At 43.8% G+C, this 71,536-nt stretch overlaps 4 protein-coding genes across 5 annotated transcripts; 3 read left to right on the forward strand and 1 right to left on the reverse strand.

Annotated features, from left to right (window-relative positions):
• The first annotated feature begins 6,005 nt into the window (after positions 1–6,005).
• On the forward strand, positions 6,006–18,125 carry LOC127294719 (uncharacterized). Of its 2 annotated transcripts, XM_071818898.1 has the most exons (15): positions 6,006–6,398; positions 6,878–6,994; positions 8,282–8,346; positions 10,509–10,608; positions 10,693–10,764; positions 11,082–11,141; positions 11,256–11,385; positions 11,460–11,650; positions 11,776–11,960; positions 12,188–12,315; positions 12,959–13,293; positions 15,251–15,485; positions 15,830–16,516; positions 16,950–17,064; positions 17,263–18,125. In XM_071818898.1, the coding sequence occupies exons 1-15, from the start codon at positions 6,132–6,134 to the stop codon at positions 17,774–17,776; spliced, it is 3,201 nt and encodes a 1,066-aa protein (XP_071674999.1). In that variant the 5' UTR covers positions 6,006–6,131; the 3' UTR covers positions 17,777–18,125. The 2 variants fall into 2 exon arrangements, with proteins under 2 accessions (XP_071674999.1, XP_051180552.1); XM_051324592.1 differs by having other exon boundaries at positions 16,950–18,002.
• Positions 18,126–19,345: 1,220 nt separating this feature from the next.
• LOC127294718 (probable pre-mRNA-splicing factor ATP-dependent RNA helicase DEAH5) lies at positions 19,346–24,317 on the reverse strand. The gene is made up of 2 exons (XM_051324591.2): positions 20,929–24,317; positions 19,346–20,073 (listed from the first exon to the last, which is right to left on the reverse strand). The coding sequence occupies exons 1-2, from the start codon at positions 24,228–24,230 to the stop codon at positions 19,680–19,682; spliced, it is 3,696 nt and encodes a 1,231-aa protein (XP_051180551.1). The 5' UTR covers positions 24,231–24,317; the 3' UTR covers positions 19,346–19,679.
• Positions 24,318–26,592: 2,275 nt separating this feature from the next.
• On the forward strand, positions 26,593–31,936 carry LOC127348794 (uncharacterized). Its single transcript, XM_051374697.2, has 7 exons — positions 26,593–26,766; positions 27,083–27,424; positions 28,460–28,643; positions 28,733–28,925; positions 31,119–31,294; positions 31,393–31,431; positions 31,608–31,936. Coding segments are annotated over exons 2-7 (669 nt in total). The 5' UTR covers positions 26,593–26,766; positions 27,083–27,422; the 3' UTR covers positions 31,683–31,936.
• A 2,087-nt stretch (positions 31,937–34,023) lies between these two features.
• Positions 34,024–37,679, forward strand: LOC127294717 (uncharacterized). Its single transcript, XM_051324590.1, has 7 exons — positions 34,024–34,268; positions 34,570–34,911; positions 35,616–35,799; positions 35,887–36,091; positions 37,075–37,220; positions 37,318–37,356; positions 37,444–37,679. Exons 1-7 carry the CDS (start codon positions 34,063–34,065, stop codon positions 37,513–37,515), a joined length of 1,194 nt encoding a protein of 397 aa, XP_051180550.1. The 5' UTR covers positions 34,024–34,062; the 3' UTR covers positions 37,516–37,679.
• The last annotated feature ends 33,857 nt before the right edge of the window (positions 37,680–71,536 follow it).

A 71,536-nucleotide genomic window follows, 5' to 3' on the forward strand; every position in this document is an offset into this window, starting at 1 on the left:
CTTGGGAGTCAAGTAAACCTCTCTATATATGGAGAAGAGATGTATCAATCTATTCAAGCAAGAATTAAGAAGGAAATCCCTTCCCTCTTGCCCGGCCGTGGGCAAAAGGCCCCCGGCCGGCCTTCTCGCGCCCTCGCAGCCCTCTCTCTCCCTCCCAAACCCTAGCAGCCACATAACACTTGGTATCAGCTTTCCCGGGTTCGATCATGTCCAGCCCTCCACCGAGTTCTTCCCACCCGCTGCCGCCGCACTCCGACGTCCCCGCCGTTCTCTCCCCGGTGGAGATCACCGCAGCCCTCCGCGATCTCACCACTGCTGTACAGGAGATCTGCCTCTTCCTGGCCGGTCCCTACGGGCCGCCGCCGGTGCTGCTGCCGTGGCAGCCGACGCACCAGGCGGCCTCCGCCGCGATCGCCGGGCCGCTGCAGCCGACGCTGCAGCTGTCATCGCCGCCACCCGACGCTAGGCTGCTGCAGTCCTCGCTGCCGCTGTCCACCATCTCTGGCCGGGCCCTACCTCGGCGCCGGGGTCCCTCTTCTCCGCCAGCCGGCCACCTTCATCCCCACCGGGACGCTACGACGGCAGCCGCCGCCACCAACGCCGTCGCATTGCTATCCTCACCGACGTTGTCCCCGCCATTCGGTGGGCAGCTGCAACAACAGCTGTCGCCACCAACACCGCAACAGCGGCTGCTGCCGCCACCGACGCCGTCCCTGCCTTTCGGCGGTGTGGGAGCGACCTTGGCCCCGGGCTCTACATCGAAACCGCCCGGGATGCCCTTCCACCAGGTCCGTTTCCCTCCGTCGCCATCACCGCTTCCGGCTTGGATCGCTATCCGCCACGTATCGGCGGCGGTGAGGCTGCAGGCTGCTGCGCGCGGCCTCCTAGTGCGTCGGCGTGTGCGGGAGATGCGTGATCTGCAGCTGCAGCTCCTCCAAGTTGCGCTTCGTTGCGCAACAGACCTCAATCTCGGCCGCTGCGTCGGGGATCTTGGGCTGGCGGTTTCCCCCACGGGCAGCGGACATGTTGTTTCTCCCGCGGGCAGTGACCTCAAAGTCTGCACCATCGACAGTCATCCGGCGGGGAGAAGGCATGGTGTCACCGACAGGAGCGCACCACGTAGCACCACTGCATTCCGCCGCCGGCCGCCGTGCGGGCTCCTTTTGTCCCGCTGGTTTCCATGGGATCCAGGTGGCTGTTCAAGTGCACGTCCGATGGCCGATGGTGTCCACTTTTTTTTGCAGGGGTCAACAATAAAGCGTCCCAGTCTATTTCAGGTTGAGAGTAATAAAACAAGCCGAGATGTAAAAGGCTCGTTTTTAGGTGTTAGGGTTGTGTTGCTTCGAGTCATGGTTTTTATTAGGTTGCAGCTCGAGGACGAGCTGCATGTCCAGGTGGGGTGTAGTGTTAGAGTACGTCATGGGCCTGGCCCGTTAGTCTTATGGTTTGCTTAGGGATCAAGTAAGCCTTGCTTGGGAGTCAAGTAAACCTCTCTATATATGGAGAAGAGATGTATCAATCTATTCAAGCAAGAATTAAGAAGGAAATCCCTTCCCTCTTGCCCGGCCGTGGGCAAAAGGCCCCCGGCCGGCCTTCTCGCGCCCTCGCAGCCCTCTCTCTCCCTCCCAAACCCTAGCAGCCACATAACAGCGCCATACTACTCACGACTCACATAGTGATTTCAAGTAGGAGAAAGAGTATGCCAACAGGATTAAATCCAAAATAGAGCAACCAGTTTTGATCAAGTAGATACTGTGGCACATCTGCACCTTTTTGACACCTAAGCCACCATCCAGTCCACGTATGCCCCCTGTTTCAGATAAAGGGAGCAGATCATGAAAAAAAGGAAAACCGAAAGATCGATATGATGTCATATCTGCTGTCAAGCTGCTTCACCAAATTTAGCCGCATGTTCTACCTTGGCCAATGCTCAATATCTTGAAAAAAGAACAGTGTACCTGTAGTTATTTTTGTTAGAATCGCAGTTAGCATGCACAGATCTGAGGGAAGGTAGACAATAAAATAAAATCCCTTTTTGAATCGCTCAGGATTTAACAATGCATTTTCCTTATCTATTTATATATGTCAAAAAATATGAGGTAAAGAAAGACGAGCATTGATTCAGGTCACTAAAATGCAACCCTTTCTTGATGAATCAGCTACCAGTTGGTCTATCTACAGGCATGAATTTCAGGTGAGATTTCTATCTGACGTTCAAATGATATGATCGCTATTGACAGTAACATAACTCTACTAAATTGATTTTTGGAAATATAAAAAGCTAGAGTACCATAATCCACCTGGAGCTACCAATCAGAAAACGTTCTTTATCAGTATATTGTCGACGGAAGATCTTTGGCATGTCGTTTTGCACTTGAATCATTCTTTGCTAGTTTCAGCAAACAACAACGGCTTCCTAAAAAAACAGACTGTGCTTCTACAAGTATGCCCTCTGCTACCACATTTATCAAGTAGATACTGTAGCACATCTGCACCTTTATTTTGGCCATGTTGAACAATTCTTCAGTTTCCTTGTGTAAGTGTGCATGTTATCAGAATTTTTTATCACTTACAAAGGGAATATAGCCATAATGTAATATATAAAAAACCGATTTGTTTTCTGGCAATCATAAAGGAGTAAAATATAATAAATGAAGAATATATGTACAACTGTACTGTTGCTATATCATGTTACTATATCAGTCGTGCGATTGCTGATGTAGGCATATTTTTACACAAGAGATCAAAAGTTACCGAGGTTAAATACAAAAGATAAATAGATTTTCCTCCGTAACATCGAAAAGATGAAGGGCATAGAATAAGGATCTTCCCATGGTATACTGGACAACAAATTGTGCACAACTTAATTGAAGCTCTGATGCTGCACCAATAAAGTTCAAAACTGGTCGTTAGCAACTTAGCAGTATCCACTCATTAGTCATGTGTATCAAATTAGCAATCGAGCATACAAGTACATATTTAGATATTTGTAGAATAAGAGTTTTTCTTGAACTATAGCTTTCATTGGCCTCTTTTGGATGTACAAACGATCCAGCGGAAAGGATCGAGAGAAGCCTCACCTTGACATCATCTACATTGGTCGCGCTTCCATCGCTCGACACCCACACCTCCCTAAGCAGCGCATGTGGTTGTCCCATCTCCTCAGGCAGAGAACAACAATCCACTCTGCTCCCTCCAGGTTCTACCTCCCCATGTAAGAAAATAGCTCTTCCTTCTGATTAAATTTCTGCATTGCATACCACAGAGCCTCGGTTGTTATCTTCTTAATCATTTGTACAACTAATCTAGGCATTCGCTACTGTCACCGAGGTTGAGTAGTGAGCGACATCCAGCGTGTGTGCCCCCTGCAGCTCGAGCGACACTCAACCAGATAATACACCCTTTTATGTTTTCCACATACGTGCAGTTTCACGATTAATTGTTGTGTGTCCTTGCTATCTCTTCTTCCTTGCTCTCTCTTGGAGTGTTTGATTCAATGACATAGCATACCAAAAAGCCCGCAAAAATTTAAGGAATACATGTATTTGAACAAAATTTTAATGATCCATAAGTTACATGTTTAATCCATAAGTTCGAGGAAGATCAAGTACATTTTGTTAGTACAGTGTGTGTACGTGACATATATATCTGCCCAAACACCCACGTATCTAACCAGCACAAATCCAGTTGAAAGATGATGGCAAAATTATAATGAATGATTTAGTCACGGGCAGCAAGGACTAACAATAATAGAGGTTTTGGGAGGCCTAAATTACCTCATGATAGAATTACCCAAAAATGGTGGACACCAACATAATTTTGCAGCGCCTCCATGGTAGATTTCTTAATTCGCGACTTGCATCTTTTACTGTGATCAGGGCTCAACGATGTGGTGGTGCTCCAAGCGACGACGACATCAATGGAATGAAACGGCGATGCTTCGGGCGATGGCGGTGTCAGCATCGATGGCGCGAGGTGGCGCTGCTCCCAGAGACAGCGATGACGAGGTGGCGCTGCTCCCAATGATGGTGATGATGAGGCGGCGACGACATCAGCGGCATGAAGCGGTGCTGCTTTGGGCGACTGCAGCGTCCGCGAGGCAGCACGACACAACGCGAACACCATGAACTGTGCAGTACCGTCTAGTGGCAGAATCCAAAACAAATACAGTTCAGTTCTTGTCCGATCCAAATATGTTTATTAGAATCCATATTTTCAAATCTATTGCAAATTGCCAGACGCCAAATTTCAGGAAAAACAAAATTATTAAAAGTAAACAATAGAGTAAAGATGAGACGTGGATTCATCTTACCTGTAGGATTTTTGTCAAACACCTTGTAGGCATAAACAAAACAGAAATTACTGCACAGAGAAAGGTGAGAATCTGTGGGGATTTGAGAGGGAGAGGAAGAGAGAGGCGTGTGCTACATACCTGTAGACGTATTCTTGAGATGAAAACAGCGGTGGCACCATGGCCGGTGACGGCGGCGTTAGCGGAGACGAGGGCGGCAGAGGAACCGCCGCGAATGGAAGGACTGAGGGAGGGGGAGAAGCAGGCAGAAAGGAGAAGGCACGCGAGTCCCCATGATGTTCCTTGCCCCTACTGGCCCGGCGAGGGGGCGCGGCGGCGCGACGGCGGCCGTGGAGGCGCGTGCAGCGGCCGTGTAGGTCCCCTTCAAATAAGAGGTGAAGGAGGGTATTTCCCTACGATGGTGGTCGTCGTCCTTGGCGCCGGTGAAAGGCGGAGGGAGCTCCTCCACCACTGCAGGGTAAACGGGATCTGAGAGAGAGAGAGAGAGAGACGAACCTGGTGCTAACAGTGGGAACAGGCCATAGCCAGTGGAGCTCCACCTCGCCGTGAATCTGCAGCCGTTGCAACTCGCCATGAATCCGTCCACTGTGGCGCCGCCGAATCCTTCTCCAACGACCGATCTCCTTACCAGTCAGCCGCTTCCCCATCTGGGCATCAACATCACCGATTTGGTGCGGTGCTATGGGCAGCGACACAAGCTCGGGGGGAGGCGGAGGGAGAGGAACGTTGGGCAGCCATGGCACCAAGAAGGAGGAGGCGGACCTCGATCGGGATGAGGGAAGCAGCAACGTGGATGCTGGGGGCTAGGAGGAGGAAGAAATCAGGGGAGGGGATGAATGCCGGAGGGCATGGTGGCGGCTGCGAGTTGGGGGAAATGTAGTCTAGCGTCTCCTCCCGGCGATGGCGGCGCGACGGAGTGGTGCTGGCAGCGCAAGGGGATTGGATCGGAGGAGGCGGGGCATTGGGGAGCTGCGGGAAGTGGGGATTGGTGAGTCCATCGGAGGTGTGGATTGGGCGTACAGGAAATAACCCAAACTACCCCTATCGCGAGAAGATATTTTTCACGGGCCGAAGCGACGCAGGACCAACCCACAACCCACCCGCAGCGACTGACTAGCGGACCCGGCCAAACGTGGGACCCGCGCGCAGGCAGAGGTGGGTAAAACACTGCCGTTCCATGGCTTTCTCTAGCGGGAGGCCAATGAAAAATTTGCCCACGCGCCCACACAGCCAATCGGGAGACCCCTTGCTGCCCAGATTGAATGGACGAGATCCACTGTTTGACAGCTGCTGGAAAGATCCAACGGTCAAGAATCGCAGATCGCTGTGAGGTCCCCTATGGGGGGCATCGTTTATACCTTTAGATACTCATAGATAACATTAGTCCACACAATAGCAACAGTGTCATTGTTAACCAAAATAATGGTTAAGAGTAAAATACCTTTACAGATGGTGATGTAAAATACATCATGTGCTCGAGCACATTCCAAGCACATGTCATGTATTTTACATCATCTGGAATTCAGAGAATTTTTTTAGGTGATGCAAAAACTGAAAAAGAGCAAAAACGGATGGCGTCCCACTTATCTATCGCGGGCTTATGCGGCAAATAAGCGGGCACCCGCGTTTGGTCCCACTTACACCCTGACCGCATGACGTATCCATCCCGTCCCCCCGCTAGGGTTTAGCGCGGCCCAACCCCGCCCCGCAGCCCGCAGCCGCCACCTTCTTCTAACGGACCGCGCGCTCCACCTCCACCTCCACCCCAACTCCGGCCGCGCCGCCTCCAAAACCCACCGCCCCCCACCACCAGCAAGCGATGGCCGGCGCCGTCGGCTTCCTCGCGGACCTGAACGACCAATGGCTCAAGCCACGTCTGCTCCGCGTGGTGGTCGGCGAGCAGCTGCCACAGCCGGGGAGCACCGTCCCGCCGTCGGAGCTCGCCTCCATCCTCGACGCGGTGCGCACGCACGGCCTCCTCACCGAGGCCGTCCAGGGCCCGCCGGACCGGAAGCTCGCCGAGGCGTGGCGCGCCGCGGTGGACGCCTGGGTCCAGCGCGTCGGCGAGCTCCTGCAGAGCGACTCGGTATGCTGCTTGCCGTCTCTGGTCCACCTGCACCCCACTCCGTTGTTAATTTGGTCTAATCTGGGTCGAAGTGCCAACTCCTGCTCCAAGGATTTGGGGGACTTCTCTTCTCTCTGTCATAATACTGAACTTGTGTTGCACCTGCACCAAACCCATTGCAGCAAGGTGTGCAGTTTTGAGCTACTTGTTGCTGTACATCACTGAAACTAGTTTCCTCAGTGCCCCTTGTTACCAGAGTTTTATACTGAATTATGGCGTCTGGTGAGATAGTTTTATATTCGTCAGAGTCATATTTTGTTGTTCTGTGCTGCAGAATGGTGCAGGATTGAACAATGTACACCAGATTCTAAGCATGAAATCTCAACATCTGTAATTGCTTTTCCTGCCAGCTTTAACAATCGTTAAATCTCCGATGCAAAATAAAATATACTAGACAGGGTTTACTAACATTGCCTTCCTTCTTTTTGTTAAATCTTTAGCCACAGAGTCGTTGGTTGGGTACTTGCTTTCTCGGCGTCACTTTCCAAGATATCAGCAACGAGCGTTTTCTGGAATCATACTCTGATTGGTTTGACAAAATTCTAAACAACTTGCAGGTAATGCACATAGTTTCCTTCAGTTTTACTTGGAATTTCATCTTCTTGTTTTTATTTATTTCTTTATTATTTATTCCTAGCTAGCGTGTAGCCTCTTCCCCCCTCCATATTTCAGTGTTTTAATGTCTAGAAAATCCCACTGTTTATTTAATCAATAGCGTGTTCTAGTTTAGGTTATTTGAATTACTTGATCTAATTAATTTCCTACCAGATTATAGGCATGAAGGTAATTCAAAAGTTGTCATGAAGTATAGCAATATTCCCGTTGTGACCGCCCTTTGCTGGAATTATATTCGACGTCAGACTAGTTGGTTGACCTGTTCCAGGAATGGGATAGCTTCAATGAAATAAAATGTTGATATTTACTACTCCCTCCGTCACACGAAGGTTGTCTGAGATTTGTCATAATTTGGATGTATCTAGATGCTAAATAGTGTCTAGGTACATTCAAATTCTACTAAATCTCAGACAACCTTCATGGGACGGAGGGAGTACCTAGGAGCAAGCCGATGAAGAAGTCTGTCCCTGGCATTTGTTTTGCTCTCCTTGGGCGTGATATTCATCTAAATTTTATCTCTTGGGCTACCTGTTCTCTTGGCACCTTCTGACTGCCTGGGTTTGTAGTTGTTCAGAACTGGATGTTGCTATATTTTTTGGGCTATATTGTGCTTGTTTTGAACTCAAATTTGAACCGAAGAATGAAATGCCAGCCCACATTTTCTTTCTTCTAGAGTCAAATCATAGGAGTTCAGTCTGTTAAATTATTTATTTGTTCGCTACCTCATTTGTCTCCTAATTTATCATATGTATGAATGTATGATGCATGTTAAGCAATCAGTCTGAAATTATGGTATGTAACACCATTCATGTCATTCCGTATTGATCTAAACCTAGGCTCGTGTTTGAAACAATATATCAGAACTTGACTTGCAGATGCCATTTTTCTCATTATTTTACCTGTTCTGTACATTTATAATTTGATATGTGTAGAACACTCCACTAGACAACTTTATGGCTTTACTGAGCTCGTTGGTGTGGTTTTATACAGTAATAAATCTGATTGAGATTTGTATGATCCATGTCAACAAACGACATTCCCACAAAAAAGAAAAGCAAAATCCATTCTAGAATAAAATTTGAAGATCTTGAATAATGCTTCTCAGTAGTTCATTTATCCAATATTCTTCACATCCCTGAAGAGTTAATTCTCTTTCTAGTTTTCTTTACACGAATGCACATCGTCGAACATTATTAGTTAGCTGATATGTCTTCTTTGCCACCTAGCAGGAACCATCTAGCTGGCAACTTGCTACCGTGGTCTCTTGTACTTCTATGTCTGATCTATTTGTGAGGTATGTCATGGAAAGCTGTGTCCTGTTACTTGATGTCAAGCAAATAGTTGGATTGCCAGTATTTTGTCTGTTATTTTAACAAGTACATGATTGCATATCATTTATTGCCATGCCTCATGTGCTGGTACTTATTTAAGTGAGCAAACTAAATTCTTGTTTCTATCATGTAACTTGTACTGATTTTATTTCATAGGCTAATATTGTGACGGATAATTAAATAAAAGCTCAATTGTCCTGCTAACACCATGTGCTCAATTCAGTGTGGATTGTTCTTGAGAACTTATCATACTTGGTGGATAGCATGGCAGGTATGCGTAAAGTCCAGATTGACACTCTGTGGCAGCAACCCTGGCATTCCCTAAAGATGACGAACGTGCTTCCCCTCCTTGGCCCTTCATATGACTTTCTTGAGTAGCAAATATTTATGTGAAATGAATGTCTTGCATGATTTTTTTAAAAATGTGCATTTGGTTTAAACGATAAGTAACTACTCCTTTCTCTGTTAATGTTAACCATGTTTGAGCAGCATTAAAGATATATCTAATTATTTTATATATTTGAACAATAAATATTCTTTTTCTCACTTCATACCCCACTCCTGATGATACTGGGAGAAAACTTTGCTCTGCGACATTCATGCCATCATGACTCACGTGGAATCCGTTCTCAAAAAAAAAAAAAAAAAAAGACTCACGTGGAATCCTGTACTCTGGTTGTTAATTTTTCATGGAGCATAATCCTATGACGCGGTTGAAGCCGCGGTGTGTGTTGGAGGAGGGCGGTGAACTGCTTGTCGAACTCAACCAGTGCTGGTTCATTTGAGAGAGATGCGCTCGCTTAGCACATTGCAGTGTGACGGAGGTCCAGCCAGGGGTGTTAACAAGTTCGGTGATCTGAGGCCATGGTGAAGGGCCATAAGCATCAGTGGCTGTGGTACCACACCTTGAAGTTGCCTGCCAGATGGAAGGAGATGGTGCCAACCTTCTCTGGCTCAGACGTGCGCCGCGACTCAAAGAGGAGATCGCAGTGGGTAAGCCATGCCAGCAGGCCCACCTCACTGTTCTAGGTAGGGGCCATCTTGAAGAAGCGTCATGGGTTGTCGCCCTTCGATTTGTTTGATGGGAGCACCGACAGCCTGTCGGTTGGCTAGATACAACCACTGGCAGCAGTGCCCTCTGGAAGCTCCCCTTATTTGCCAAATTGTGCTCACGCTGCTGCCAGTGGAGATTGCTCCCGGAAGATGGAATTAGACTGACGGTCTAACTTGGTGCTGAGGTTCTTCTGCTTGTTGGTCACGATTTTCTGTGTCACAGAGAAACCAGGGACTCCTGAATTTTCTCTAGCTTCTGCTCAAGGGTTATCGGCTCATCAGTTTATTGGTGATTGAAGACATGGTAGGTATGGACGATCCTAATGTGTCTGAGTGATCTGTGGGAAGATTAGAGTGGAGAGGATGACCATAGGAAGCAGGATGAAATGGCTCTGGACCACTGCAGCATTACACAACCATGACGGGGCTGCTGCACGTGAAAGTCAGGGATGAAGAGATGAGAGAGGGGTAGTTGCGATATGCGCATTGCTTTCTCGTAAGGAGCTAGAGGCAGGCATTACGTAACCCATGTTACATCAACTGGAGTCCTAACTCCTAAGGCAGAATCTAAGTAAACTCGGAAAAAGCTCTAAGAGATAAATTCTTTGCCAAAGCTGAAAGAGGTCTTCCTAACAACTTACCACCTGCTTCTACTGGGGCCGGTTCCCTCGTTTTGTGCCTCCTGCGGCTATAGGAGGGGCTCAGAGGCTCCCACATAACATGCAATATGTTGGGTGCATTGAGCCTCGGCCATTATGTAGTACATGAGTGTAAGAAGCTCTCCTAGAGATAAGGCAAGAATCATGGATTGCAAATCCTCCTACAATCTCGTATATGCCAATAATAATATACTTCAACAGATATACTATATCAGTCTGTATCAATTGCTTTGCGTAGCTGCATTTTAGCTTGTTTATTATAGTATTGTAAATTTAGCTTGTTTACTATAGTATTGTAAATGACTGAATGCGATTGTTTGAAATGCTAAAGCTTGATAATTTATCCATTGCACTTTCTTCTGTGTGCTACTATTTTGTTCAGATGTGAGAAACATAACTTGTTCTTTGATTAGATTGGCGAAATTTTTGAACTTGAAGAAAGAGGCATCATCCTTTGCTGGAAGAGTTGTCGAACCATTACTGCTGCTTTTAAATGAAAATGGTCCAGTGGTGGTATGCTGTTCTTATCCACAGGCTTATCTGTTTGATTTCAAGCATTCAAGAGTATAGATGTATAATTTGTGTCTGTTTTTGCAGGATGAAGCGATTGATTTGCTGAGGACAGTTATTAAATTGTATCCCTCATCTCTAAATCGGCACTATAATAAAGTATGCTTACACTTATGTTGTAGTTCATTTCCTATTGGGAGTAGCTATGTACTCCTGTTAACAACAAACTTGATGTTTGATGTAGGGTCATAGGAGTTCAAAATTTGAAATATCTTTATAATGTACATGAGCTACTCTTATCATTTAATTGTAATTTAAATGCTGAGTGAGCAGGGACGCAAGTGTTCTCTTTTGTAATATGTTCCTTTGAGGTCTCGCTAGTTTTTAGTGCATACCTCTGAAACTACATCCAGTTTACAGCTTCCTACTATTCTTACTTTTCATTAATATATTATTCTGTACTTTACAAATTTCAGGTTGAATCCGCCATTGCAGCAAAGGTTATGAGTGCAGAAGTCAATGTAAACTCATCAAAGGTGACACATTCGTTTCATTCTCCATTTTTTAGTTTCTTCCCTTTGTCGCTCCTTGCCATGAATTTTCCCTTTGTGTTGACCAACCTCTACTCTTTGCATCTTCCAATCCTCCAGAAATTTGCGCGAGTCCTAGCAATGTTACCTTCTGTCCGAGTATCTGAGGGCAGTTGGTCACTGATGATCCAGAAGATACTGATTGGGGTAAACAATCTTTTGAACGATGCTTTTGTCGGGCTGGAAGAAGGTAATGTATGGCATGAGCAATTCTTATTTTCAGTTGTACCAATTTAGAGTGTCTTCTAACAATTATATTTGCAGAAAAGAAAGGGCGTGAGATTATGATGCTACTAGTTCCACCTGGAAATGATCCTCCACCAGTCTTGGGAGATCAAATAAAGTTGGGAGGCAATTTGCATGTAACAAAGAAATTTCGTGTCTTCACTGTCCCAACCATTTCAGCCCTTGCCCATTGCTGTTGTGTGATGCTGACTAGTTATTACCCGGTTCAGGTTCGTCCAAAGCTGCATCTTTTGGTACATTGTCATTATTTGTTACCTAATGGCGCTAATAAGCTGCTATAAAGCATTAGCGTTTTGTTTTAAACTATATTGTTTTACTTGTCATTTCTCAAAAGGTCAATGTTCCTGTGCGCGCTTTATTAGCTCTGTTGCGGAGAGTGCTCTTAGTTGATGGATCATTGCATAACAAGAAGTTCCCTTCAACCACTTCCTTGCACCAAGAGCTTATTTGTTTTGAGCTTCCGTCATTGCATTCATCTTTCTTGGATTTGCTCCATGCAACTATTAAAGGAATGCGAAGGTACCATGTGTACTACCTCTTATTGCTATTATTTAAGACATCCCATGTATATTTTCCACAAGTTTTAAGCATAGATTGAATACAGACATATAGACAACAAGTGATCATAACATTGAATTTTAAGTAATTTTGGAACTGGATTTTATACAAGTTCTATTTATTATTGGTTTGGACCTGAGCCTATACTGGGAAAGCAATGTCTAAATTATATACTTGTCATATTGCAGCCAACTTCTACCACATGCTGCTAATACTGTACGGCTTATAGCTGATTACTTCAAAATTGCAAAGTTGCCTGCTATGAGGACAAAGGTTTACAGCATTGTGCAGCTGTTGCTGACCTCCATGGGTGTTGGTAGGTGATTTTTTGTTTATTTGTTCACAGTTGCCTGCTGGTATCTTTTAAGATAATTTTTGAGAGTAAGTTGGTGTGGCCATAATTATGTTAATTTCAGAACTGCCTGTTTTCAGAATTAGTAACAAATTAACAATCAACATGGTTGTGCATATCTCAGCGTGGTCATACAAAACTGATTTTTTCCCTTTCTTTGCTGCCACTATGGAGATATAATTTTGCAATACATCATTCTTCTAATACTTTCTCCGTGGCATGTTTGGTTTGCTCATTCGGAAATCATTGGTTCAAGGAATATACTTTTATCTGTTTACAATCTTTGGTAATGATGCTCACACAGAACTCAGATTTTTAGCATCCTTGCGGTGTTTGTTGGAGCGTATCTAACAACAGGCTGGATTTCTGAGTTATGACACTGCTGCGCACGCTATGGTCGAACCAATATTCCATGTCTTCAAAATTTAGAAGCCTAATTTTACATACAGTTCCCTGCATCAGTCCATGTCATGTTTTTCTTTGTTGAATGACTGTCATACTTCCGGTTGCACCCATATAAATGTTTGGTTCATAGCTTTGGTCGTCTTTTAGTCGATTGCGAGTTGCACCCACTGCTGACTGAATAAATGATGGCTTTTGTTACCAGGAATGTCTCTGCACTTGCTAGAGGTAATAGTCAGCAATGCAGTTGGTGATCTGGATGATAGTTGTGTAAACGAAATGACTTTATTAAGCACAAATCCAACAAAAGTGACTTTTGAATCTTCATCAAAAAGTTACTCCAAGAAGAGGAAGCAGGAACCACAAATACAAAATTCACATGCTTCAGGTTTGGAGAAAGCAGCAGTCAGCCCAAAGAAAAGGAAAACTTCTTCCACGCCAACCGCGTCGAAGGGAATGACCCCTGAAACTGCATCGTATGTTACACCCCTCTGCATCAAAATAGCTGCACTAGAAACCTTGGAAATTCTTCTGAATGTGGTATGCCCAAAATTTATCTTCCTTTTCACCTGCATATTATTCTCAATTCTTCTCTTATTACTTTTCTTGTTGTTCTTTCCTCTTTGCATATCTAGATATCCAAGAGAACCAAAATCACTTTCATCTGCTATATTGTTTTTAGCAGGGTTTGGCAAGTTCATAGTTCATACTCTAAAGTCTAAACTACTGCTGATCCCTACTTAGTGCAGACTGTATTTTTGCTTGTTAGATGTGATCTAGGATTTGAGAAATAATATTTATCTGGATTTAAGGATATAAACTGCCTATCAGCCAAAATATTAAACCAGCCTATTTCAGGTTTTAGGGCTAGTAGTATTTTCTGGAAATATGTTCTTTTTCCCAGAGATTTTTTGTATTACCAATAGAGGATAGAAGACAATCATCACAGGTCAATGCATTACAAAGCTAGGGACTTGACAGAAACAGATTGCCCAATTCTCTGTTCTCCGACCTTCTAGTTCTAGTTTATGGGCCATGTAGTTTTGTTTTTTACTGGTGTTACTTTAGGTGGCCCGTGTCTTTTCACCAGCCTCTTGTCTCCCTGGACTAAAACCATGCATTCCCATATTATATCACTCGGGTATCAGTGTGTTTACCATTCACCCTACACAGTATGAATTTGGCAAAAGCATTCACTTATTTCCTACTTTTTTGAAGTATATGTATAACTTGCTGATATGATATTTAGTATTAGTTAAATATGGAATTAAATTTAGTAGGAACTATATACTGCATCTTACGGTACACTACAGCCTTATGCATAAGGGTGGGAACTCCTAAATCCTAATGCATTCATGTATAAAATGTGATGATCGAATAGACATTGCATGTGAGGGTGCTTATGGCATTATCTTTCCTAGTTGTCCCCAGCTGCTTTTTATATATTTGATCTTTTTTGCTGTAGATGGTTTAGAGGAGCTGTGAGCTGTCTGCTATCTTATTTTGAGTTCACAAACTCTAATACACAGAGAGCATGTTGTCTTAGCGGGATGGTGGTTCCAAACCACCTGTAATGAAGGTTTGCATGGTAGTGAGCATATAATTGCATGCGAAGGAAGATCGTTGTAGCCAAAGTAGTCGATCACATAAGAAGCCAACATGCTCCCGAGTAAACCTCATCACTCCTCACACTGCAGGTTCTTCTCTAGGGATGGGATAGACATGATCATTTGATGCAGCACATGATTCATCTCCTGTTCACCCTTTATTTCTGTTCACTATCGCTAGCACAGATGATCAAACCAATCTGTTTCCTTCTGTTCCTTGATGGGAACACTACATTGCGATATAAGTCAACCCTACGTGGCCACCATAACAAGTCTAGCCTGGTTTGGATAATCTTGATCTCCTACAGATGATTCCTTTGTTCCTACTACCATTAGGGGATGGTGGAGTTATTCAAACATCAAATCGATCAGGAGGACAATAACAATGACCAGACATCAATTTTACCCTTTTGATATTGATGAGGAATTCTAGATAGAATAGACCTTGATTGAGAGGCAGATTTGAGCTAGGGATCAAACTATTTCCACGCACATAGATTTGCCCTTACTCCCTAATGACAGCTTCAGGTTTAGGATATGTACTAATATTTATGGGTAGAGTATGGTAAATAAATTCCCTTGTTTTCATCATATCAATTTGGGGAATAAATTGGTACTTATGTATTTTGATTTCTATAACACTAAATGTTAGGTTGTAAAAGTAATGTTCTTGATTGTCATGCTAAAATCTACTCTCTTTTGAATGATTATAACTTTTATCATGAAATATTGACACTACGCACTTCCTTTCAATACTGTTTCTAGTCATTGCCATGTTTTGTAATTATTACAATGTTGCTTGGGTCTCAATTCTTTGGGGTTACAGTCTGATGTATATACTTTATAATTGCAACAAGTAGATGTAATATACATTTTATTTCCTCGATCAGGGAGGGTCATTGAGGACAGATCACTGGAGGGCAAAAGTGGACTTGCTGCTAATTAACATAGCTAGGAGTGCTTGTGACTCAGGAGCGGGGTATGAGCAATCAACATCGACAACTGGGGAGACAAGCATATCAGATTTCCGACTTGCTTCATTCAAGGCATTGCTGGCATCTTTCCTTTCTTCTCCTTATGCCCGACCGCCTTATTTAGCCCAAGGAATTGAACTCTTCAGAAGAGGTAAAATCTCTTAGCGTGTCTATAACATACTTGTCTACAGATGTACATATTTTTGTTTCTTGTAATTAATAGATGGTTAATTGTAAGGAAATAATGTGGGTTTTGCTTGAACTGCCTTGGCATGCTTACTGACAAAAGCAGACCTTGTACTATTAGCTTTATGACATGATACAACCTGCAGCAAGAACAAAACAATGAAATGTAGCTAAGCTTGATTTTCCTTTTTTGGTGTGGATTTTGTAAATGGAATGAGTTAGAGCTGGCTAGGGTGGTTTTATATATCAGGGTGGGGGTTGCAGATATATCCATGAAAATAACAACTATTATCTCTTGTTTCATTACAGGGAAGCTAGAGATAGGCACTAACCTTGCAGAGTTTTGTTCTCATGCTTTGCTGGCTTTGGACGTTCTTACTCACCCTCGAGCCCTTTCTCTAGAAAGGGCAGGTCCTTTAGTTCCTGGACTCAACCACAGTGGACCAGAAAAGATAGTTTTTGGTGCTGGCAGATCCAAGTTTTCACAATCTGAAGGTCAGTTTCAGGTTATTGAGAATGAAGATAGTGATGATGACTGGTTGCCATCCACCAAGGATAATGAGCCAACAGAAGAGCTCACTCTTGTCAAAGAAGATCCGCAAACTGATTCACGTACAGTTCCTGAGGCAGTACAAGCTGTTCCCACGCACAACAAGAGCGATGTCAATAATATGGTGGATGCGGCTACAGAGGAAACCCACAAGCTAAAGACAGTGGATAATCCTACAAGCTCCAATGCTGTTCCAAATCCAATTTACTCAAGGCCACCTGGAACACAGATACCTGCAGTTGCTCCAGTGGACTTGCTGCTAATTAACATAGCTAGGAGTGCTCTTGACTCAGGAGTGGGGTATGAGCGATCAACATTGACAGCTGGGGAGACAAGCATATCAGATTTCCGACTTGCTTCGTTGAAGGCATTGCTGGCATCATTCCTTTCTTCTCCTTATGCCCGCCCGCCTTATTTAGCCCAAGGAATTGAACTCTTCAGAAGAGGTAAAATCTCTCGTGTCTATAACATTGTCTACAGATGTAGATATTTTTGTTTCTTGTAATTAATAGCTGGTTAATTGAAAGAAAATAATGTGGGTTTTGCTTGAACTGCCTTGGCATGCTTACTGACAAAAACAGTCCTTGTACTATTAGCTTTATGACATGATACAACCTGCATCAAGAACAAAACAATGAAAGAGATGGTTAATTGAAAGGAAATAATGTGGGTTTTGCTTGAACTGCCTTGGCATGCTTACTGACAAAAGCAGACCTTGTACTATTAGCTTTATGACATGAAAATTTAGGTAAGCTTGATTTTTCTTTTTTGGTGTGTGGATTTGGTAAATGGAATGAGTTAGAGTGGTTTCATATATCAGGGTGGGGGTTGCAGATATATCCATGAAAATAACAACTATTATCTCTTGTTTCGTTACAGGGAAGCTCGAGAGAGGCACTAGGCTTGCAGAGTTTTGTTCGCATGCTTTGCTGGCTTTGGACGTTCTTACTCACCCTCGAGCCCTTTCTCTAGAAAGGGCAGATCCTTTAGTTCATGGACTCAACCGCAGTGGACCAGAAAAGATAGTTTTTGGTGCTGGCAGATCCAAGTTTTCACAATCTGAAGGCCAGCTTCAGGTTATTGAGGATGAAGATAGTGACGATGACTGGTTGCCATCCACCAAGGATAATGAGCCAACAGAAGAGCTCACTCTTGTCAAAGAAGATCCGCAAACTGATTCACGTACAGTTCCTGAGGCAGTACAAGCTGTTCCCACGCACAACAAGAGCGATGTCAATAATATGGTGGATGCGGCTACAGAGGAAACCCACAAGCTAAAGACAGTGGATAATCCTACAAGCTCCAATGCTGTTCCAAATCCGATCTACTCAAGGCCACTTGGAACACAGATACCTGCAGTTGCTCCAGTGTATAATCCTTCTAGCTCCACTGCTGTTTCAAACCCAATCTACTCAAGGCCAACTGAAACGCAGAAACCTGCAGTTACTACCCTTCCTGCTGATCTTGTTGAGCGTCTTCAGAATAGAAGCTCAGCCGTTCTTCAGAACAAAACCTCAGATGTACCGTCTGGCAACTTGGGAACCTCATATCAAACACCATCGGTCCCAAGCCTCGCTCCAAGCCATACAGAGAGCTCTCCAACCCGCTTCACGCTGCCCATTCAGCCAGCCTTCTCTGACGGAGAGTCTGAAGACTCAATGCCAGACATAGTCGATGCTGACCCAGATTCTGACTACGACTATTGACTAGCCACCTATACTAGTATCTGTGCTCTGTAAAACTCCGGTTTACCTCAGAGTGACTATCAGCATAATGTTCATGTATTCGTTTTCTTTTTTGCCTATGAAACTTCCATGGCTCGCTCTGGTTTTACCCTTTCAAACAAAAAAACAAAAAACTGCATGTTGTGCTAAATCTGGTATAGATACGACATTTTTGTGCCCAGTGCACGGCAGAGGTGCCAGATCTGTATGCTTAAGAGTCTGCTTGGAACATATAAATGATCAGAAAATACACTGTCCCCATGAAAGATCAGAAACTTGTGTTTGAATAAGGAAATGGGTAAATGATGTGTTTAAGCAAGTTTTTTCTTTCTTTCTTGAAGACAATCTATTTCCTCCTTTCCAAATTGAGTGTTGCGGATTTGTAGATACGGATGTAAGACAGCCTATTTGGAATGGAGGTTGTACATACTAAAGTTTTTCTGTAGGATTTGACCTTAGAAATTTCAGTGCTACTGCAGCGATACAAAAAGTAATGTAATGAACACTTCTTTATCTTGTAGATAGATTTTCATATGCTCCAGCTTATTTAACTCTATCACAGCACACTTCAAGTTAGCAAAAAGAAAGACTTCATTTTTCTCTCTTCAGAATATACCACTAATGTCTATTGTGACTCGATGTATATTAGACTAGATTGTATCACTAGAGCTCCTTCAGATCCAAACGTTTGTTCCACGGACAAACTTTAGAAAGATGGGCTGGAAACTACAAAAGAGCCGGCGTTTGCTGGGACGGTCTCCATGAAAAACCTCCCCGCCTGGAGCTCAGGGCCGCGAAGGTGTTGCGTTTAAATGTCGTAAACACATGTGACCTTGAAAATATAATGCCCATATGATGGTATTTTTACATGACCAATCTAAGTGGCAGAAATGTTGGAATATAAGTGCCCACCCTTTACGCCTCGCATATTTACAAGCATGGATATTACTTTTCTCTGTGCTGACTGACCATGGCCAGCTAGCATTTTTCTCAACAGACAAACTGTTCGCATTTACCAGGTTCAGCAGCCAAGGAGTAGATGAACTACTCTCTCTGACCTACCAAAAGTGTCTCAACTTTATCAAAATTTGGATGTATCTACCTACTAGATTATCTAAATTTTAATAATGTTAAAACACTTTTTATTTATTTGAAGTTAAGACATTTTTGGTGAAACGGATGGAGTACAATATTTGAAGCTATTGAATACTCCATTGCATTCTTGCCACGTAATTCCAAGAGTAATGGAAAATATTAGAAGTAGGAACACAGTTGCATAAGGAAATTTGCAACCACTTCATGAAAAATGAAACAAGGACTAGTTGACAAGCGTCAGCATGAATTCCAAGCCAAAGGAAAACCCAAACCAGTTGTTCAAGCAGAACAATAATACTCCATGCACTTGTTCAGTATAGAACATCAAGGATCATTGACAGCAATTGTTGAGTAGAGGTAAAACAAATTAGGCTCCATACCATACAGGAAATTGTCAAAGCAACGAGAGTTCAATAATGCAAGCTTATCATGAATCCCTTTAGGACCCCTGCAGGCTGGTCTATAACTGGAGTATCATAAACTTCAAACATTCCTCGAAAAAAGAAAGTACAAACAAAATAACAACAGGCTGGTCTATGAAGGGTAGGGTAAAGGAGATTACAGCTGAATTTTCCACTCTGGCTTCACAAGCGACAAGAAGTCAATTAGAACATATTAGTATCTAAATTATCTCAACAAGGGAAAACTGAATCACCCAGAGAGGTGGAACTATTATCCATACAACTAGTCTCATGGTAACATTACGTAGGTCAAAATACCTACTGTAACAGTGTCTACAAGCAGACCATAAGTATTTACAGTTCGCCAAAATTTCACTCTTGTTGGACAATCAAGCTCGGCGCTTGCTGAGACGCCATGAATTGGGCTCGTGGTACCTGTCGTACAGAGGCTCGATCCTCTCCTGCCGCTTCCTCTTGCTCATCTTGGTTGGGTCTGCACCCTTGTAGAACCTCGGCGCCAACTCCACTAACCATTTCGGGTCGACCACCGTCACCTCCCTCATGTACTCCTTCGTTGTCATCACGAGCTCGTGGTAAATGACCCAGTCCGGCTGCCTCTGGAACAGTGCGCTGCTGGGGTGGATGTACACTGGCTGGTTTTCCACCAAGGTTCTGTAGCCTTCCTGGGGATCCTTCCTGGCCGCATGGAAAAAGAAGCCCGCTGTGATCGCTTTCCTTATTTTCGTAAAGTTCTTCCCAGCAGCAACAATATCCAATTTATATCTGCAGAGACAACAGCAAATATGTTAGGGCATAGATGGAATCACTTAACTCACAGCAAGTTGTATGCCAATATAGACTAGATCTAGAAGGCATGCCCAAACAACTTTAGCATGGGACTGGCAGTGACGGTAAGTTGTCTGAACAGAGACAAGAATTAAACAAAACTAGAAGCCAAGAACAAAAAGGTGGACTCTGAAATCAGTTAATTTGTAAAATGATGATGTCTCCAAAGAACAATCATGTTCATATCGTCATTTTCAAAATATCCTTAAACACAGTTTCGAATATCTGACTTCAGGGATGTCCAAAACAAGTTTAAGATAACAGAAAGGATATAAGAGAAATATAAGAGAAATAGCATCCGCACATACTGTTTTTTTATCCTTGTCTTCAGTATGCATCCGCATAAATAAGGAAATAATGTCAGTTCAATATCCAGGCACACCAGAATCTATGCAGTTTAGTGGACCAAATACACTGCATGGGTGGTTTTTGCCCTGTTGTAAGTATGTTTATTTTCATAATCTTTTGAATCCGCATTATGCATCTATGGTGTTTATCCATGTCTTCAGTACGTCTCTTCATAATTTGTGCATATTAATTGGGCATATTAGCTGGATTTGATGTGATGACTTAATGCTAATGCGCGGCGTAGACCGCAAACTCAAGATTAAGATTGCAGTGTGCCATTTAGTCGTACTAACTGCTGCTGTAGTTATGAACAAAAATAAACTCAGAACAAAACCATATATCCATTCAAGACAGAATGAAAATGTTGCTATATTACGGGAAACAGACAATGAATATTCAAACATAAAGGCTTTTGATTCAATTGATTAAGATTCAAGTAGTTACCTATCCATAATAGTGAGAAGCTGTTTCCTCACATCTTGCGCCCTCCTTAGTGATCTTGACTGAACAAAATTCTCAAAGCACCAGGGCCCTGAAAAGTTCTTTGCCTTCCAAGCCTCGTATACAGCAAGAAGAGTAAGATGATCCCCCTCGGGCTGGAAAAATTTGGCCCTTTTCTGATCAGCTTGAGCTTGCTTTTCTCTAGGCCTATAGAAAATATTCCCTGTTTGAATCATAGCTATGATAGTCAGTATCTCATCACTGCAGCCAAGGTCGACGCTAGCTAGTAGCATCTTTGAAAGTGGTGGATCCAGTGGGAATTCAGCCATTTTTCTACCCAATTTGGTAAGAAGCCCCTCCTCATCAAGAGCGCCAAGGCTGTAAAGCTGTTCCATAGCTGAGATGAGTGCTTGGGGTGCTGGGGGGTCCATAAAGTCGAAGGATAACAAGTCATTTATCCCCATTGCCTTCATATTAAGAACTGTAGATCCCAAATTGATCCTCTGAATTTCTGGAATCGTCGTGGGAGACATTTCATTGCGGTAAGCACTTTCAGTGTATAGACGATAACATTTGCCAGGTCCAGTACGGCCAGCACGCCCTGCTCTTTGCTTCGCTGATGCTTGTGAGATTGGAGTGATGACCAACGAATCGAGGCCTTGTTTTGAATTATAAACATTGATCTTGGCGAAACCAGGGTCGATGACATAAAATATGCCATCAATGGTCAAAGAAGCTTCAGCAATATTGGTGGCAACAACAACCTTCCTCTTCCCTGGTGGAGCTGGCTCAAAGATCTTTGACTGCATTTCACTAGGAAGAGCACTATACACAGGCAAAATTATAAGCTCAGGAACATCCTTTCCCAGCCCCTTCATCCTCTCATATAGACATTGACAGGCATGATCAATCTCCTCTTGTCCGGTCAAGAAAACAAGGATATCACCCTCAGGCTCTGTCAAGTGAATCTGGAGCACGGTAATTAATGCAGCATCCAAGTAGTCACTTTCTGGTTGTTTGGTGTAGAGTATCTCCACTGGGAATGTTCTTCCCGGGATTGTGAAGATGTTGCAGTTAAAGAAATACCCGGAAAACTTTTCAGCATCAAGGGTAGCAGAAGTAACGATAAGCCTCATGTCAGATCTACGCTTAATAAGCTGCTTCAGCAAACCAAAGAGGACATCTGTGTGGATGGTCCTTTCATGAGCTTCATCAAGCATGACTACTGAATACTGGGAAAGGTTCTCATCAACTAAAATTTCACGCAGAAGCATTCCATCAGTCATGTATTTTATCACAGTTTCTGGCCCAGTGCAATCTTCAAAACGAATGGCATAACCAACTTCCTCTCCGAGTCGACAACCGAATTCTTCTGCCACTCTCTTGGCAACAGACATGGCAGCCACCCTACGAGGTTGAGTACAACCAATTTTACCTCTTGTGGTATAACCTGCTTCGGCCAAATATTGTGTCACCTGAGTTGTCTTTCCGGAGCCAGTTTCTCCAATAACAACCAAAACTTGATTATCATGGACAGCTTGAATCAGCTCTTTCTTCAGCTTGTATATGGGAAGAGTCTGCCTCTGCTCTTGGATCGAAAGCTTTGACCTCTGCCCAAAAGTTAAAGCTTTTCCATAGGCTTCCTTCTTCCATTCTGGCATGTCATAAGCTGATAGCCCAACACCTCTCAGCTCCTGTGCAAGGTGTCGCTCACCTGTATCAGGCATTGGGTCCTCCCATGGCCTGTTCAGATCCTTGGGTATGGAGTCCAGCATTGCTCTCTGCTCCTGCTCTCGAACCTCACGCCGCTCCTTGATGAGGGCAGTCTGGAGAGCTGCTGCTCGACTTAATGAACCCTCTGGATTCTTGAAAATCTTAACGGGTGACATGTCAATTGAGAATCTGCTCTGTCCCTGCAAGAACTCTGGTTCGTCCTCGTTAAGCTCAATCTCCAGCTCCTCCTCTGCCCCCTCCTCCTGATACAGCATACCATCACCATCCTCATCGAACTGTGGGTAATCCCTGACATCCAGAACACCCGAAGCAATTAGCTGCTTGGCCTCCCACCTCTCTGGTGAGCTCATCCGTTTGAGGGGGCGCCGTGAGATGGGTGCAACCTCATCCTCCTCCGTAATCACAATCCCTGATAGGCCCAACCTCCTGCCAGACCCGAGAGCACCACCGGTACCAACAGATGGGTTCGTCCTCGGTGCATCCTCCGCACCACGCTGCATTGGCAGGAGGTCCTTTCCCGTATCCTGATCGACATCTCTCAGCGAGAGACTTAACTTATCCCCCTTCACAGAAACGACCTTCACGAACACCTCCTGATCACGCTTCACCACCTCCTTCGCATTGGCAACCCGCCTGCTTGCCATCTGCGATACGTGAACAAGCCCCTCACGGCCGCCACGTACATCCTCAAGCCTGACAAAGCAGCCAGTGTCCATCACACGGGTCACCCTCCCCCGGTACACCTGGTAAAGCTCCGGGTCACCGCTCGAATTTGTAAGAGCATTCCCCGCATTCCTTCCTCCACCCCTCTCCTGCTCTCCCTCCTCACCCCCATACCTCCTACTCCTTCCTTGGGCCTGGTCTGCGTCCCTGTCCCTTTCCTGGGGGCGGTCCTGGTCCCTCCGCCAGTTACCATCTCGATCTCCCTCCCGGTCTCTGTCGCGGCGGCCACGGTCTCGATCCCTGTCACGGCCACGGTCACTGTCTCGGTCGCCTCGATCATGGCCGCGGTCATCATGGGCACGGTCGCGGTCACCACGCCCGCGGCCATGGTCTCTGTCACGACTGCGGTCATGGTGCCCACGGTCGTCGCGCCTGCGGTCATGGTCGCGGTCCCGAGATCGGTCATCGTCGCGGGGGCGGTCCCTAGCGGGGGCGGGGGCAGGGGCGGCGGCCGCGGCGTCGCGCTCAAGCTCGAGGCGGAGATCTCTGGCGCGATCTGGGTCGTCGGGGCGGGTGAGCGCGCGGTACTTTGAGCTCCCGGCGCCGGACTGGGAGGCGGCGGAGCTAGGGTTGTGGGCGGGCGGCGGGAGGATGGCGTGGATGATGGTGAGGAGCGTGCGGACGAAGTAGTCGGGGAGGTCGGCGCCGTTGGCCTTGAGCTTGGCGTCGAAGTCGGAGACGTCGGGGGCGTCGCGGCCGAGCTCGGTGATGAACTCGGCCAGCACCTTGTCGCCGACGCCGATGTGGGTCTCCAGCTCCGAGCACACCTTGGAGACGAGCGATAGGTACTCCAGCTTCCGGAGCCCGTCGTCGGCGGGACCCGCCGGCGGCGCCGCCGCTGGCGCCATGGGTGGATGTGGAGCTAGGGTTTGGTGGTCGGCCACGGAGCTATTCGGGGGTGGATTGGTGGGACTTGGAATCGAGCCCGTCCACCGGGCTAGCTTTTCCCAGGAAAGCCCAACCGACTCGCTCGCTCGTTTGAGGGGAGAACAGATCGTTGATCCGACGAACCAGAGCACAAGGCAAATAGTTACGGCAGATGCCACCGTCTCAGCCATAAGATTGCTTTTCACCAACTATATTTTCCTCGGTTAATTTGGGTGAAAATCCATAAATTAACAACATCTCTAACAGATGCCAAAAAAATAAAGTATTATATAGGCATACAGGTAGCAAAAAAAAATCGAGATTTGAGTGAAATGTGCCAATGTTTCCAAGTTTGTATGAAATTGAGATGATGTGTGTACCCTATTTTACATCATCTGAAAATTATCATTTTTCGATAAGGAGCACGAAGATACCAATTATATCTAGCCTCGGCAACAACGCCCTAACGGCCTTGCATATGCACACAACCTAGAAAAACAAGAAGAATTACGAAAAAAAAGGAAAGCCCCACTATATCGATCAATTCCTTGTAGCACCAAACGTAACACCACCAAGACATCACCGGAAGTTCATCTTCTCTAAAAGTGACGTCTCCAAGAAGGAAACAATGCACAAGTGTTGTCGTCGACCGGTCAAAAAACATAGGTTTTCATCCTAGAGAAAGCCCTTTCTCACAAAACAATGCATTCAACAAGGTCATTGTTAGGCGTAACCAGTTAAGGCCAAACCTTCACCCCGCAAGATAAGATTTCGAACTAGACCTTCACCCTGCAAGATAAGATTTCGAACTTCTCTTGTGCTTTCGCCCCACTTCCAATTCTGCTGCTCCAAGTCATGAATCACGAAGCTAGTCCTCAACACCACAAAGACAAAAATCACCATTGATAGTCCTCATATCATGGTTATCCTAACATTCTTCGCTTCTAACTTCACCATGAAACACCAAAGATGTGTCCTTTGATGGTAACAGACAACAGAGCTTCGCAACGCTCCCTCAAAAACTAAACAGCCAGAAAAAACACGGACGCGCATGACCGAATTCAATTCGATATAGCAATCTCTAGGCAGGAGGCGCCCATGGGAGTTTGCCTGCGGAGCCTTTCGGAACTCGCCACTCTAGGCCAGATTAGCAAGGGCAGGCATGAAGCAGATCTTCATCTTCGCGCTGAAGGTACCCTATGACCGCCCGCCTCCTTTATTATGCAAGGCATGAGATCTCATGATCCACCATATCTCGTTGCCCACCTCTGGCGGAAGGAGGCCACCTCGGCGCCTAGGTGATGCGGGTAGAGCAACAAGCCATCGATGCCACGCGCAGGAACAACAAGGCGGAGGAGTTTGGGGGCCTCTAGGCCCATGCTGATATGGATCGGACCCAACCTCCCTACCGCCTCCGGCCACCGATGCCAAGCACCATCACAACTGAGGAGGAGTAGCGTGCGCCGTTGCCACCATGCCTAGCAGCATCGAGCATGGCCTTGGCACCGCGCCGCGCCACACCGACTTTTCCCAGTGGCACCTTTGACGATGGCGGAGGAAGGGGAAAAGGTGAGGGAAGGAACCCTTGAGCACTGGGATGGGGAGCCCCGATACGGCGGGCGCCACACCACGAGGGTTAGGTCATGGAGAGCCACTTGTTAGGTTAGCATCATGGAAGCTTCAAAAAGTGGAGAGCCACTTGTTAGGTTATCGTCTAAAATTTATCGTGCGTCTTATTTTACATCGTCTGAACTTGATGCCTAATATTCGTTCTATAAAAAGTGGTAAAACACAAAAAGTGGCACCTATATATAATCTAAATAAGTGTTTGAACTTTGAAACGCAATCGTAGATGCTCACACATACGTACATACAGTCACTCCTATGAATGTACGCACGCATAACCTACCCCTATGAGCACCTCCGAAAGACTGAGCCCAAAAAACTGATCCGGCAGGTTTTAACATTAACGAAGTCACCACGAACGCATCGCTGTCGAGAAGAACATCGCCTCCCACTAATCTTTTAGTAAGACACCAAAGTGTCAAATCTAAAATTTAAATTCATATGATGGAGGTACCACTACCCTCTAACCATCCAACCAGGTAATCTAAGTAAATTTGATGCCTAACATATATACTCTCTTCGGTATTTTTTATTTAATTTAGATTTAGTATTATTTTATACTAAATTAAAAAAGAACCGGAGGAGTTATGTTGGAGAGGTATGATCAAAGGTTAAGCGCGCCGTGCCTTCTTCCCCTCCCAACTCCAAAGCTCCCCACGAAGGAAAACCCGAATCTTCGTTCCGCACCGCAATGCCACCCCCTGGCGGTCGCGCACTCGGACGTGGTGGCGGCAGCGCCACCTTCAGAGTTCCCTTCTCCCACCGCCACCAAGCCGTCCACTTCAAAGCTCTCAACTCGCGCCGCGGTCGTGGTCGCGCTTCCAACTCCCGCCGCGGTCGCGCTCGCAACTCCCGCCGGGATCGCTCCGGGGGTTGGCCGCAGTCTCCATCGTATGTCCCTTTTATGCTCCATCATATGCTTTCTGTTTCTGATATATTCAACAGAAAGGGCGTTGATCGAATTGCTGTTCATCGACGGAGGATTCTCCTTTAGATACATATTCGTTGCATTACGATTTTGTCTGGTAGATTGCAAGTTTCTTTTTTAGATAAAGGAGGTAGAAACCTATCAACTCGAATTTCTAGTTTATTTCCTCCATAGCACGGTCATAATATGGGTTACAGGGTTACACGTTGATCTGTTAAGATAAGTTGCTCGTACTTCTGCTCATCGATACTGCTCAACCGTCTCACTTATATAATTCAGGTGTCAGGATCATGTCGCTGAACAAACACCTGTGTCGAGCTCGAGCAAGTTGCTTGGCACATTGAAGGAATCGTCCACCACTACCACTTCCTCGTCCACTCCACAGGCTCTACTTCGTGACACCACAGAGACATCGGCATCACCAGGGCGCTGCCTTTCCTCATCTCCTGGTCCAACCATCCTGTTCCACCAACATCCTGATTGGTATTTGAAATTTTACATCAGGATCGATCGCTCAAGATCTTGCCACACATATCCTGATGTGGGTGGACCATTCGAGAGCTTACAAGCAGCTCAAAATGCTATTGACTGCCATCTTCATGGCCTCCAGCATGAGACGATGTAAGTTTTCCCAACTTTTTTTTTGTATTTTTCATTAGTTCATTCATTTCTCCTGTGCGCATTTGCATTAGCACTTGATTATTTTCAAAACACGCTACAATCTACATACAAAACATGCTTCCATGATCCACAATTCGCTTACAGTTTTTACAGCGTATGGACCTGACTTAGACAATAGAAAAGCTGTCAAGTTGAAACTAGCCAAAATTTGCTCTTCTTTTGAAATTTCTGCGGTGGTACCCCTTAAAGTTAACTATACAGTTACCCTATTGGTAAGTGTTGTTGAAGTAGTGCATAAGTCACAAGCATAGCTTACAACTAACAAAGTACATATAGATGCTGCCGCTTTATATGTAGTATTATTATCTGAACTGTAATTTGTACAGTTGGATTGGTTAAACTATTAGCTCTGTATACCCACTTAGCTCTGTTTCCCCAGGTACTAAAGAATAGTCCATCGCAATAAGTACCATTAACTAGTCAAAACAGTGCAGTAAAAGCACACTGCGCTGGGATCCAAAGATGAATTACGGATGCTTGTTAACAAGAATAGATAGGGTTGCATCTTGAACTTATATGCATGTAAGCAGTTCAGTTGAGTGTGTTGCATGTATTCATTACAGCATGTCATCTAGAGCCATCATTTGTAGTAAGGTAGGCTATACGGCTGTCTATTAGACAATTGCTATTTACAACCTTTTCTCTATCTTTTTCTTCACATTTAATATAATTTACAATTGCAAGGGAGCACACATAGAGGCGGGCTCTTGCATGAGAGCACACTCCCCTCATTTTTCATGTCTCTCTCCTCCACATGTGCAAAAGTGCCACGTAAGCGGGCTATAAGCCCCTTATTGTACTTGCTCTTACTATCATGTTTATTATGTTACTGCCTAGCCCTAGCCCTATTTCAGGCTGATAACATAGAAAAATCTCCTACTTCTTCTGATCCATAATACTTGTCACTGAATCACATGTATCTAGACACATTTGAAGAAGTACAGTATATGCTAATCATAGCTGTTGTGTAATTAGGCGCAAGGAATCATTAGACAAGCTTTCTCCAATGGATGGGCTTATACAGCGGTCTCTTTACTGGCCTGATGGCAGCAGGAGAAAATATTCAGATGCAGCTGCTTCTAAGAATACTCTTACACAAACGGGACATTTGCTTAAAGCTGTAGTGGACAAGTACAACGACGATCACAAACTTTCTGGGGTTTGCTCTCTCCCTCATTGCCTCCTTGGATATATCTTATTTTTTAATCATTTAATAATTGCTGATCTTATGCATGTCTTTGGTTTTAGGATTGTGCATATGAACTAAAAGATGTTTTGAACTATCAAACAATGCGGGAGGGGAATATTTGGTACAGTCATTTCAACTTCACTACAAAGGCAAAAGGAGCTGGTGTTGTCGACAATCTATTTTTTGCTGAAGTGGTGCAAGGAGATGAAATGGTGGTCACCTGTTTCTGCATGATCAATACTGATGCTAATGGTATTATATGCGCATCTCTTACTTTAAGAGTTTAAATATCACAGGCTCATGGTGCATGTACACTTACTGTTTAAATGTCCCTGGCTGCAGTATGTTATTTTTTTACTGTATTGTTTTGTTTATTCCTCATGTCATGTTTTCCTTCATCATGTCCATTAACCTTGAGCTTAACATTTATACAGTATTTGATGAGCAATGACTGCATGCACATGATTTTTGAGCTTGATAATGATTTATGAACTAAAAGATGTTTTGAACTATCAATGTTAAGCTCAAGGTTAATGAACTATCAATGTTTGATGAGAATGATTGCATGCACATGATTTTTGAGTTACAATTATTTATTAGCACTAGACTCGCTACAGCGAGAGTAAATTATGCTCTATATAACAGGGTCTAAAGTCACATAAAACAAATTATTTTGTCATATAAACTTATAGATGAGCTCAACTTTTCAAGAGGAGCTTTGGCAATTTTATCTTTCCATGTTATTATTACTTCTGATGCAAGCCTAAAATAAAATATCAGCTGGGCTGCTGGAAGCAAACAATAAGAAGGCATTATACCTGGATCAAACAACATTACACTTATCTCATAAATTCTTTGTTGGAGACATGCAAAGTTTACTGAAGAAACAGAAATATTTTTTTGGTGAGTGTTATGTTAGGATTTGAACAGACATTATGTTTCTCTGATAATTATTCCTATCATTGTAAATAGAGAACAACTAATTAGTGTCTATAGTTCAAAACACGATTTGTTGTATGCAAACCAATACTGGGGCATCTTTGTGCACACAATTTATGATAGAAGAAAAGATAAACCAATTTTGAGTCATGATGCAAACTTTTTTTTGTAGCAGTAAAGCATACCAGATACCACAAGCACATATGAATCAAATCATAGTTAATGGAAATACGGCAACGTTAAGCATGATTTACCTTCGCCATGCACGTTTATCCAATGTATTTTTCATCGAATGATATCTATCTTCTCATAAATTCTTGTGAGTATCCAGTTTTATGAATCATACTATCATGATACAATGTATTAACACTTTTGGTGGTTTATCATTTTTGCAAACACTTGGTGGGTATGCTGTTGCTGAATTACGTGCTCAAAAAGGTAACAGAAAAGGCATCTATGAACAATAAATCATATCATTTCAGAAACGAGTTAGTTATAAAACTACAGAACCAATAGCGCACCGAAGTCATAGCACAGATCTACAAATACCAGAGAAGTGTATTGGGATACTAAGAACTAAATCACTATCTGAGCTTTTCAATTTATATCACTGTTGATACTGCAAATATCGATACGTAGATAATGTTGTAGCCCATACCCATAGCAAGGGGACTGAAGCAAAAGGGGGTCAGTGGGAGGAGAGCCAGCGGAGGAGGAGGACATGTGGACCGGGGGGTTTCGACGGCGCTAGATCAGTGGAGAAGGCGACCATGCTCTAGCAGAGAGTAACGTCGATTCCGATTCGTCACAAGCCATCAGGGATCAACAGTTCGTATCCATTCTTCAAATAGAAAAATCACGCAACACGACCACCCCGGCTTTGAAGTATCTGCGCGAGGGCTGGAAATCTTGGATAAACATTGTGCTCAACCGCGCACGTGGATCTCCACCATGGCGCAGGGAATCATTGGAACTCTGGCGGTTCCTTCGTCGGCAAAGCTGCTAGGATGGGGAAAATACGGAACTTGCAGACACCCTTCGTACAATGGTAAAAACCAGTCGATAGCGTCCGAAATTTCAGCGCTGCAGACCATCTGTTATCTTGCCGACGGCCTTCTTCTCTCTCCATTTTCTCTTAGCGCCACATCACCAAAAATCCTAGATGTCAACCCTTACAGACAGCTGACTAGATATCACTATACATGCCCTAAGGGTATCAATATAGCAGTTAATGGTTGTTAGTATGGTTTGTGTATACTTGATGTATAGATTTGTTTGGTTGATTTTCTGGTGGTAGTAATTTTTACTGTATTGTTTTGTTTGTTTGCCCATCATGCCATTTTTCCCTTTATCATGTTCGTTATCCACAAGCTTAGCATTTATGATTACCTGTGTGCATGTGCATGATTTTTTTTTGCCTTCAGTTACTCAACGATTATTATCATGTTTTTCTTTGTTCCTGGATGGTGAATGACAAGTTCCCTCTCCCCTCTATTTCTATTAAAGGTCGCTGCTATGGTTGTATAAATAATGGAAGTTTTGGTATGAAGCACCCCAAGGAAGCTAACACATACAATGCTGGTCACCTGGACGCTTATTTGCTATCTGAATGTACTGGAGAGAGGGATGTCTCAGGTGGTGATGATGATGATGATGATGAGGAGGAGGAGGACGAGGAAGATGTATGATCCTTTATTTTCCTTTATTTATTTGCTGACGAGCATTTGGGTTTTTTGTTTATTTCTTATTAATTACGTGGGTACCCTCCCTTCTTTTTCAGGTGAAGGCTGAGGTGGATAGACTGAGACATATTTACAAGGTAAATATGTTTTGTATAGTATGATTTGTAGTGAATAATGCTTGTTATTGCATTGATTTTATTTTTTGCTTGTGTATCTTCTTTAGGCTTGTAAATATGTTTTGTATAGTATAATTTGTAGTGAATAATGCTTGTTATTGCATTGATTTTATTTGTTGCTTGTGTATCTTCTTTAGGGCCTTGATGATCCACTTTACCTGAAGAAAATTTCCACATCTCCGTATGCAACAGCTACTTTCATTGAAGACTAAGAGGGTGTGGCATAGTGGAACGTCATATCCCCTTGAAGTTTGATGTTAACTCTCTGAAACATATTTGCTATTTTCTTTTGCTAAGCATTCACAAAAAAGACATCTTAGATTGACATTCTGAGAAACCATTTGGTTTGGGCTGGACTTATTTGTAACAAGTAATTAGCCACTAGTTTCTGGTTTCCAGTTGTGTTTTGTATTATTAAAAGCTGTGAATGAAGTGGGTCACACTTGATCCTTGCCTGTCAACGAAATTTGAAACTAAAGGATTATTGAAGAAGTTTTACTTTATTGGTGAAAGAACCAGGAAAATATTACTCCTGGTTACGCTGAGGATTTGATGTTGTCTTGACAAAGATGGACCATGTGGGATAGATACTCATGAAATTGAACGCTGGAACTGCAAAATTCGCCAAAAAAGAGTACATGTGCCCATCGGCGTTAAAAAGCATAAATATGCTTTTCTGTGACACAGACGTCGTCCGCACCCTCACTCATTCACATACACAAATCAGTAGGGGCCCGATTGGTTGGCGGTAGCATTTTCCTGCATTGGGCAGATCTTCTTCCCAGCATTGGGCAGATCTTCTTCCCAGAGCTATGAGCTATGTTTAACTGGGCTAAATTTATATATCTGAATAAAAGTTTGTTTGGTTCCTAACAAAAAATTTTCAGCCCGTTTGTGCGTCTTGTTTGGTTGCTAACTAAGCTGCAATGTGCGTGTAAACTACGTATGTTGGTCTGATTGGTAATCTACTAGATCTAGTTCTAGTTACCATTCATTCCAAGTGGTGACATTACCCCTCACCAGTTAGAATAAAGAGGCAGCATAACAACGAATCAAACTAACAAGCAAAACTATTATAACGTCTTTCAGTCGTAGCTACTTCTAAATAGCATTTTAATACAATAATATATGCTCAAACTAAGCACGAATGGTAGTTCAGAGCACACAAGTCGGCCCCTCCACCATCACCATCGAGTCGTCGTAGTCGGAGACGGAAGATGCATTTTTTTAGTCACTTGCCCAATCCTCCAATGATGACGATGATTTCCAGATGTGTCGAGGTCGAAGAGTCAAGGTTATGATGTCTACCTAGCGTTGAAGTGTCTATGTAGTGTCCAAATGAAATTATTAAAGTTTCTATATATCGAACTATTATATATTCGTAATGGAAATGTTTCGAATAGCCCAACTATGTGTCAAAGTTGATTTACATTTGAAATGTGCCATTGTTTCGAAGTTTGCATGAAATCGAAATGATGTGTGGGCCCTATTTTACATCATCTGAAATTTACCATGTGTCTTATTTTACATCGTTTGAAACTGATGCCTAAGAGCATCTCCAACAACATATGTATTTCACCATGCGCGCTCCAACAGAGGCGGGAAAAAGCTGCATCCCACGCGCTATATATGCAAGGTGGGCGCGCACGGCCTCCCCCCTCGCTCGCCACGTCTTCCCCACATCTTCGCCTCCACCACACGTCTGCGCGCCCTCGCCACCACGCCATGCCGTCGCGCCGAGTGAGCTCATCCGGCTTCCGCCGTGTTCGTGGAAACGACACCTTCACCGCCGAGATCCGCACTGGAGGATACCGCGTGCCGCTCAGGAGTTAGGCTAGCGTGCACCAAGCGGCGCGAGCATACGATGCTGAGGCATGGCGCTTGTGCCGGCCCCTCCGCGACATGAACTTCGACGATGTTTCATGTTGCGAGGAGGTGGAAATGGTCGCCGGCGAGCCACAACTCGTGACGCGTGAGCAGCGCCACCGCAACCGCCAAGCACAGCGCCGCCTCATCGTCGCCAAGAAGAGCAAGCATGCCATGTAAGCCTGGAAGAAGGCTTTCCCCGAGGACATCGTCGCTGACGCCGAGTTCTAGGCGCAGAAGAAGGCCGAGCGCCAGCGCTACCGCGAGGATCGTTGCCAGCGCAAGCAGTTTATCAACGACCAGTTGTACGTCAAGTGCACTGGGACGACATGTGGGCGGAGAGCGAGGACACCGTCTCGGAAGACAACAACAAGTAGTTCTTAGTTTTATTTGCTTTCGATTCTATGTGATTTTCACAAAATATTGCTTTGCAAGCTGCATTATCGTGCGCATGGTGAAGCTCGGTGAAGTGTGAAACCGCGAGGTAAGTGCCTTTTAGCGCGCGTGTTGAAGATGCTCTAATATTCGTGCTGAAAAAATGGTAAAACACACAAAAAAAAAGTTGAACCTATATATAATAATCTAGATAAGTTCGATGCCTAAAATACGTCATATGTTGGAGAGGTATGATCAAAGGTTAGGCGCGCGCCGTGCCTGTTTCTATGTTCCCCTCCTAACTCCAAAGCTCTCCCGGAAGGAAGACCCCAATCTTCGTTCCGCACCGCAATGCCACCCCCTGGCGGTCGCGGACTCGGGCGTGGTGGCGGCAGCGCCACCTTCAGAGTTCCCTTCTCCCGCCGCCACCAAGCCGTCCACTTCAAAGCTCTCAACTCGCGCCGCGGTCGTGGTCGCGCTTCCAACTCCCGCCGCGGTCGCGCTCGCGCTCGCAACTCCCGCCGGGATCGCTCCGGGGGTCGGCCGCACTCTCCATCGTATGTCCCTTTTATGCTCTCAATTTCTGATATAGTCAACAGAAAAGGCGTTGATCGAATTGCTGTTCATCGACGGAGGATTTTCCTTTAGATATAGATTTTGTCTGGTAGATTGCAAGTTACAGGTAGAAACACCTATCAACTCGAATTTTCTATATATTAAGCAACAACAATAAATAGTTTATTTCCTCCATAGCACAGTCAATATGGTTTACACATTGATCTATTAAGATAAGTCGCTCTTAATTCTGTTCATCGATCCTGCCCAATTGCGTCTCACTTATATAATTCATTAATTCAGGTGTCAGGATCATGCTGCTGGACAAAGACCTGTGTCGAGCTCGAGCAAGTTGATGGGCACATTGAAGGAATCATCCACCACTACCACTTCCTCGTCCTCTCCGCAGGATCCACTTCGTGGCACCACAGAGATATCGGCATCATCAGGGCGCTGCCTTTCCTCATCTCCTGGTCCAAACATTTTGAGCCGCGGACATCCTGATTGGTATTTGAAATTTTACATCAGGATCGATCACTCAAAATCTTTCCACACATATCCTGATGTGGGTGGACCATTCGAGAGCTTACAAGCAGCTGAAAATGCTATTGACTGCCATCTTCATGGCCTCCAGCATGAAATGATGTAAGTTTTCCCAGCATTTTTTTGGCATTTTTTATTTTCAAACCCCGCTACATACAAACATGATTCCATTGTCCATAAGATGTTCACATTTTTTACAGCATATGGCCCTGAGTTGGGCTATAGAAAAGCTGTGAAGTTGACCACAAAAACCCTAGCCTAAATTTGGTCTTCTTCTGCAATTCCTGTCGTAGAACCTTTTAAATTTTACTAAACAGTTACCGTATTTGTAACTTGTAAGTGTTGTTGAAGTAGTGCATAAGTCACAAGCATAGCTCAAAATTACATATAGATGCTGTCACTTTGTATTTATATTATCATCTGAATTGTAATTTGTTCAATTGGATTTTTTAAGTATTAGCTCTGTTTCCCCAGTTTCTAAACATTGGTCCACAGCAATAAGTACCATTAACTGGTCAAAAGTCAAAACAGTGCAGTAAACTGAGCTGGGGATCTGAAAATGAATTATGGATGCCTTGTAACAGTAATAGATAATGTTGCATCAGAAACTTATATGCATGTAAGCAGTCCAGTTCCGTGCCTTGCACGTGTTCATTAGTATCATGTGCTATGTTACAGCCTCTAGGTAACTTGGAGGCTGTTTCACCCTAACCCTGCTGATAACAGGGACAAATCACTTAATATGGCTGTGTATACTCCACCTTTGAGGAAGTACAGTATACTAATCATTGCTGTTGTGCAAGTAGGTCCAAGGAATCATTAGACAAGCTTTCTCCAATGGATCGGCTTATACGGCAGTCTCTTTACTGGCCTGATGGCAGAAAAAGGAAATGTTCAGAAGCATTTGCATCTGAGAATACTCTTACAGATAAGGGCCATTTGCTTCAAGCTTTAGTGGACAAGTATAACGAGGATCACGATCTTTTGGGGGTTTGCTCTCTCCGTCACCCCCTCGGTGATTATATCTTTTTTTATTCCTTTAACAATTGCTGATCCTATGCATGCCTTTTATTTTAGGATCTTGCGTATGAACTAAAAGATGCTTTGCATTGTCAAATAATGTGGGAGGGCAAGAGGAATATTTGGTACTATCATTTCAATTTCATTACAAAGACAAAAGGAGCTGATGGCATTGACATTCTATTTTTTGCTGAAGTGACGTGTATAGAAGGAGATGAATTGGCGGTCAGCTGTTGCTGCATGATCAATACTGATGCTAATGGTACTCCATGCTCATCTCTTACTTTAAGAGTTTAACTATCACAGGCTCATGCATGGGCGGAGCCAGGATGAGAATTAAGATGGGGGCAAGAATGTGCTTATTGAAGAAAAAATATTTTTTAAGTGGGGGCAAAGCTCTATTTAAGCTAGACTTTACAGAGAGATTACAAATTTAAGTGGGGGCAGCTGCCCCCCTTGCCAATAGGCTAGATCCGCCCATGGGCTCATGGTGCTGGTACACTTACTTTTTAAATGTCTTTTGATGCATGACGTTATTTTTGACAGTATTGTTTTGTTTGTTCCTCCTGTCATGTTTTCCTTCATAAATATTTTGTTGGACCTATGCAAAGTTCATGAAAAAAGATTGAATACTTTTGGCGAGTGTTGTGTTAGGATTTGAGCATACATTATGTTTTGCCCTTTCTTAGGTTGCATTAATTATTTTTACTGTATTATTTTGTTTCTTTACCCGTCATGTCATGTTTTTTTGTGAGAAAATCTCCAATTTGGTCCATGAAGTTGCCCCGGATGTGCGCTTTGGTCACGAACTTGCAAATCATGAATTTTGCTGACGTGGCTGATTGTCTTTTTGCAAATTGCCCCCTAAAAAGTCAAACTGAGGACTGGAAATTAGAAAAATCAAAATTTAAGGGCCAATTTGCAAAAAAATGATTGCCCACGTCAGCAAACTAATGCCATGACAGAGTGACTAAAACACTCGCGCGGGGCAACTTCGTGACCCAAAATTTACGATTTGCAAGTTCGTGACCAAAATGCACATCTGGGACAATTTCATAGATCAAATTGGGGGTTTTTTTTTTATCATGTTCGTTATCCACAAGCTTTACATAGATGCAGCCAGTGTGCATGTACATGAATTTTTGCCTTCAGTTACTCAACTATTATTATCAAGTTTTTCTTTGTCCCTGGTTGGTATGCTGCAGTTAAATGACAACTTCCCCCTCCGCTTTCTTCCTTCTAAAGGTTGCTGCTATGGTTGTACAAATAATGGAAGTGTTGGTATGAAGCATCCGAACCAAGCTAATGCATACAATGTTGGTCACCCAGACGGTTATTTGCCATTTGGGCATAGTGGAGGGTGGGATGCCTCGGATGATGATGCTGAGGATGTATGATGATCATTTATTTTCCTTTACTTGCTGTTGAGCATTTAGGGTTTTTGTTTTTTTGTTGTTAATTAAATGTGTACCCTCCTTTCTTTTTCAGTTTAAGGACGAGGAGGATAGAATAAGACATATTTACAAGGTAATGGCGTTGGGTACACTGTAATTTGTAGCGACATTATGCCAACTATCGCATTGATTTTATTCCTTGCTTGTGTATCTTCTCTAGGGCCTTGATGATCCAGATACACTGAAGAAAATTTGCACACCCTCTCCGTATGCTACAGCTACGTTCTATTGAAGACTAAGAGGGTGGCGTTGTGGAACATCTTATGCCCTTGAACTTTCTTGTGACTGGACACCTGGTTTTTTTCTCGAACGAATTTTCTGGTAACTGACCGAAAACTGGAAATTCCGGTTACCCCTGAGAAAATTCTGCCCATGGAGGCAGCAGATCGTCAGAAACTACAGCCTCCATGTCTACCACCTCATGCCCAACGAGCAACAACCTGGTGCTAGTACCGCCAGCGTGTGCAGCCCCTTTCTCTACCATCGCTGCTTCTTCAAGCATTCCCATTTCTCCATCTATCATCTGTGTGTTTGTCTATTCTAGTTTTTTTACAGGGCCATTTTTGCATCAAATCTGTTAGTTTTGTCAACTTATGTGGTCTTAAATCATCCAGAGTCTTGGGACGTAGTAGTTATCTCATTCTTGTAGAAGTTGATCAATGGAGATTAGCATGGTAGAGGGAGGGACCGAGTGAGAAGTAGCTCTCTGTCTTGTTTTTGCGGCAGCTAAGGCCCCTAATCCTGCAATTTCTTGTAAATGCACTCTTTTTCAATTTCAATACAAAGACATGCAGTCATTTGAACGTTCTCAAAAAAAAAGGATCAATACTTTATGAATAAGAATGTTGCAAGGGTGATGTTCACCTTCAGATGTTCCCGTATCAATCTTCATTTTGTTTTATTGACCATATCCAAATTATTGAGGTGTGCTTTTAGCAATGTGATTTCAGTAGCTTTGTTGTGTATTTTAAAAATCTTTCATGTACATAGTAAACCAGGAGTTTTTTTTACCAATTTAATGCCTCTAATAGCGAATTACCTCTCTTGTTATAATTAAGGATGTGCCATGGTTATTTTCTTTTAGAATGTCTCTTTTTTGCATGACTTCTTAAGAAATAGGGTCCTAGCTTGGAATGCTCTTTTTCCATGGCAATTGCATATTTTTGATGCAAATTTGCGTGCAGCTTGGTCTGTTTAAACTATAGTTGGTAATCGGCTAAGGGGGATTCCTTCTAAACAAAAATGTCATTTACTTTTGGCGCAGCAGCCATATATTAAGCATCGTGGCTTTGTAGGAATAGTGAGGTGACTTTTGAGTTAATAGAACGTATTTTTATAAAATGTTGTGAAATATACTCTATATTATTCTTTCCTTGTCCTACTCGTAGATAATGTCAAGTTCTTTGACATCTTCACCATGCAAATGTTAAACTCCATAACTTTAATTTGTCTTTGCAAAGCTTTGTGGTTAATATCTATGATTCATTTACTTATTTTCTTTCGTTGAAGTAACATTTGTCTTTGGTGTGGTATTATATATACATATTAGCTGATATTGTTACTGTTTTGCTGAAAATTAGGCGCTTGATTTTTATTAAATCTCCGTCACCTTTGCTCAGCACCGGATCTGGTGCATTAAGATTAGTGCAGACTAGCTGTTGCTTTGCGCTACCCGCATGTTTTTTCAGCGTTAATGTGTCGTGTAGGTATGCTCGCTAGTCGCGACTTCCTTTCCCCTGGGGCATGCCCCGTGGGCTGCTGGCCCCGGGTTTGCCGTGACTAGTGGGCTTTGTGGGCATGTGTCCTTTTTTCTTTGCTTTCTTTTTGCTTTTCTTATTACTTGTACCGTGTATGTATTGAAACTGATATGTTCTGTCATGGTTTTTTTTAAAAAAATTTGATGCTAGAGCTCACGTATCATGCGTTATATGTAAAATGATTTTTTTGATTCTCATCTAACTGATATTTAAGTTAGACCTTTGCAACTCTTCAACTGTTTGACTATGTCGTGATGTATATTGGGCTGCAACTAATATTTCTCCGGCCGTACATGTGCTCTAACCGCGATTTTCTCCGGTTGCACATCGGTTGTAACTACGATTCCCTCGTTGAGCATGGGTTCTAAATATGATATCCCCTTACATATGAGTTGTAACTGAGATTTTTGAGTTGCACATGGTTTGCAACTGAGATTCCTCATAAGGTGCAACTGGGACTTTATAGTTTTTTTTTTAAGATGAGGGGACTTTATAGTTGTGCGTGGGTTGCAACTAATATTTTTTGAGTTGCTCTTGGGTTGCAATTATTAGAAGTAGATTGTAGACAAACAAGGAACAATCGACAAGTGATTGAAAGTGTGCTTTATTGATCAATGATTCGAACCTATATACAAGTGCAACCAGCGCATTCAAGAGATGCGACGGTTTGGTAAGGCGCCTCTCCACGGAACCGTCATGGCAGTTGCCGCAAAGTGGGGTTGCACGTGGATGAGAAGAGAGCGGGGATTATCCCTAATAACCGTCAAGGTTATTTATGTTAACACTCCCCCTAATCACCGCTTGATTACATAAAGTTCACCATCTTGACCAAGTCTCCTCCAAAAACTCTGTGGGAAAAATGTGAGGAGTAGTGCATGATATGTTGTTAAAACTCCTTCAAATCCGGTGGGAAAATAAGGAGAAAATGATACAACATATTATGGTTATTGCCTCTGTTAACTCAATATGAAGTATATCCATAGAATATAGAGGTCAATAAATATGTCGTGTATAATTTCCTAAAAACCCCGGTGGGGAAAAGGGACAATATGACATATGATCTTATGTTGATATTACCTCATTAAAAACCTTAATGAGAACCTGGAAAGTAAACTCATTAAACGAAAAAGAGTATAATATGATGATTTGAACAGGAACAGTTCAGGAAGATACTCCCCTGACTCTTGCAAATCTCGAAGCCGTCGCATACCAATTCCATGAATATATTTCTGGAATGTTGAAGTTGGTAGAGACTTCGTGAATAGATCAACGAGGTTATCGTATGATTTGACTTGCAAGATGTTTATTTCCCCACTCTTTTGGAGCTCGTGGGGGTAAAACAATTTAGGGGCAATATGCTTAGTAATATTGCTCTTGATGTATCTTGTTTGCATTTGTGCAACACAAGCCGCATTATCTTCATAGATAATGATAGGTGATTCGATAGAACCAATGTCACATGACTGTTGTATGTGGTTTATCATCGTGCGAAGGCACACGCATTCACGTGATGCCTCATATAATGCAATTATTTCAGAATGATTGGTAGACGTTGCAACCAGGGTCTGTTTCGAAGACTTCCATGATATAGCAGTTCCACCATGTAGGAACACAAAGCCGGTCTGCGATCTGGCATTATGGGGATCTGATGAATAACCAACATCTGTGTATCCAATCATATTGGTGTCCAAATTTCTCTGAAATTGAAAGAATAGGCCAAGATCCTTTGTGCCTTGGAGATATCGAAAGACATTCTTGACTCCCGACCAATGACGTTTGGTGGGAGCTGCAATGTGTCTAGCAAGTAGTGACATAGGCATCCCAATGGGCCTGCCGAAGATGGTACCCGGGGTTTGATGAAGGTCCACGAGTCAAAGAATAGGAAGCCCGGAAGCCCAATTAGTATTAAGGAAAGATAGAATTGTATTAGGAATATCAACTTGTAATTATTACGGGACGGTTCAGAAACCCTCCCGGACTCTGTAAACTTGTGTACCACGAATCTCTCGGCTCCGCCTCCTATATAAGGGGGAGTCGAGGGACAAAGAAATGATCGACTTATTGTTTCACGCAACCCTAGCTTCATAATCGTCGAGCACTTTTCGGCTGAAACCCTAGAGATCTACTTGCCCTCTACTTCCAACTAAACCCTAGTCTACAACTTGTAGGCATTGATAAGTTAATCCCTTGTCAATTGGCGCCGTCTGTGGGAATTAGAGGCGACAAGGAGCTGATCTCGATGGCACGTTCAAGATCGTCGACTTCCTCGGTAGCAAGCAACGCGATGGATAGAGGTAAACAGATCGAAACTGTTCTAGTCGATTTTGTTCCTCACCCGCCCTCCCGTTTGGATGCATGTGCATATCTGGAGGAGCCTATGGAGATGACGTTTGGTAAGTTCCACTTCCGCGTCGAGAAGGAAGGATCGTATCGTCTCGAAATTCCGATCTTGTTGGGATTATCGGAGATCGATTCCGATTTTTCGAACTCCACGTCATGGACTGAGACAGGAGATGAGGAGATTTCGTCGCCACGCTTCATCAACACTATGGCAAGTGAAAAACTTGCCAAGATCTTCAGCGACATGTCCTTCGAGTCATCTGCGGACTCCGATATAAGAGATGACTCGAGCAACATCGACAACTTCAACTTCATCGACAGATCCACTATTGTTGGAGAGGTCTTCACCAATCTATATGATGGTGTCACCAATCCCGACAAAGTTCAAAATTAAAAATACCATCAAATCTATGCAATTGGAAAGACAAGTCGTCCACAGGAGGAGACATCAGAGAACTTCGACGACGCGAGAAATCCGTACGTCGATCCCGCGGATCTCACGCGAGGTTTGGGGACCAAATATATCGGGCCTGAAACACGAGAGATGGTGCAATTTCCGCAGGCAGTATGGGACAGAGTTGCAAGAGCCATGGATCGCACATAGCCAATGACCATAGCGGCGACACCTGAAGAGTCACAAGCTTACCAATATAGACTTGCTCGTACTAGACGGGAACTCGAAAAACAGAGAATTGAGCTAGACAGGAGGCAAGCCGCAGCTTCCGCATCAAGCAGGCGAAGGGTGGATTTGAGTCGACAATCAGGTACTTCGGGAGAAAGTCACAGAGCAGCTCTTAACAGAGCAAGATCTCGACTGCAGAACATACCTGAGGCTGAAAGGGAGCATCTAGTTCAAAACCTCGACATGTCCTTCATGTCCATAGACACAAGGGGGAACATTATTCCCAAAACACCTGAAGCTGGGTACATGGCAACGCAAGCTTTTATACACGCGTCCAGGCCACCTCCTGGAGACCCAAGGGAACCATTGTACAACATGGCCATGGCAGGAGTTGGAGTGATGGGCACAACATTTGCAGGCACGCCTCCCGAAGGATCATCAGGGCAAAATAGTCCACGACCTACGGCAGCAGTGCAAGATCCTGCAAGAACGAGTGGTGCAAGAGATGCAGCTACTCAGGCAAGGGTCGACAGAGCGCGACAAGAGAGAAGGGAACGCAGGCACTCACTAGAGGTCAATGAAGAAGATATGTGTGGGCTCCCGTGTTTCACAAGACGAGTCCTTAAAACTCGAGTTCCATCAGGATTTTAACTACCCGATAACTACAAAAAATTTGACGGCTTGCAAGATCCCGAGGATTGGTTAGTTGATTATGTCGAGACGGTGAAGTTGATGGGCGGAACTAGAGCAACAGCCATGCAGAGCATTCAAGTACATCTGAGTGGAGCTGCACGATTCTGGATAAAGAAGCTGCCTCCAGGTTCCATCGACAGCTGGGACAGTTTTGAGGATGTATTCGTCAAGAATTTCTGATCCACCTGCAAAAAACCCGCATCACTAGAGGAGTTGAGGTCGTGTAGAAAAAAACACGATGAATCAATGAGAAAGTACATCCAGAGGTGGAACATCATTAAAAACTCGGCAGAGAACATATCTGATGAGAGAGCAATAAATGCGTTTGTGGCTGGAATTCGACGAGGAGATTTTGTCGAAGACTTGGGGAGAGCCAACCCAAAGACAGTATCAGCATTAATGGAGATAGCAAATAGGTGGGCAGATGGAGAAGATGCTGTTCACAACAAACGGCATAGGTCGCCTGAAGAGGACCGTAGTCGAAATTTTCAAAATAGGCAACGATTTCCTCGGCAGTTCTCAAATTACGATGCCCCTAGCCAGATATCGGCTAGTTTTCGAGGAAACAATGGAGGAAACAATCGAGATAATCACCAGAGGAGCGGTGAGCAGCGCAGCGATTACAAAGATGATTCCCGACAAAATAGTGGACCAAGGTTTCAGAGACCATACGTCTCACCCGAGGACCTCCTAAACGGACCATGCCAAATGCATTTTTATCTCGACGTCAATGGAAGAAGGAAGTCTGGACATCTGCAGAAGGACTGTCGAAATTTTCAAGCAATGCTGAAGTTTGCAGGGCAGGCAAATATGTAGGCAATGAACAGAAACCCCCAAGGGCCAAGGAGTGAGATCCACCTTCCGCCTCCTCCCGCAATTACAGATGCAAATCGACACCAGTTACAAATAGCGGCAGCTCCAAACCCACCTCCTTATGTCGACACCAATGGCGCGGTTTCAATGATTCAAAAAGCCAGGCCATCCAACAGAGCTCAGAAAGTAATTTCGTGACAAGTGTTCATGGCAGAAAAGATGCCCCCACCAACAGTCGAGTACTTAGATTGGTCGGGGCAGGACATTGGCTTCACCATAGCAGCCACCCATAGCAAGTTCCTCGACCAGGGAAATCAGCATTGATTTTGCCAACAGTGATAGTAGGATTCGACGTTTCACGAGTATTTATAGATGGAGGCAGCAGTTTAAATCTTATGTATGCGGATACATTGAGGAAGATGAACATCTCCTTAGCAAATTTAAAACCAACTGACACACGCTTCCATGGTATCACACCAGACAAGCCGACTTATCCGCTGGGAAAGATCAATCTCGACGTTCAGTTTGGAACCCGAGAAAATTACAGGATCGAAAGGCTGGAATTTGAGGTTGTCGACTTCCCATCACAATACCACGCCTTGTTGGGACGGCCAGCCTACGCCAGGTTTATGGCGGTACCACATTACACATACTTATTGTGGAGGATCCCTGGACCCAAGGGACCAATTACAGTAAAAGGCAGTTTTGCGCTAGCTGATAAGTGCGACAGGGACTTTCATCGACTGTCGGAAACCTCCGGGATGCAAGCAGAGTGTATGGAATCAAGGCTCACAACTGACTATGATGTGTTGCCAGACGTGGGGAGGCCACCCAAGGAACCAACCTTTAGCACCACCAAGAATTCTAAGGAAGTACAGATCCATCCAACAGATCCCAAGAAGACGACATCCATTGCAGCAAATATGGATCTCGCATAGGAAAGCGCGCTCGTCGAGTTCCTCCGTGAGCGCTGGGAAATCTTCGCATGGTGTCCAGCTGACATGCCAGGAGTACCCAGGGAACTTGCCGAGCACCACCTTAACTTGGATCCAGTGGCGAGCCCAATAAAACAACCTTTGCGGCGTTTTTCGGAACCAAACCGCAAGGCCATGCTGTCTGAAATCAATAGACTAAGAGAGGCTGGCTTTATCAAAGAACTACATACAGAGGCCACGTGAGTAGCTACCCCGTACTGGTCCCGAAGAAAAACATAAAAGTCCTTCGCATGTGCGTCGACTTCACGTGTCTCAATAAACACTATCCAAAGGATCACTTTCCCCTCCCAAGGATCGATCAAATTATCGACTCCACGGCCGGATGTGAACGTCTTTCCTTCTTGGATGCATATTCTGGTTATAACCAGATCAGATTAAAAGAAGTTGACAAGGTCAAAACAACTTTTATAACGCCTTATGGCGTGTTCTGTTACAAAACAATGCCTTTTGGTTTGAAAAACGCGGGAGCAACATACCAGCGGATGATGCAGAAGTGTCTTGCAACACAGATTGGCAAAAACGTACAAGTATACATCGACGATGTTGTCATAACAACAAAGAAGGGGATAACTCTAATCGAAGACCTGAAGGAAACTTTCGACAACCTTGATAAGTTCTGTCTCAAGTTGAACCCGACAAAGTGCTCCTTTGGCGTTCCTCCGGGAGAACTTCTCGGTTTCCTAGTCTCAGCAAGAGGAATTGAAGCTAATCCAGAGAAAATTCAAGCCATCGTAACGATGAGGAAGCCAACAAAACTGAAGCAGATACAACAGCTAACTGGGCGAGTCGCAGCTCTAAGCAGATTCGTCGCTAGGCTAGGAGAAAAGGCATTGCCATTTTACGCTCTAATCAAACAAGGCGACAAATTCCAATGGAACGAAGAAGCAGACAGAGCTTTCGAGGATCTCAAGCGCACAATCTCGACACCACCAATCTTGGTGGCACCTAAGGAGAAGGAGTCTCTCCTATTATATATAGCGGCCACGCCTCAGGTGGTCAGCACGGTATTGGTGGTCGAAAGAGAAGAAGAAGGAAAACTCCACGGAGTGCAGCAGCCGGTATACTTCGTCAGCGAAGTTTTATCGCCTTCAAAACAGAGGTACCCTGTCACCCGGATTTTTAAGTCCAAATGCCTATTATGCCATCCATCGCAATCCCAGGAATATTGTTGTTGCGAGACATAACAGTCGGTATCATAAGTCATCATTCATTACAAACCATACTTGTCTTACAAATTTAGATCACATGATCCAATATTACACAAATAGGTTATCTAATGATCAACGAACACAATTCATAGCAGAAGCGTAATAGAAGGGACTATCTAGTCCACAGGCCAACGCTTGACGTCAGAAGATTCCTAGTTGTCCTAGGCGTCCTGCTGGTCGTCACCTTGGTAGTTCTGCTCCTCTTCATAGTCTGGCCATTTGAATAGCCAGGGACACAGCCGTGAGTACTTTAAGTACTCGCAAACTAATACTAGTGTAAGTACTATCAATCCTAGTAAGGGGGTGCTAAGCTCTAGTTTATTTTGCATAAAGCCAAATTTAGTTCACAAGTATTTGATAAAAGACTCTTCATGTGCTAACTAACTCAAGTGGGAACATTAGTGTCATTCCCACAACTCAGTTGTGATTCAAGTCAAGTCACCATTCACTTCATCAACATTTTTAAGAAATATCTGACACCGGAAACAGTATGGCCTTTCCAACCGTCCGTAACCGTGGACACGGCTATTCGCATAGGTTTACACTCTGCAGAGGTTGCACACTTGTGCCACAACATTTGATCACATCCGTCAGGGATAACCCCGAATCATCGTAACTCAGTACGCGGATCATCAGCCATAACCTTTCACTTACATACCCTAGTATAGGTACCTCTCCCCATGAGCTTGGCCTCCCAGTGAAGACAAACCGTCAGCCTGGGAACTGCACAGGGCTTGGGCCGTACATTCACCTCATTTCACATCATTTCACAATCTACGGAGGCAGCCTCGGCATAACCCCTATGATGCTTGTTTAGAGGGAACCCATACTAAGATGTATAAACTTCCAGTTAAGCCCTACCCATAATGAGGTATTGTGGGGGTACTCAAAAATTGGAAAGGTATCGCATCCAAACCAATATCAGTTTTAATCAAAATCCACCATATCATTCAAGTCATATTCACCTTCAAAGATCTTTCAATAGAAAGACCCATCATTCCAAAGTTTCAAATTCATTTCAATTCACAAGTTCCCATCTAGAGTAGTCAATTTTATTGGTTAGCACTAGCAACTAATCATGAGGGGTGCTATCTAGCTTAATAAGCTTTTAGGCTATCTTTGATACTCTTGTAACATTCTATACTTAGACCAAAGTTAACTATAAAGTAACTTTTGATAAATAAAGTAAAAGCTGGATGGGTAAAAACTTGGGATAGGATCATTGCACATAAAGTAAAAGTAATGTTGCCTTGCTCAAATAGAGCTTTGCACTTGCAAGAATATTAGCTTGCCTTGGTTGGGGAATTGGTCAAAGTGATCTTCTTCTCCTTGGAAGTAGACCTCCTCCTCCTCTTGATACTCCTCGGTACTAGCGTCTAAAATCGAATACGAGGTATACAATCACCACACCAAACTTAAGTACTAGACTAAGCACACACATGAGTCACACAAGTTAGGCTAGCATCACCACATTACTATTTGGTTGGTTGACTTTGTTTTTCTTCTTTAAGAAAAAATAATTTACTCTCATTATAAGTACTAATTAAGGGTTTTCTTTTAAATCCTTAGAGAAATAATTTCCTCTCATTATCTTGTTAAGATTTAATTTCCTCCATGAATAGTATATGACCTAGGTTGACCAAGGTCACCCTATTCATACTCATCATTTAGGAAAATGATTTAAATGAGGTGAAACACCCCATGCAATTTAATACCAACATAGTAATGATTTAATATCACCAAACAATTCCACATGAGATTTAATAGACCATGGTCTCTATCTCATTTGGAGTTATTTGAGACAAGATTTAAGTGAGAGAAAAGCTCCCATACTATTAATAAATAATTTGGCACTATTTAAATGGACTAGAAATAGCCATAGAGCCATTTTTTAAACTAGGCCATGATCATACAAACAACTATGTGATCTTTTTACATAAACATGTAAAGTATGTGAAATGTGATTTATGAGAGTTGGAATCAACTTAAAATCACTTAGGGTTGATTTTTAATAATTGTTTGAAGTTGCAAAAGTCCCTGCCTTGTTTATTTGTCACATTAATTCTATAGTGAAACTAAGGATGAGGCCAGTGTAGTTGTGTAGATAATTTTCTCAGCTTTCCAAATATATAAAAATTATTGAATTTGAACCAGTAGATTTATTTCTATTTAAAATTGAAGATGGCATTAGTTTGTAATTTGGAAAATTCGAAAATTCATATTTGAATTAGAAAGGGGCCGGCAGGAAACGAGATGGGCTGCGGAGAGGGAAAAGAAACGGGTCGGCCCAGCAGTGCGTCTAGCGCAGCGGGCCGCCTGACAAGTGGGGTCCACGCGTCAGCGTGTTTTTAACAGCGAAACGGTATGCTCGCTGGGAGACGCACGATTAGACCCATATCGGACGGACGAGCGACGTCGTCGTCTCCGGCGAGAACAGGCCACTGGCGCGGCGAGGCTAGGGGGTCGGAGACTCACCGGCGGCGAGGCGATGGTCGGCGATGTGCTGCGGCGAGGTTGTCGACAACGAGGAAGCAGATGGAAGCAGCAGCGTCGCCTGGGGTGCACTACAACGACACCTCTCCATTGCTGGACTCCGGAGGGTACCGAGCTTCAAATTCCAGCGAGGGAGTGGCGAATGTGGAGGAGGGAGGGGCTAGGAGGGATCAGTGGTGAGAGGGGAGAGTGGTGTTGTGCCGAAATCGAAGAGAGGAGGGCGGCTTATAAAGCCCCCTCGAGCATCCGCGGGAGTTCACGGTGGCGACGGCGAGGTCGCTCTACGGTCGATCAACGGCGTGGGAGAGGGTATGTCAGCATTCAGGAAGCTTCAGGGAGCGTCACGGTGCTCTCGGAACAGCAAGAGGTGGGGCGAGTCACGCGTCCGTGGCTACTGTGGCTATCGTCGTCGTCGTCCGCGACGGTGACAGGGCGCATGCGAGCTAGTGGCGATGTCTGGCGGCGTCCTGGTGCTGAGGCGGAGCTACGCACGGGCGCTGATGGCGAGGGACGGTCGGAGCTGACGGGTCTCTGCGGCGCTCTGGCGCGCTCTGGCGTCGCAACCATGCACGTCATGGCGTCGCTCGAGGGTGATGGACGCATCTGTGCAGGCTCGTGTAGGCTTTGTCTTGGTCAAGGGAGGGCACGAGCAGATGCAGGAGAGTGAGGGGGTCCTCCCAGACACGGTGTGGCGAGCTGGTGACAAGTGGAGAGAGGGGTGGCCGGAGTGGGCATGGTGAGCACGGGCATGGTCATGCCACGGTCATGGAGGGCAAGTGGGAGGGGTGCAGTGGCTTGCACTGGTGCCCAGGGATGTGGTGGAGTTCCAGAGCAGCAGAGGAGGGCCAGGGTTGGACTTGGTCCACTTATTCTCCAAGTATGGGCTCAATTTCACTCCCTACCTGCAAGGTGTTTGATCAAATGGTCAAAAGAAAATTATTTTTGAATTTTGGAACAATTTTTGGTGGAGTTGATTCTTATAATAAATGATGCACAAGGGTGGTGGTGGTGTTCAAAATGGTGCAGTTTTGTGAAATCCCAAAATGGGTATGATCTTCATTTTGTTTCAAAGTTGCTACTTGTCCCTCTTATAGTAAGCAATGTAGGCAGAGTCAACTCTGGTGGTCAACACAAAAAGTGTTCACCTTGACATGCTCTTGGATGAGGTGGAAAAATATGGGAGGGTTTAGTTTGAGATTTGCTTAATAGAAGGGCTCAAAGTGGGTAACATGTTATTATGGGCAGATTTGACCATTATCACATGTGATCAAGATTTGAATTAAATTTTGATTTTAATTGAGTTTCTTTGATTCCAAAAGTGTTATTTAGTGTTTAGTAACATTCTACAAGCAATGGTACAAACCAAAATGGCCTAGGTTAAAGAGTTGAAAAAAATGCATAAGCCATATGTGAGGGTTTTAGGGATTTTTCTATTTTATTTCTTTTCTTCCCTTTTTATTTTCTTTGTGATCTTCAAAGGTTCCAATTAGGGTTTTAGGTTGTAGTACAAAAGCACACCAACAATCGTCATGGCATTCTACACAATAATGCACAAGTCCTATGCATAGCACTATATGCAAATAAAAGTTTTTTGTTGGTTCTAAATTTTGGGTAATTGAATTTTTCCTTCTTCATTGATTTGAAATTTGGGATGTCACAAACCCTTCCCCCTTACAAAAGATCTCGTCCCGAGATCTTAAAGAAAATTAGGTACTAAAGAGATCTGGGTACTCCTTCTTCATGTAGTCTTCTCGTTCCCAAGTGGCTTCGTCTTCGGTATGGTTGCTCCATTGTATCTTCAGGAACTTGATACTCCTGGTGCGGGTGGTTCTGAAAGCTTCTTCCAGTATGCGAATCAGCACTTCGCGGTACGTCAAGTCCTTGTTGATATCCATCAATCTGTGATCGATGTTCTTAAAAACTTCGATCTACTCAGGCACTTCTAGACACTTCCGGAGTAGTGAGATGTGAAACACGTCGTGCACAGCCGCCATTTCTTCTGGTAGTTCCAGTTGATAGGATACTTCTCCTCGGCGACTCAGAACTTGGAAGGGTCCGACATATCGGGGTGCAAGCTTTCCTTGCAGCTGGAATCTCTGCATTCCTTTCAGGGGGGATACTTTGAGATAGACAAAATCTCCGATCTCGAAGGTCATCTCTCGGCGTCTCTTGTCGGCGTAGCTCTTCTGTCTTGATTGTGCACTTTCTCTTCAGCTTCTCGAAGAACATCTGGTCCAAAGACTTGGCTCTCTCCGACTTCCGACCAATTCAGAGGGGTACGACACTTCCTTCCGTACAGGGCTTCAAAGGGAGCCATTTGTAGGCTGGCTTGGTAACTGTTGTTGTAAGAGAATTCTGCGTAAGGTAGGCAGTCTTCCCACTTAGATCCATATTCCAGTACACAGGCTCTCAACATGTCTTCAAGTATCTGGTTGACTCTTTCCGTCTGTCCATCAGTCTGCGGGTGATATGCGGTGCTGAAATTCAGCCGGGTTCCTAGTTCGTCATGCACTTTCTGCCAGGATCTTGAGGTGAATTGGGATCCTCTATCTGACACAATTGACTTCGGGGTTCCGTGCAGGGCGACTATTCTGGAGATGTATAACTCAGCTAGTTTTGGGCCTTGGTATGTGGTCTTGACGGGGATGAAATGGGCTACCTTGGTTAATCTATCGACAACTACCCAGATTGAATCATTTCCTTTGCTGGATTTGGGCAAACCAGTGATAAAGTCCATTCCTACCGAGTCCCACTTCCATTCTGGAATCTGCAGTGGCTGCAGCAATCCTGCGGGTCGCTGATGTTCCGCCTTGACTCGCTGACAGATATTACACTTGGCGATGTAGCTTACGATTTCTCTCTTCATTCCATGCCACCAGAATTGTTCCTTCAAATCTTGATACATCTTGGTCCCCCCGGGATGGATTGAGTAAAGGGTGTCATGGGCTTCTTTCAGGATGACTTGCTTCAGTTCAGAATCTGCTGGCACACATAGGCGTCCTTTGTACCAAAGAACTCCTGCTTCGTCTTCGGTAAATCCCGGTGCTTTCCCTGCAGCTGTTTGGCTCTTGATTCCATCGATGCTAGCGTTTCCCTTCTGGGCTTCTTTGATCTGGCTAATCAAAGTGGGTTGAAGCTCTATGCTGGCTAGAAATCCTTCACTAACTAGTTCCAGTCTAAACTGTTCAAACTTGTGAAACAAGCTGGGTTGCTCTATTGCGATCATGGAGTTCAACTGACAAGGCAGTCTACTCAGGGCATCCGCTACCACATTGGCCTTGCCGGGGTGGTAATGAATTTCCATGTTGTAATCCTTGATCAATTCTATCCATCTGCGCTGCCTCATATTTAGCTCCTTCTGGGTGAAGATATACTTCAAGCTCTTGTGATCCGAATAGATCTCGCATCGATTACCCATGAGGTAATGACGCCAAACTTTCAAAGCTAAGACTACAGCTGCAAGCTCTAAGTCATGGGTTGGGTAATTCTGCTCATGTTGCTTTAGTTGCCTTGACAGGTATGATATCACCTTGCCTTCTTGCATAAGCACACATCCAAGACCAATCTTGGAAGCGTCGCAATAGACGTCAAAGGGCTTGGTGATGTCCGGCATGATCAGAATTGGGCTGAAGTCAATCTACTCTTGAGTTGCTGGAAACTTTCTTCACATTTATCAGTCCATTCGAACTTCTTGTCCTTCTTCAACAGTTTGGTCATTGGTCTTGCTATGCTTGAAAAGCCTTCGACAAATCTACGGTAATATCCGGCTAATCCAAGAAAAGCGCGGACCTCGGTCTGAGTGGTTGGGGCTTGCCATTCTGTAACTGTTTTGATCTTGGCGGGATCTACGACAATTCCTCCTGCAGACAAGATATGTCCCAGGAATCCTACTTCTTTCAACCAAAACTCACATTTGCTAAACTTGGCATACAACTTGTGCTGTCTAAGGGTTTCTAGGATAATCCCCAGATGTTGCTCATGTTCTTCTTCGGATTTGGAGTAGATAAGGATGTCGTCGATGAAGACAACGACAAACTTATCCAAAATGTTCATGAAGATCTTATTCATGAGGTTCATGAAATAAGCAGGGGCATTGGTTAATCCAAAGGACATGACGTTGTACTCATACAACCCATATCTGGTGGTAAAGGCAGTTTTTGGGATATCAGTGGCACGAATCTTCAGCTGATGATAACCAGTCCTAAGATCAATCTTAGAAAATACTTTGGCACCGGCCAACTGATCGAACAGGTCTTATATCTTGGGTAGGGGGTACATGTTCTTGATGGTGACATCGTTAAGCTTACGGTAATCCGTACATAAACGAGTGGCACCATCCTTCTTGTCCACAAACAAAACTGGTGATCTCCAGGGTGATGCACTAGGTTGAATCAAACCTTTGGCTAACATGTCATCAAGTTGCTTCTTCAGCTCCACTAGCTCTGTTGGGTTCATACTATAGGCTCTCTGGGGATTAACTCGATGATGAACTCGATATCCCGATCAGGAGGCATACCGGGTAGATCATCCGGAAACACATCAGGGTATCGACAGACGACCCTGATCTGATCCAGAGTTGGCTTGGCTATACTTTGGTTGCAAGTAAACTTTCTGGGCAGCCTTTCAGATATGTGCTCTACTAACACACCGGTGCTACTAGTCATGGTGATGGCTTTCTTGGCACAGTCAATCAATCCATGATGTTTTGACATCCAGTCCATACCCAGTACTACTTCCAGGCCTTTTGTTCCCAGAACAATTAAATTGGCATAAAACTCTACTTCATGGATTCTGATGGGTACATCTTTGCAAAATTTTCTAGCTTTGGTGGTTGACCCAGGTATTTGAACGATCATAACATGCTTCAAACTGATGGGTTGGATTTTACTTGTGCATGCAAAGTCTTCAGTGACAAATGAATGCGATGCTCCAGAATCAAACAACACTCTGGCAGGTACTAAGTTAACAGAAAACATACCCAGTACAACATCTGGTGCTTCCTGGGCTTCTTCAGCGTTCATGTGGAAGAGACGGCCGTTGCGGTTATTGGGGTTGTTGGGGGCGAACTTTCTATCGGTGGAGACGCGACGTTGCTGCTGAGCAGGTGCAGCGGTGTTGGCGGCATTCTTGGCTAACCTCTTGGGACACTCGTTGGAGTAGTGTCCCACCATGCCACACTCATAGCAAGTGATGGTGGCCTTGTCCTTGGTGGCGATGGGGATGGCGTTGCTTCGAGTCCTTGGAGCAGTGTTGGTGTGGTTGTTGTTGTCGGGGGCTCTGGCGGAGCGCGGTTGAAGTTATTGTTGTTGTTGTTGTAGTTGCTGTTGTTGTGGTGGCATCCTAGCCTGGGGTTTCCTCTACTCCGGTTCTGAAAACCCGGACGTGAAGTCTGCATCTGGGGCTTTTTGTTTCTTGGGGAAAAACCTCCGCTTGAGCTGGGGCGATACTTCAGAGTGTTGCTGGGCCAACTCTGGTGCATCATGCGGCGTTTGCGGTTCTCGTTGGCTTGGTTGAGTTTGCCCTCCATCTTGATGGCGGAGTCCACCAAGGCTTCAAGGTCGGCAAAGGGGATGTTGACTAGCACAGTCTACATCTCATCATGCAGTCCGTTCAGGAATCTCTCCTGCCTCTTCTCGGTGGTGTCGGTCTCGTTGGGGGCGTACCTTGACAGGGTAAGGAACCTGTCGCGGTATTCTACCACCGTCATCCGTCCTTGCTTGAGTTCTCAGAACTCGTCCCTCATCTTCTTGATTAGACCCGGGGGCACGTGGTACTTGTTGAACTTGAGCTTGAAATCTGCCCAAGTCATGATCTGTCCGACGTTCATGGCGTGGGTGCTGGTCCACCAGGCTCGTGCTGGTCCTGCAAGATAATGGGTTGCAAACAGAACCTTCTCTGCAGCTTCAACTCCCGCTACTTCTAAGTTGTTCTCCATGGTCTGGAGCCAGTCATCAGCATCGAGTGGCTCTTCTGTCTTGCTAAACACGGGAGGGTTGGTGTTCTGGAAGTTCTTGAGTTTTGATCCTGGGTGATCATGATGTCCATGGCCTTGGTTGTTGTTGGCAAGCTGTTGAAGTGCTGCAATGTTGGCTTGTCGTTCAGCTCTTTCAGCCTCTCTATCTTCCAACATAATTTGCAAGATTTGCATCATGGCATCCTGATTTGCGCTACGGGTTGGAGGGGCCATCTGAACATTGAGATAGATCATGAGATAAGAGGGAATTTTTCTATGGCTTGTTTTGGGTAAGTTCATAAATTTAAAACTTGAATACTTGTAATGTGGACACAAACAACACATTCATTCATTTCACACAACACACATTACAAGTTAACACACTAATGGTTTTAAGAACCATTTCTCCAAGCTACGATACAACGGACGGGATACAAACTCACACCTACTCAGTGATCAGGTGCAACTACTCCTCATCATCTACATCGATAGGGATGAAGTCATCTACTCCGGCCTCCAGGAACTCATAGTCTTCCTCCTCGCTGAACTCGTCTTCCTCGAAGTCATCGTCATCACTCAGGAAGGCTCCTCCTCCCTGAAGGTCCTCACCTTCATCTTCCATCTCCCTCAGCTGGTCCTCTTGGGCCTTGACAGTTGTCAACACCCGGATTTTTAAGTCCAGATGTGTAATAACCCAGAACATAGGAACAACGAAGGGTAGATTTAGAAATGGGATGTGCATTTCATCGCAAAACGGGGGAAATTTTCGCGCCTTATTGCAACTAAACCTAAGAGGGATCGAGGTTCTCTCTCATTTTGCACTTAGGGTTAGGCAATGTGAGTTAGGGAAATTTCGACATGATCTCTTTTGTAACTTGTTACTTTGGGGAATGTTTGCATTTGATAAGTGTTAAACAATTAACTATAAACATCACACCATATAAACATTGAATTTAGAATTCAAACACAAGATATAAAATTCAAATCACTTTGAATTTCAAAGTGAATATCAAATAATATTTCATCAAGAATATAAACATTATATAATACAAAGCTCATAAACCAAAACTTGAGCTTTATTGATCATCAACACAGAATACATAGTCTTTACAATATTTTTGATACAAGAATTGATGTATAATTATAAACAGAAATGAAAAAGGAAAATTACAAGATTTTCCTAAACTAAAACCTAGACTAAATGCTTGAAGGACATCTTCTGGTCATACTCAACTTCAAAACCTGCAAAACAAATCACAAGTGCTAGACAGGATATTAAGTGTTAGAAATTCAGTTTGGACAGAGTGAAAAACATCACAGAAATTTAGTTTGGACAGTGAACATCCTTTGCACACTTGTGCTTGTCCAAAACCTGGACAAAGACACGGGATAGGATCAGCGAGACCAAACACGAGCAGCCACAGAGGGCTCAAGTTTCACCATAGCAAGGCTGTTGCTAGGCAAGCAACAGCAAGGCAAGGCAAAGGATGAGTCATAAAGTAAATGAGCCTGTGTGTCATGGCCAGGGATGAAGTAGAGGCCATATAAATAGCACACAAACCCTGGAACCATGTCAGTCGACCACATTTGCAAATCATTAGGTAAGGGTGAAGCAAGAACAAGCACAGTTCATCCAGTTCATAACCAAGTACAGAAACCAACACAACCAACTTAGCCACCAGGAATCATGGTGACCTGAGAAGATCAACCAGAGATTGGAGGTGAAGGGCTGAGTACAGAAACCCCAAGTCTGCATCAACCAAATATTTCACACTAGGAGCTGGAACAAGGTATACCAAATACCTGGACAGATCCAATGGATCTGATCCATCACATATGCATGAAATAAGCATGGGATGAGCAGATGCTCATATGGGTAGATCATCACTTGGTTTTTCACCAATGATTCCTGCCAGTCTAAAGGTACGCAAAATAGAAGGCATCTAGGTACAGATCTTGTACACAGAAACTAGCACACATGCACAGATGCACACCATAGCCAGATCACATGCACAGATAGCACCAGTAGATGAATTGCAAGGATTAGCAGCTAAGACTACACAGTAAATCCTAAGCTATGAACCATCAGTAAATCCTAGATTTTCATCAAGCAAGCATATTAGCATTCATCTCAAGGATGATTCCCAAATATGCAAGCAAAGGTTGAGTAGCCACAAGATCCAACTATTCTGGTGAGCAACCAATCAGGAGCAAGGCCACTGAGGTCACATCACACTTAGCATCAACTAAAATGAAGCCAAACATAGCACATCATTATCCAGGAATGGATTCAGATTCAATTGCTTGCCAGATAATCATGAACAGCTAAGTCATTTGCAAGCAAATCATTTAAATCATTACTGCATGAGCAGTTCATCATAATTTAATTAATACAAGCATGAAGTGATCACAGATCCATGCTTAGCACCGATGATAGCACACTATTAAGCAACACAATTTACTCATCGCACCATAACCACTGGAGCAAGTCCGGTAGCTTAAGTAAGCACAAAGCATAGTGATGCTTGAGCATCGATATCACAAAGGAAATTGAATCACTTAGCCACGTGATTAATCGGTAAGCCATTATCGACATTGAATTGATCAAATGGATCAATTGTAGCAAGCCAAGCTACACAGGAAGTTAGCCAACAAGCAAGGAATGATCCAATGGATCATTGGCTTGCATAGATAGCACTTGAAGCGAGATCATGCACCACTGGCACACACACAAGTGTCACTGATGCATCACAAATACACCTAGACAAGCAAGCATGATATACCAGTAAGCACAAGCAAGTCATAACCAAGCATAGCATGGCATAGTTAGCTTTTGAGCAAGCACAGTAGAGCATGGCAAGTACAGAGCATGCTAGGAGCAGCAGAGAAGCAAGCACAGCATGAATAGCAAGCAAAGCAGCATGTGCCGGTACCGGTAAATGGTAATTGGGTCATGAGCTTGCAAAGAAACAGAAGCACAGGAAAATTGCGCAGCAATAGCATGGCTCTGCGAGATCACAGGATCACCAGAGAGCAACAGAGCATGAGGAGGAAGAAGAACAGTGGCAAGGGAGGCGCACAGAAGAGAAGGAGGAGATGCAACACTTACTTGCGCCTGGAAGCAGAAGCTAGGGCATGGCGAGGCATGATACGTCTCCAACGTATCGATAATTTCTTATGTTCCATGCCACATTATTGATGTTATCTACATGTTTTATGCACACTTTATGTCATATTCGTGCATTTTCTGGAACTAACCTATTAACAAGATGCCGAAGTGCCGATTCTTGTTTCTGCTTGTTTTTGGTTTCAGAAATCCTAGTAAGGAAATATTCTCGGAATTGGACGAAATCAACGCCCAGGGGCCTATTTTGCCACGAAGCTTCCAGAAGTCCGAAGACGAAACGAAGTGGGGCCACAGGGTGCCCAAACCCTAGGGCGGCGCGGCCCCCCTGGCCGCGTCGGCCTATGGTGTGGGGCCCCCGTGCCCCCTCCTGACTTGCCCTTCCGCCTACTTAAAGCCTCCGTGACGAAACCCCCAGTACCGAGAGCCACGATACGAAAAACCTTCCAGAGACGCCGCCAACGCCGATCCCATCTCGGGGGATCCAGGAGATCGCCTCCGGCACCCTGCCGGAGAGGGGAATCATCTCCCGGAGGACTCTACGCCGCCATGGTCGCCTCCGGTGTGATGTGTGAGTAGTCTACCCCTGGACTATGGGTCCATAGCAGTAGCTAGATGGTTGTCTTCTCCCCATTGTGCTATCATTGTCGGATCTTGTGAGCTGCCTAACATGATCAAGATCATCTATCTGTAATTCTATATGTTGCGTTTGTTGGGATCCGATGAATAGAGAATACTTGTTATGTTGATTATCAAAGTTATATCTACGTGTTGTTTATGATCTTGCATGCTCTCCGTTACTAGTAGATGCTCTGGCCAAGTAGATGCTTGTAACTCCAAGAGGGAGTATTTATGCTCGATAGTGGGTTCATGCCCGCATTGACACCGGGACAAGGATGAGAAAGTTCTAAGGTTGTGTTGTGCGATTGCCACTAGGGATAAAACATTGATGCTATGTCTAAGGATGTAGTTGTTGATTACATTACGCACCATACTTAATGCAATTGTTCCGTTGCTTTGCAACTTAATATCGGAGGGGTTCGGATGATAACCCGAAGGTGGACTTTTTAGGCATAGATGCAGTTGGATGGCGGTCTATGTACTTTGTCGTAATGCCCAATTAAATCTCACTATACTCATCATGATATGTATGTGCATGGTCATGCCCTCTTTATTTGTCAATTGCCCAACTGTAATTTGTTCACCCAACATGCTGTTTATCTTATGGGAGAGACACCTCTAGTGAACTGTGGACCCCGGTCCAATTCTCTATACTGAAATACAATCTACTGCAATACTGTTCTACTATTTTCTGCAAACAATCATCTTCCACACAATACGGTTAATCCTTTGTTACAGCAAGCCGGTGAGATTGACAACCTCACTGTTTCGTTGGGACAAAGTACTTTGGTTGTGTTGTGCAGGTTCCACGTTGGCGCCGGAATCCCTGGTGTTGCGCCGCACTACATCCCGCCGCCATCAACCTTCAACGTGCTTCTTGGCTCCTCCTGGTTCGATAAACCTTGGTTTCTTTCTGAGGGAAAACTTGCTGCTGTGCTCATCATACCTTCCTCTTGGGGTTCCCAACGAACGTGTGAGTTACACGCCATCAAGCTAAATTTCTGGCGCCGTTGCCGGGGAGATCAAGACACGCTGCAAGGGGAGTCTCCACTTCTCAATCTCTTTACTTTGTTTTTGTCTTGCTTAGTTTCATTTACTACTTTGTTTGCTGCACTAAATCAAAATACAAAAAAATTAGTTGCTAGTTTTACTTTATTTGTTATCTTGTTTGCTATATCGAAAACACAAAAAATTAGTTACTTGCATTTACCTTACTTGATTCATCATGTTTCCTTTTAATTTTACCACAAAAGACATACCGGTAGGACGTGGGTCTATAGTTGGGAGAAATAATATAGAAGAATTTTTCAATCATGTTAGTACCATTGAAAATTTTGAAGATAGACACTTGGTAGACCTTGCGCCTACTTATGAAATTGCTGCTGCGCATTTAGTTCGCCTGTTGGAAACTAAATTTGTTAATCTTAATCCTATAATCCAACACATGTTTCTCACACTTGGTGATATGGAAGAAGGGGAAAAGAAAGATTTTGTTTTAGAAACCCTTCTTAGAGAATTTGGTGGTCTAGCAAGAGAAGCTAGAAAGGTCTTTGCTAAATTTAATATGCTTGGTTCTCATACTAATTTTGTTAGTCTCCTTGAAAAGATGGACATGGATAGAATAAGATACACTAATAATATTGATGATGGAGGGGAGAACAAAGCACCAATACCATGTAAACTCTTAGCTATGAATGATGCACTAGAAAATAACTATGCTTGGCTTGTTCCTGAAAATTTGTTTGATGAGAGTAGCACGCCTAAGACTAATGAAAAGGGAGATGCTAAAACTTATGTATCTAATATATTATGCCTGGTTGAGAAAACTCCGCACCCCGCTGAGAATGCACCATCCTTTGATAACACTTGATACACACTTTCTGCGCCTAGCTGAAAGGCGTTAAAGAAAAGCGCTTATGGGAGACAACCCATGTTTTTACCTACAGTACTTTGTTTTTATTTTGTGTCTTGGAAGTTGTTTACTACTGTAGCAACCTCTCCTTATCTTAGTTTTGTGTTTTGTTGTGCCAAGTTAAGCCGTTGATAGAAAAGTAAGTACTAGATTTGGATTACTGCGCAGTTCCAGATTTCTTTGCTGTCACGAATCTGGGTCCACCTCCCTGTAGGGAGCTCAGAAAATTAAGCCAATTTACGTGAGTGATCCTCAGATATGTACGCAACTTTCATTCAATTTGAGCATTTTCATTTGAGCAAGTCTGGTGCCATTTTAAAATTCGTCAATACGAACTGTTCTGTTTTGACAGATTCTGTCTTTTATTTCGCATTGCCTCTTTTGCTATGTTGGATGAATTTCTTTGATCCATTAATGTCCAGTAGCATTATGCAATGTCCAGAAGTGTTAAGAATGATTGTGTCACCTCTGAATATGTTAATTTTTATTGTGCACTAACCCTCTAATGAGTTGTTTCGAGTTTGGTGTGGAGGAAGTTTTCAAGGATCAAGAGAGGAGTATGATGCAACATGATCAAGGAGAGTGAAAGCTCTAAGCTTGGGGATGCCCCGGTGGTTCACCCCTGCATATATTAAGAAGACTCAAGCGTCTAAGCTTGGGGATGCCCAAGGCATCCCCTTCTTCATCGACAACATTATCAGGTTCCTCCCCTGAAACTATATTTTTATTCCATCACATCTTATGTGCTTTGCTTGGAGCGTCGGTTTGTTTTTGTTTTTTGTTTTGTTTGAATAAAATGGATCCTAGCATTCACTTTATGGGAGAGAGACACGCTCCGCTGTAGCATATGGACAAGTATGTCCTTGGTTTCTACTCATAGTATTCATGGCGAAGTTTCTCCTTCGTTAAATTGTTATATGGTTGGAATTGGAAAATGATACATGTAGTAATTGCTATTAATGTCTTGGGTAATGTGATACTTGGCAATTGTTGTGCTCATGTTTAAGCTCTTGCATCATATGCTTTGCACCCATTAATGAAGAAATACATAGAGCATGCTAAAATTTGGTTTGCACATTTGGTTTCTCTAAGGTCTAGATAATTTCTAGTATTGAGTTTGAACAACAAGGAAGACGGTGTAGAGTCTTATAATGTTTTCAATATGTCTTTTATGTGAGTTTTGCTGCACCGGTTCATCCTTGTGTTTGTTTCAAATAAGCCTTGCTAGCCTAAACCTTGTATCGAGAGGGAATACTTCTCATGCATCCAAAATACTTGAGCCAACCACTATGCCATTTGTGTCCACCATACCTACCTACTACATGGTATTTTCCGCCATTCCAAAGTAAATTGCTTGAGTGCTACCTTTAAAATTCCATCATTCACCTTTGCAATATATAGCTCATGGGACAAATAGCTTAAAAACTATTGTGGTATTGAATATGTAATTATGCACTTTATCTCTTATTAAGTTGCTTGTTGTGCGATAACCATGTTTACTGGGGACGTCATCAACTATTCATTGTTGAATTTCATGTGAGTTGCTATGCATGTCCGTCTTGTCTGAAGTAAGAGCGATCTACCACCTTATGGTTAAGCATGCATATTGTTAGAGAAGAACATTGGGCCGCTAACTAAAGCCATGATCCATGGTGGAAGTTTCAGTTTTGGACATATATCCTCAATCTCAAATGAGAAAATTATTAATTGTTGTTACATGCTTATGCATAAAAGAGGAGTCCATTATCTGTTGTCTATGTTGTCCCGGTATGGATGTCTAAGTTGAAGAATAATCAATAGCGAGAAATCCAATGCGAGCTTTCTCCTTAGACCTTTGTACAGGCGGCATAGAGGTACCCCTTTGTGACACTTGGTAAAAACATGTGCATTGTGATGATCCGGTAGTCCAAGCTAATTAGGACAAGGTGCGGGCACTATTAGTACACTATGCATGAGGCTTGCAACTTGTAAGATATAATTTACATGATACATATGCTTTATTACTACCGTTGACAAAATTGTTTCATGTTTTCAAAATCAAAGCTCTAGCACAAATATAGCAATCGATGCTTTTCCTCTATGGAGGACAATTCTTTTACTTTCAATGTTGAGTCAGTTCACCTATTTCTCTCCACCTCAAGAAGCAAACACTTGTGTGAACTGTGCATTGATTCCTACATATTTGCCTATTGCACTTATTATATTACTCTATGTTGACAATATCCATGAGATATACATGTTACAAGTTGAAAGCAACCGCTGAAACTTAATCTTCTTTTGTGTTGCTTCAATGCCTTTACTTTCAATTATTGCTTTATGAGTTAACTCTTGTGCAAGACTTATTGATGCTTGTCTTGAAGTGCTATTCATGAAAAGTCTTTGCTTTATGATTCACTTGTTTACTCATGTCATATACATTGTTTTGATCACTGCATTCACTACATATGCTTTACAAATAGTATGATCAAGATTATGATGGCATGTCACTCCAGAAATTATACGTGTTATCGTTTTACACTCGGGACGAGCAGAACTAAGCTTGGGGATGCTGGTACGTCTCCAACGTATCGATAATTTCTTATGTTCCATGCCACATTATTGATGTTATCTACATGTTTTATGCACACTTTATGTCATATTCGTGCATTTTCTGGAACTAACCTATTAACAAGATGCCGAAGTGCCGATTCTTTGTTTCTGCTGTTTTTGGTTTCGAGAAATCCTAGTAAGGAAATATTCTCGGAATTGGACGAAATCAACGCCCGGGGGCCTATTTTGCCACGAAGCTTCCGAAGTCAGAAGACGAAGCGAAGTGGGGCCACGGGGTGCCCAAACCCTAGGGCGGCGCGGCCCCCCGGCCGCGCCGGCCTATGGTGTGGGGCCCCGTGCCCTCCCCGACTTGCCCTTCCGCCTACTTAAAGCCTCCGTGACGAAACCCCAAGACCGAGAGCCACGATACGGAAAACCTTCCAGAGACGCCGCCAACGCCGATCCCATCTCGGGGGATCCAGGAGATCGCCTCCGGCACCTGCGGAGAGGGGAATCATCTCTAGGAGGACTCTACGCCGCCATGGTCGCCTCCGGTGTGATGTGTGAGTAGTCTACCCCTGGACTATGGGTCCATAGCAGTAGCTAGATGGTTGTCTTCTCCCCATTGTGCTATCATTGTCGGATCTTGTGAGCTGCCTAACATGATCAAGATCATCTATCTGTAATTCTATATGTTGCGTTTGTTGGGATCCGATGAATAGAGAATACTTGTTATGTTGATTATCAAAGTTATATCTACGTGTTGTTTATGATCTTGCATGCTCTCCGTTACTAGTAGATGCTGCGGCCAAGTAGATGCTTGTAACTCCAAGAGGGAGTATTTATGCTCGATAGTGGGTTCATGCTGCATTGACACAGGACGATGTGAGAAAGTTCTAAGGTTGTGTTGTGCAGTTGCCACTAGGGATAAAACATTGATGCTATGTCTAAGGATGTAGTTGTTGATTACATTACGCACCATACTTAATGCAATTGTCTGTTGCTTTGCAACTTAATACTGGAGGGGGTTCGGATGATAACCTGAAGGTGGACTTTTTAGGCATAGATGCAGTTGGATGGCAGTCTATGTACTTTGTCGTAACGCCCAATTAAATCTCACTATACTCATCATGATATGTATGTGCATGGTCATGCCCTCTTTATTTGTCAATTGCCCAACTGTAATTTGTTCACCCAACATGCTGTTTATCTTATGGGAGAGACACCTCTAGTGAACTGTGGACCCCGGTCCAATTCTCTATCTTGAAATACAATCTCTTGCAATCTTGTTCTCTTGTTTCGCAAACAATCATCTTCCACACAATACGGTTAATCCTTTGTTACTGACAAGCGGTGAGATTGACAACCTCACTGTTTCGTTGGGACAAAGTACTTTGGTTGTGTTGTGCAGGTTCCACGTTGGCGCCGGAATCCCTGGTGTTGCGCCGCACTACATCCCGCCGCCATCAACCTTCAACGTGCTTCTTGGCTCCTCCTGGTTCGATAAACCTTGGTTTCTTTCTGAGGGAAACTTGCTACTGTGCTCATCATACCTTCCTCTTGGGGTTCCCAACGAACGTGTGAGTTACACGCCATCAAGGCAGTGCTCGCGCGGCCCTAACAGCTGCGAGTCCAGGGTAGGCGCCGACGTTACGCCGGCGAACCCAAACACGAACCCAGCACCACCGTAGCAGAAGCACCTGAGGCGACGGCACGAGTACTGCGAGCAGCACCCGCACCAGGTCAACCCAGGAGCACACCCATCGTCGGCGAGGACGAGCGCTCGCCGGAGTTCGTCGAGGCGAATCTCCGCGAGATCCAGAACGGAGGCGATTCGCCAGGAGAGGAAGAGAAGGGGAAAACTACGCGGACAGATCGATAGATCTGCACGCGGCGGTTCTAGTTCGGTAGGTGGCTACGGCGGAGGAGCATGGCGATGGCCGGAGCGAGGCGGCGGCCATGGCGGTGACGCCATCGCCAGAGCGTCGCGAGAGGTTAGGGTCAGAGGTGGACGAGAGAGAGAGAGAGGGCCGAGTGAGTGAGAGCGGTGGGCCGTTCGGCGCCACCGAGCCGCTATGGGGCAAGCCTTAGTGGGCTGTCCCATGGGCTTAGGTTATTGGGCTGGGCCCAATAAGGTCCAGGGGGGTATTTTAGTCTTTTAACATTTAATAAAAAGCCAGAACTTTACCAAATCTATACCTAATAATAAAGAAAATAAGGCTTCTTGTTCGTCCGTCTGTTTCTGCCCATATTTTTCTGTTAAATTACAGATTTCTGCCACCGCCAAGTGAGAAAAAACGGTTCGGTAATATCGCACACGCGTGCCTTGCTCCCGATTTCGGCCCAAGTTCCCCGTGCCTCTCACTGTCTGGACTTCCCCGTCCCTCTCATCTGCCGGAATCCCCCATGCCTCTCGCCGGAGATGGGGGAGGAAGAGGACGGGTGCTGGATGGGCGTCGCCAGAATTAAGTTCAGCGACACGGGGCCGCTGTCGATAGACGCAGGGGAAGTTGCGGAGCGGAGCTCGCGGGCGCAGCGGCGGGAGCGCTGTGGCGGCGCAAGAGAAAGAGAAAGCCATGGCAGTGGGTGGTCGTGCTGCGTTGGTAGCAAGGACTCCGGTGGTCCGGCCGGAGGAAATGATTCAGGCCGCGCCGAGGAGATAGCGACGCCGGCAACTGGCAGCCTGGGGTGATTCGGGGACAGCCGTGGGTCGTGGGCACGAACGGATAGGGTGGGGATATTTCTCCTTTTTGTTTTTGTTCGGTTCGTCCCTCGCTTTCCTGCTGCTCGGCCCAGTTCAAATTTCTCGGTGGCCCATCTACGAACAGAAGTTTATGAAGTCAGCTTCATCACCTAATAAAAAATAAAGTTCACGCGTTCCATCTTTGGCTGTCAACACTGTGCTACCGTCATCTAGAAAAAACACTGAGCTGCTGCGAATGCTCCGCAACACCAGGTGTCTTCCGTGCGCGATTGTAATTTCTTGGTATAATTTTGACCAGTCTTCGATCAATTGTTCTCCAATTCGAATATTGGTTTTTATTTTTCGCAAGATTTTGTTAAAATGAATCCGAATTTCTCATAATTTTTTTGGGGTTGGTAATATTCACAAAACCGAATATAAAACCTTGGGTCCACAGTTTAGAAGGGTTGTTACCAATCTAGGAGTACTAGGGTGTCGCATGAGCTGTCGTCGAGAAAGGCTCTGCCGACCAAGGAAAATCGGTGACTGGTCGATGTTGCCCACCTCTGCGGTTGTCGCATCATCATAGTAGGTTTCTGCGCTCTAGCCCTCTGCTCTTCCCCACTGCTTGCAATAGAGGCCCGTGAGGCAGAAAGTGTCTTTGGCCAATGAGCATCACTGTTCCTATTTTTTAAAAATCTTATTTTTTTGAATTTTTTTTTTTAAAAATGATATTAAATACCTACATACATATAAACATTCAGAAGATACGTTATGAATTTTTGATAAAAATATGTTGTATTTTAAGCTATAGAAAAAACAAATTTCTGACAAATATCTGCCCTTATATGTAGCCACAAATTTATTTTTTTCCTGCAGCTCAAAATACAATGCAATTTCTAACGAAATTTTACACGAGTATTCAGGACGTATGTATGTATTCACTGAATAAATGTGATGATTTAATGAAACGCAGATATACAATTGCACCAAATCTACTTCCCTCGTGAGGTTGTAAATTACATGGAGTAGGTTTCGTTCATTAAAATCTTATGATACCAGGCACAACTACGTAAACCTGCACATATTTAGTTGTTCAAGCCGTTGCAATGGGCGGCCTAATTTCTGATCTATTGTGTTGTATCAAGCCGTTTCAACGTAGGAGGTAAAACTTTTTTTCTTTCTTGCTCATTTTCGCTGTCATGATACCCTTTTCGTTTTACCGGCGGCCGCATAAGATGTTGTTCTTGCTCATTTTCGCTTCTCTACTTTACTTGCTTAGAATGTTTCTTCTCTATCTATAGTTCATGGAATGTTTCTTCTCTATCTATAATTCATGGCCTATTAGAAGTAAAAGGTGCTATGTTGCAATCCTTATCGACAGAAAAAGATTGCAGCCAGATTGATAAAAATGGAATGCCATTACTTTTTCAGCTAAAAGAAAACATATTCTCGGTGGTTGTTGTATTCTCGTAAAATAATATTCAGTAAAATCAACCCGCTGCAACGCGCGGGCATATTTCCTAGTTTTAATAAATCAAATACAACTCTAAAAATCCATTAAAAATTGGATTAATGAATGAAAAATAAATCTTAACAAGAATAAAATATGAATGGAATTTATGAAACAAATTCAAAATTATAAATTTTAAGAATTTAAATAATAACTTGGAATTTAAAATTATTATTTCCTTGTAATTAAAATTCAAGGAAAAATCTCAAATAAGTTCAAATACTTATTTTCAAACATTTCAAAATGAAATTCTAATATTCCAAGTCATTTCTATTGAAAAGGGTATTTTTCCAAGAAAAATACTATATTCCTTTTTATTCCAAAAACTATAGAGGTAACTCAATAATTTCAAATTATTTTTTGGAATGATTAAGGAAATCATCAAGTAAAATAGTTTTACTTTGAATTGTGTACTTTGTGTGAATTACAATGATTTATACTTTTAAATCAGTTGTAAATTACTGTCGAAGACATAAATCTTAAACGCAACCCTAAATTGATATAACTCAGCGGGGTAAAGGGATCCAACATAAAATAATACATCCATGATTGCATTATTTGGATTTTATAACATTGTCCTTACCGGACAATGATGCTTCTTACAGAACCCGAGGTCCAGGTTCCATCAACTGCATTGAACTGCACTATCTCGCAGTCCACAGGCAAGTTCACCCTTGCTCATGTCAAATTGAGTATTTTCTACTACTTTAATGCAAAGCTATATACTTATCATTCCTGCATCGCAAATAAAATGTTACTTTCCAACTATGAATATGACTATGTGGCTGGCAATGGAACCATGGTATGTGTTGATATGGTGGAGGTTCCATTGCAATGGGTTATATCACCCTAGGATTAATTACCAATGCCGTCCAGTGATTCTAGCGCCGTACAAACCGCGTTGACCATGAGATCTATAATGGCTCTGGGGAAGCCAGCCGTATCTTTTCCCTTCTGCACGCCAACGGATCGGAGAGCCGGTGGGGTGCTGGAGGCACTGCCGCAATAGGTTGGGATATCCTTTTAAATCCCCATCCATTAGTGATGATAAGCTCTACCATCTATGAAGGATTGTCCGGAGTACACCGTGAGTAAAGCCGTATTATCGGGGGAAGTCTACTGGGGGTGTACGGTTGGACAAAAGGGTGGGTTTGCAGTCGCGGAGAAGGCGGTGTGGGCTTGGATCTTTATACCTGGCCTCACACCAAAGGAAGTGTGAAGGGGGGCAAGTCCCTGCGGATGGCAAAAAGGGTGAGATCTCTTGTGGGAAAAGTAACGCACCTCTGCAGAGTGTATCAAATTGTGGTTGTCACTCCTTGTTCCGGGAAGGGAACTGCGAACGCGGCAGGAAAGGAACTCCACGAAGTTCTAGTCAACCTGTGAAGACTGACGGGCATAGTTTTCATAATAAAAGCAACCTTTTGAAGAAATGATTGCAAAACATGCATTGACCTGCGATTTCCTGATCAATGGTCGTAGCTAGTGCATCAAACACCTTTTTACTCTTTTAGAACTTGCTGAGTACCCCTGTACTCACTTTCTTTCGACACCCTTGCTAGACTGTGATCCAAAAGTGGAGGCCATCAACGATGGAGCACCAGAAGGAAGTTACGAGCTGGTCTACGAAGAACCTGATCTTACCGGTGGAGTGGAAGGCGTAGACTATGGGATAGTCTACGGACCAGATGATACGGAGGTGGAGGAGTAGTGACATACCCTAGCATCATAGAGCCGAGCAACGTAGAACTTACCTAAATAAGTTGTTGAGCTCTATTTATATTTGTTATGAGTTGTAATCGTACTTAAGTAGTATCTTAGGGTGTTCTCATAGGACCTGTGAGAATACCAACTTGTTAAGACAATGTTTGTAATAAAGTATGGAGTGTTATGACCTGCAATGTTTCTGTTGTACCACTCTGAGGGATATGGAAAATTGTGAAGAAGTCCCTTCGCAAAGATCATATCAACGACTTGTATACTACAACATGCAGTGGTATGCTGGGTCACCGCAAGATGCCTATTATGCCAATCCTCGCAATCCCAGGAATATTGTTTTTGCGAGACATAATAGATTGATATCACAACACATCATTCATTACAACACATAATTGTCTTACAAATAAAGGATCACATGATCCAGTCTCATTACCATAATATAAGTTCTATTGATCCATTACATAACACATAGCGGAAGCGAAAATAGCGTAGTAGTAGTCCATCTATTCCACAGGCAACTGTTGACGTCAGAAGTGATCCTAGTTGTCGTAGACGTCCTGCTGTCCTTCTTAGGGTTAGTACTCTTCTTCATAGTCTGGCCATTTGAATAGCCAGGGACACAGCCATGAGTACTTTAAAGTACTCGCAAACTAATACTAAGGTAAATACTATCAACGATAGTAAGGGGGTTCTAAGCTCTAGTTTCATTTGCAGAAAGCCAGTTTTATTTCATAAGCACTTTTAATAGTCAAAACTTCTTCATTTGCTAAACTCAAGTGGGAACATTAGTGTCATTCCCACAACTCAGTTGTGATTCAAAGTCAAAGTCACCTTTCAATTCAAATCACAAGTCACCATTCATATTTTTAGAAAAGTTCTGATGACGGAACAGTATGGCCTTTCCAACTGTCCATGACCGCAGACGCGGCTATTTGAATAGGTTAAACTCTGCAGAGGTTGTACACTTGTGCCACAACAATTGCAATAGTTCGTCAGGGGTAACTAGCCCTGATTTATCGTACGCAGTACGCGAACTACCAATCCTAACCTTTCATTTACATACCCTAGTATAGGCACCTCTCCCCATGAGCTTGGCCTCCCGGTGAAAACAAACCGTCAACCCGGGAAATGCACAGGGCTTGGGTAGGACATTCACCTCATTTCACGTCATTTCACATTCAATGGAGATAGCCTCGGCATAACCCCTATGACGCTTGTTCAGAGGGAACCCATACTAAAATACATAAGTTTCCAGCTAAGCCTTACCCAGATTCAGGTATTGTGGGGGTACTTGTAAAATTGGAATGGTATCGCATCCGAACCCAACCATCAGTTTTTGGTAAAATTCACCAAGTCATTCACCAGTCATATTCACCTTCAAAATCTCTCAATAGAATGACTCATCATTCCAAGGTTTTCAAAGTCATTTCAATTCACAAGTTCCCAACTAGAATAGTCACTTTTTAATATTGAGCACTAGCAACTAGTTATGAGGGGTGCTAAGTAGTTTGCCTTGCTTCTAGGCTAATTGTGATGCTCTGGTACTAGTCCATAACTAAACCAAGTGAATCATAAATCAAAAAGTAACTTTGATAAATAAAATCAAGTAAAGCTTGTAAAGTAAAAAGTTGGGATAGGATCATAAAGTAAAATGTAATGGTGCCTTGCTCTTGTAGAGCTTTGCACAAAGTAGCTTGCATTAGTCTAGCTTGCATTGGTAATAGCTTGCCTTGATTGGTGAGGTGATCAAAGTTTTCTTGCTCTTCCTCTTGGTAGAAGACCTCTTCCTCTTGATAGTCTCCGGTACTAGCGTCTATAAACGAATACGAGGATACAATCACCAAACAACACTTAAGTAATCTTAATTAGCCTTATTGGCTCACACAAATGATCTAGCATCACCATTTAACATTTCTTCCCAAATTATGCTAGGGTTTCCTTATTTAATATTAGGAAAATAATTTCCTCTCATTGAAAATTGGAATTAGGGTTTCTCTTTGGTTTGGAGAAAGAATTTCCTCTCATTGAATTCTTCTTAAAATTTAATCTTCTCAAATAACCAGGGATGATCACATGTTGACCAAGGTAAACACTTCACACTTATTATTTGAGAAAAGTGATTTAAATGAGATTCATCATCTCATGTGATTTAAATAACCATTGCAATTTAGATACTATTTTGATTTAAATTCCACAAGTGAGCAAGTATGAGCCTATGCAGTAGAGGTCATCACATTACTTCATATCACTTGAGAAAATGATTTAAATGAGGTGCTACACCTCATAGATTTAAATTCCTAAAATTTGAAATAGTTTAAATGGACTAGTATTGACTACATAGCCAATATTTTGCTTCTAGCCCATGATCATGTACAGAACCTATACTATATTTTTACATAGTAAATTAGAGTTTGTGAAATGTGAATTATTGCAATTGGATTCACTTCAAAATTCAAATTGGTTGATTTTTAAGATTTATTTGAATACTGAAAAGTATATGACTTGTTATTTTCTCCATACAATTTCTACAAAAGCTATGGGGTTGAATCCAGTGGTGTTAGTTAGATAAATTCATAAGATTTCTGGAACAATTTGAATCACTAAATTTGGGTTTGTAGATTTGAAACTATTCAATTTTTAGCACAGACCAGTATTGAAAATAAACTGAAACAATAATATTTGAATTTAACCAAAGTGGGCTAGGCGGGAACTAGATGGGCCGAATGATTTGAATCGCAGAAGGGCCAGCCCAACTACGACGCGGGCCAGCTAACAGTGGGTCCCACTAGTCAACGACTCAGCTCAACCGAATCGGTACAGAGAGATGGTGGCCGCAGGATCATAAGACGATCAAACGGCTCACGCTCGTCGTCGTCGACGGCGAGCACACCCTTACTGGCGGCGAGCACCAGGGGGTCGGCGGCTTACCGGAGCTCCGGCGAGGGTCGAGGAGGGTCGTAGGCGAACGAGGAGTCGACGGCAAGGTCAGCGGTGGTCGTGGGAGGAGCGGAGGTGGTCGGGATCTTCTCCGGCGTTGAGCTACTGTGGCGGCGGTCTCCGGCTAAATTGCGGCGGCAGAGTGGACAATGTGGGGCAGAGAGATGTCGAGGAGGGTCAGGAGGGAGAGGGTAGTGCGAGGGTGTGAAGAACTTGTCCAGGGGCATGCTCCTTTTATAGGGTTGAGGGGTGGCCGTGAGGTGCGGGCAAGGTCGGCGATGGCGATGGCGTTCTGAGGCGCGAAAGGGCAAGATAGGGAGCGCAGGAGGTAGGCGACGCCGAGG

This window comes from Lolium perenne, chromosome 4 (genome assembly GCF_019359855.2).
Source record: "Lolium perenne isolate Kyuss_39 chromosome 4, Kyuss_2.0, whole genome shotgun sequence".
NCBI classification, from domain to species: Eukaryota; Viridiplantae; Streptophyta; class Magnoliopsida; order Poales; family Poaceae; genus Lolium; species Lolium perenne.

Coding starts and splice junctions, on each gene's coding strand:
- LOC127294718 (XM_051324591.2), bottom strand. CDS start 24,230: ATGGCGCCAGCGGCGGCGCCGCCGGCGGGTCCCGCCGACGACGGGCTC. Junction 20,074..20,928: donor CTTCTCACTATTATGGATAG/GTAACTACTTGA, acceptor TTGTCTCTGCAG/ATATAAATTGGATATTGTTG.
- LOC127294719 (XM_051324592.1), top strand. CDS start 6,132: ATGGCCGGCGCCGTCGGCTTCCTCGCGGACCTGAACGACCAATGGCTC. Junction 6,399..6,877: donor AGCTCCTGCAGAGCGACTCG/GTATGCTGCTTG, acceptor TTAAATCTTTAG/CCACAGAGTCGTTGGTTGGG. Junction 11,961..12,187: donor ACTATTAAAGGAATGCGAAG/GTACCATGTGTA, acceptor GTCATATTGCAG/CCAACTTCTACCACATGCTG.
- LOC127348794 (XM_051374697.2), top strand. Junction 28,926..31,118: donor GATCAATACTGATGCTAATG/GTATTATATGCG, acceptor TTTCTATTAAAG/GTCGCTGCTATGGTTGTATA. Junction 31,432..31,607: donor GACTGAGACATATTTACAAG/GTAAATATGTTT, acceptor TATCTTCTTTAG/GGCCTTGATGATCCACTTTA.
- LOC127294717 (XM_051324590.1), top strand. CDS start 34,063: ATGCCACCCCCTGGCGGTCGCGGACTCGGGCGTGGTGGCGGCAGCGCC. Junction 34,269..34,569: donor GGTCGGCCGCACTCTCCATC/GTATGTCCCTTT, acceptor TCATTAATTCAG/GTGTCAGGATCATGCTGCTG. Junction 35,800..35,886: donor AGGATCACGATCTTTTGGGG/GTTTGCTCTCTC, acceptor CTTTTATTTTAG/GATCTTGCGTATGAACTAAA.